At 40.1% G+C, this 72089-nt stretch overlaps 1 protein-coding gene and 1 non-coding gene across 18 annotated transcripts; both read right to left on the reverse strand.

Annotated features, from left to right (window-relative positions):
• Positions 1-9550: 9550 nt before the first annotated feature.
• LOC107790859 (two pore calcium channel protein 1B-like) lies at positions 9551-31597 on the reverse strand. 17 transcript variants are annotated; one of them, XM_075223336.1, is made up of 10 exons: positions 31467-31597; positions 31060-31256; positions 30214-30360; positions 17435-17530; positions 16768-16889; positions 15652-15712; positions 15333-15499; positions 13355-13564; positions 11853-12083; positions 9553-11686 (listed from the first exon to the last, which is right to left on the reverse strand). In XM_075223336.1, exons 3-6 carry the CDS (start codon positions 30283-30285, stop codon positions 15703-15705), a joined length of 300 nt encoding a protein of 99 aa, XP_075079437.1. In that variant the 5' UTR covers positions 30286-30360; positions 31060-31256; positions 31467-31597; the 3' UTR covers positions 9553-11686; positions 11853-12083; positions 13355-13564; positions 15333-15499; positions 15652-15702. The 17 variants fall into 17 exon arrangements, 13 of the variants coding, with proteins under 13 accessions (XP_075079436.1, XP_075079437.1, XP_075079427.1 ...); XM_075223335.1 differs by having other exon boundaries at positions 9551-12083; XR_012695758.1 differs by having other exon boundaries at positions 9575-13054.
• LOC142165685 (small nucleolar RNA R71) lies at positions 19669-19775 on the reverse strand. The gene has a single exon (XR_012696334.1). It is a non-coding gene; the product is annotated as a small nucleolar RNA R71 (small nucleolar RNA).
• Positions 31598-72089: the final 40492 nt, after the last annotated feature.

Below are 72089 nucleotides of genomic sequence, written 5' to 3' on the forward strand. Positions count from 1 at the left end.
CTGAGATAATAGATGGCCTGCTCCTTTCTTCCCGTTTCATCATGCTGCCCCAGAACACATCCGAAAGCTCCATCTAATACTGCGAGGTAGAGTAATAGAGGTCTACCCGGCTCGGGCAGGACCAAAACTGGCGGCATTGACATGTATTCCTTGATTCTGTCGAAGGCTTTCTGACAATCATCAGTCCATTTGGTAGCGACGTCCTTCTTCAACATCTTAAAGATTGGCTCACAAATGACAGTGGATTGTGCTATGAACCGGCTGATGTAGTTAATTCTTCCCAGGAAGCTCATTACGTCCTTCTTGTTCTTTGGCGGTGGCAGTTCTTGAATAACTTTGACCTTAGATGGATCCAGTTCTATCCCTCGACGACTCACAATGAACCCAAGTAGTTTTCCGGCAGGAACCCCAAATGCACATTTTGCGGGATTCAGTTTCAGGTTGTATCTTCTCAGTCTGTTGAAGAACTTCCTCAAATCTTCCATGTGGTCAGTGGCTTTCTTGGACTTTATGATGACATCATCTACATACACCTCAATCTCCTTGTGTATTATATCATGGAAGATAGTAGTCATGGCCCTCATGTAGGTGGCCCCTGCATTCTTTAACCCGAATGGCATCATTTTGTAGCAGTACATCCCCCACGGCGTAATGAAAGCCGTTTTCTCCGCGTCTTCTTCATCCATCCATATCTGATGATACCCAACAAAACAATCAACGAACGACTGCAGTTCATGCTTGGCGCAATTGTCAATTAGAATGTGTATGTTCGGTAAGGGGAAGTCGTCTTTCGGACTGGCCCGGTTGAGATCCCGGTAGTTGACACAGACTCTAACCTTCCCTTCCTTCTTCGGCACTGGCACAATATTGGCTAAACATGTTGGATACTCTACTACCCTTAGAACCTTGGCTTTGACTTGCTTGGTGACTTCTTCCTTGATTTTCAAACTCATGTCAGGTTTGAACTTCCTGAGCTTCTGTTTTACTGGTGGGAATGTCAGATCGGTTGGCAGTTTATGAGCTACAATAGATGTACTGAGACCAGTCATGTCATCATAAGACCGGGCGAATTATGTCCTCATATTCCCTTAGAAATTCCGTGTACTCTTTCTTTTCTGATGGTGACAGATGAACACTAATGCGCGTTTCTTTGACATTTTCTGCATCTCCCAGGTTGACGATCTCAGCTTCGTCTAGGTTAGACTTAGGTCTGTTCTCAAAATCCTCATCCTCTTTAACAACCTCTTCTGGTATACCATCTTCTTCTGAGTCTATATCTGCTTGTTGCGTTGCCTCGCTGCATGTCACAATCGTTGGTACATCGAGAAAAGTAATAGTAATGCTATGTAAATAAAGTAAACGATAAAAAGTAATAAGAGTAAGATTTATAAGAAACTGAAATGCTTTGATAAATTTCATAATTGTTTAGAACATTGGAGCTCTTATTTCAATATTAAAAATGCGGAAAGAAAGTCAACTAGTGAAAAATAAAGATAATGCATGGTGCTTTGTTCAGCCTTGCTACCCCGAAGCTTTTCGGGCCCTGGTGGTTCTGATGGACCAATTATTGAGGCGCGCTCCTCGGCTCACAACTTGTATAAAATGGCCTTCCTCCCCCTCCTCCTCGAAAATGACACAACAATATATATTATCATCTTCCAAAAACAAATTCCTCATCGCCGCTAGTGCTTCCTCTTCTCCCGACCCATATATGACATTGGCTGGCTGGAAAGTCTGCTCCAAGCGAGGTATCGGATGCTCCAGTGGGTAGTAGGGACCGCGCTATGGTGGCGACCAGTGGTTGAACTCCTCCCAAGTGTATTCATATCCCACACCGAAAGTGGTACCGTGTTTCTTCAACTTGATAGGCTTAGCGATTCCTTGGAGATTCTTGCCAAGTCCCTTGCCAGGTTCGTATCCATACCAATTCAGTATACTTTCAATTTTGTTATCCTACCATTTATCCTTGTCCACGGCTTTGACTCGCTCAATGTGATGGTAGGTTTTTCCGCCTATCTCCCTTCTTCCTCTGATTGCTGGGATGGTCTGGCGACCGTATATGGGATTGCTACCATCGCCATGAATAATTACCTCTTGTTGATTCCACTAGAATTTCACTGTTTGATGTAGGGTTGATGCTACAGCCCCAACAGCATGGATCTAGGGCCGTCCCAATAGCAAGTTGTAAGATGCTGGGACATCTATCACTTGAAAATCAACGTCGAACCAAGTCGGTCCCATTTGCAGACACAAACTTATTTCCCCAATAGTGGACCTTTGGGATCCATCGAAAGCTTTGACATTGATGGCTCCATCCTTGATCTCATGCAGGCTCTTTCCTAATGTTCTGAGAGTCACCAATGGACAAATATTGAGGCTGGACCCTCCGTCAATCAGGATTCTGGTGATAAAATAATCTTCGCTCTGCACAGTGATGTGCAATTCCTTATTGTGGCTTAGCCTTTCAGGTGGCAGCTCATCTTCGTGGAAAGTGATTTTGTGACTCTACATTACTTGCCCTACCATGTTTGCCATTTCTTCTCCAGTTATGATGCTTGGTACATATGCCTTGCTCAGCATCTTCAATAAGGCATTCCTATGTGCGTCAGAACTTTGTAGCAGAGCCAAGATAGAGATCTGGGCCGACGTTTTGTTCAACTATTCAATGACCGAATACTCTTTGGCTTGTATCTTCCTCCAGAGGTCATCAGGCCCAATTTCAGTGATGGTTGGTCATCCAGAGGCCTGCTTACTGGACTCGGCTAGATGTTTTGGGGTATAAACCCTGCCGGTTCTTGTCATACCCTATGATGCAATTGCTTCTCCAGATTTGGTTTTCCCTTTCCTTCTCGCCTCGGCGGTGTAATCCCATGGTATGGCCTTCGTATGGAACGGTGTTATGGTTGTCATGGCTACCGAAATGGGCACCTTTGCCTTGGATGGTAACACAACCACTTCGAATGGTACAAGTGTCTTTGGAGATCCAAACTCGACCTCAATAGGTCCTAGCGTCTTTGCAGAAGAAGGTGCTTCGAACTCAAGAGGTATGGACATGTTTACTTTAGCGTTTTCAGAAGGCTGGATCTAGACCACAATCAGATTAAGTGTGACCGTTGGTTCCTTTGGCTCGTCACCTTCAGTGATCAATCCGATCGGCCCTTTGGGGTCCCAATCATCCTTTATCTCAATCATGTGAATGCCTCCACCCTTGTGGTCAGGGCAGAGGATTGTTGCGGACATTCGGAGCTGGATCCTTTGCTACGACGATCTTGTTGTCAATCAAAGCTTGAATCTTATCCTTCAAAGAGCGGCACTCATCAATGGTATGTCCCTTCATGCCAGAATGGTATGCACAAGTTTTGTTTGGGTTGACCCATTGGGAGGGGTTTTTGGGGTTTACGGAAGGGATAAAGGTGATGTAACCAACAACTTTGAGCCTTTCATACAACTGGTCGATAGGTTCGGCAATGGCGGTATACTGTTTGGGGGGTCTACGGTCGAAGTTTGGTCGAAGTCTAGGAAAGTTTTGGTGGGTGGGAAGTGATTGATAGTGATTTGGGGTAGGTTGATATGTGAGTGGAGGTATTGGGTAGGTTTGGTATTTGATTGGGGATTTTGTTCTCTGTACAACCATCACGGCGCTCACGTCTCTTTTCTTGGATGTGCCACCAGACTGTAGAGCCTTGTTGGTGGCCTGCAAAGCTTCAAAGTTAGTGACCATACCACTTTTGATACCTTCCTCGATCCTTTCCCCTAGCTTGATGATGTCGGAAAATTTCTGGCTTTCAATCAGCATTAACCTTTCATAGTACTGTGGGTCTTGAGCTCGGACGAAAAACCTGTTCATTTGTTCTTCTTCTAAAGCCGGTCTGACCTTAGTAGCTTCTGATCTCCAATGAGTAGCATACTCGCACAATGTCTGTGGGTTTCTTCTTTAAGTTCTGGATGTAGAACATATCTGGTGCATTTTCCGCGTTGAACCTGAACCTGTCCATGAAATCGGACGCCATACTTACCTAATTTGACCACTTCTTAGGGTCTTGGTTGATGTACCAAGACAAAACATCTCCCTTCAGACTCCTCATGAAGAGCTTCATGTGAATCATTTCGTCCTTCCCTACTCCGACCAACTTGTCGCAGTATGTCCTCAGATGAACTCTCGGATCCCCGATACCGTCAAACATTTCAAACTTAGTAGGTTTGTACCCCTCGGGCAGTTCAACATCGGGTTGAATGCAAAGGTCTTCGTAATTTAGTCCTTCAATCCCCTTACTTCCCTCGACGCCCTGAATTCTGCTAGTCAGCTTCTTGAGTTCTTCTGCCAGATTCCTGATAATCGAGTCCTTATTATCAGACTCGGGTGTGCTTGAAATGAGTTGAGTATAGTGTGGCATGGTTTCCACATAGATGGGGGCGTTGTGGAGATGACCATTTGTGGAATTTAGTGGTTCAGGGATGAGCAGTGGGGTGTTGTCTGAAGTGTGGCATGTGTTGCAATGGTGATGGGGAGCGGGTTTGTGGTTTCGGGATGTTTTGCGGGGGTGCGGGGTTTTGAGTGTTTCGAAAACTGACATCTGGGGTAGTGAGGGAAAACGACAAACTTGCCAAGTTCCAAACTTGGTCCAATTCCTCCTGAAATTTCAATAACTTTTGTTCGAGCTGAGAGGCACTTTCCTTGGAAACCTGAATACCCTGAGGAACCTCTATCCTTTCAACTGAGTTCACCTTTATGATGTTGCTCAAATCTTTCATTTTTTCCTTGTTCTTGTTCCTGATAGGACTCGGAGGAGGAGGAGGAGGAGGGCCCTTAGATCTTGTGGAGTATGATGACGATGTCAGAGTGCATGAACTAACCTTTGGGGAAGGGAATAAACAAAAGGTAAAACAAAAAGGTAGCAAGTTAGTGCAGATAATGAGAAGAAAACGTTGCAATATTTAAACCCAGTGCGAGAATTTATAAGCGTTGCTATGGTATTTTGTTTGGCACGAGTGGAATATGATGTTGAAAACATGCTTACGCAATAATTAAACAACTTGTCACGTATTTGCACGTTCATAAGGTAATAAATACAATAATTCCTCATAATTACAACAGTATTAAAGGAAAGCAGTAAAGGAAAACATTAAAGTAAAGAAACAAGGAGCCAAGTCAGTTTCGTAATAGAAGAGAAATAAAGACATTAAATAAAGGCAATAAAGAAGCAGTAAAGTCACAAATAACATGAAATGGTAAAAGCCTAAAAGAAGTATCCCCAGCAGAGTCGCCACGCTGTCGCGTCCCCTTTTTCTAAAAAGCGAAATCGGGCTTGTGACATTTGGGAGGACAACTCGTTCCCTTTTGGGAATTGGGTTTTGGAATTTAAAGAGTCGCCACCTAATGATTAAGTGCATTAGGACACTAAGAAGGGTTTGAGTTTGAAGAACCAAAGTTTGGGTAAGGGCTAGAAATTATTTTGAGGGGAAGATGTTAGGCACCCCTCAAGATACACTAGTGTGGTTCCTGGCCATGTTACAATTGTGACTTTACATAATCAAATAAACAATTAAGGGCTCAAGTAAGAAGGGGTTCACATACAACATTGCAAGTAAGTCAAAACTTGAGAAAGAGTAAAATGGGGCAGGAATTTGATTAAGATTTAAACAATTCTACAAGGAATAGATAAAAAAAAATAAAGGGGAAGGGGGGGGGTCCTAGGTTTATGATTACTACAGATCACATCAATGCAATACACGATAAACACTCCTCAAAAGAGGGGCTACACGTGGTATTACCGCACCGGTCATCATATCCATAGCTACCATTCCCACCCCGTTGTATTAAAGCGCAGAATGATGTCGTTACTTATTGCATGCTATTAACCGTCCCAATCCTATCAGTACCGGAGGCATTTGAGACTACTAATCCTAAAGTGGAGGGAGTTGGGGCTTTTCCGGAGTTTCAAAAGGATAAAAATCTAGGCGACAAGCAAAAAAAAATAGCAGTTAAAGGGTGAACAAATAACAATTAAGGCTCAAGTAGGCCTCCTCATTCGAAGCAGCAAGTTATTTATACAAGTACTGGTTAGGTCTTTAATAAATTAAGGCGTAAGACAGACTGATTTATCACATATTTTTCAGATGAGGAGTCCGAATTAGCCCTGTCTGGATGTAGTTATCAAAACTGATACAATTGGTTAATTACCTAGTAGTTTACCTGAGTGAGACCTATAGGTATGATATCTAACAGTGTACACTGATTTTTACGAAAATGATGCTAGTTTTATAAACGAAAATCTACGGACTTATGACTGATTTTAGATTCGAAACGAAACTGATTCAACTGATTTGCTCCTATAGGCATGATCTCTAAATGTCATTGGTTTAAAACGGTTACGTAAGTGCAGGAGTCCTATAAGCATGGTGTCTAGGATGCAATTGATTATTTTAAACCTATAGACTGTTTTCCTAATATGTATATGCAAAAGTGCAGAAGCCTATAGTCATGATTTCTATATGCAGAAGTATAGAAACTTATAGACACGTTTTCTGATGCTGAAATGAAACAATCTTATAGGCAGGATTTCTAAATGCATAATGAAACAATCTTATAGGCAGAATTTCTAAATGCAGATATATAAACGAAAATGTTGTGATTGCAGAAATAAAACCTAAAGCAAGATATCTACCCCATATGCATAACATGAGAGACCCTCCTCCATTTTACTATACACCCCATAGTTATTATAAATTATTACCACTTGAATGAATCCAGAAAAAGTATATTACATCAGAAATTCCAACTACATCTGAACAGCCTAGTTCAGACTCAAAGTTTAATAATATGAGATAAACCAACTTCCAGGATCAGATTCCCAAAGCCTTTCTCATCTTTTGGGTGTGTCAAAGTTCCAAGGAGCTTTGTGAACTCCAGGCAGTTCTTACACCCAATTATATTACAGAATTATAGTGCAGTGAGGAATGGCCAACCCTCCAATGTCCAAGTTCAGAGGGAACTCCAGATTCCCAAGGCAAGGCTCATAGGAGGGGGGCAGAACTTAGAGTCTAAGAGTAAGTGTAAGTGCAATAGAGGGGGAATTAGGGAGGAGCCATGACAAACTAGTGGTCATGCCCAACAATTGGGATGCTGGCACACCCCTGACCAGCCCGTCAGCTTAAATTGGGAGTTAGAACCTATTGAAGGTCAGGTTCAGACCTGGGCAGTAATTTAGATACTGCCAGGCCAAAACCATTAACTTAGATACATAGAGGGGAATAGGGGGATAGGGATTCATAATTGAAACAAGATACAAGGAAAGAAACACATATCATTTAACTACTGAACATGAACAACAAAGTGGGAAAGAGTACTGAAACTATAAAATAAACACATAGGGGGTGATGCAAGAAATTAAATTAGACATACCAGTTTCAGGAAAGACAGGTAAGTAAAATAGCAGTCATGAAAAGCCAAATTGCAAAGCAGTACAAAAGTATCAGCAGAGAGTAGAAGGTATTGAAAAAGTATTGTGATTGAAAGTATATGTGAGAGAGTAAGGTTTTATCAAAGCTTAAAGCCCCCCATTTAATGCAGAAGGGTCGAGCCCTTTTTATAGTGTAGCAAGTAAGTAAGAAAAGGTAAGGAAATATCATTCTGATCAGTCTCCCTTTAGTTAAGGGATTATGATCTCGAGCGGGTAAAACAATTATGGAAATGGATTTTTAAAAAATATTTTCCCAGTAATATAATAAAGGGTAAGTACATAGAAGCTATTTAAGGCAACAAGCTAATAGTACACGGCTTGTAAAGAAAAAGGAAAGGGAATCAACCAGTAAAATTAAAACTTCAGACTTTCACTCGAATGAATCGAGTAAGAAAAAGGGGTAAAGAAAGGTTCAATTAGGGAAAACCAGTAACAATCAAGTGAACACAATTAAAGGAATCCAGAATCAATTCGTAGTTGGCAAAGTCTTTTTGAAAGAAGAGTTCTCATATATATAAACACTCAAACATGTAAATCAAGAAGAGACTGTCAAGTTGTTTAAAAGAGAATTTTAATCGAAGAGAAGTTCATAATCATAAGTAAGGAGATGCAGGTTCAACCTGCAGACTCATAGTGAGTCTGAGAGTCCAGGGCCCCATTGTGGAACCCTGACTCGAACACAAAAAATCAAAATCGTCAAAAGGAAACCCCAAATCCTAGGGTTTCAAATGTTGAATCAGAAATAGAGGTGGGAAAGCAAACCATTTGTTTTTCAGAGTCTCAACAAAACAGACATGATAGCATGCTTGAACAATAAAGGAAGAAAAATCATGAAAACCATATTCGGGAAACTCAGAACATAAACAAGTTTAGAAGAAAGAGACAGTGCAAACTTGAACACAAGCAGATGAAACATGTAAAAACATGAACAGAGTCAAAAAACAAATAACTTTAACGGTAGGCACATATAGCAGAAGAGTAGTGAAAACATAACAGAAATTAACAGGAGAAAAGAAGAAGGTAAAAGACAATATATGCGTAAAATAAAAGAAATCATACGAGCAAGGTATAAACAAACACACATAAAGCAAAGAAGAAAAGAATCAGAAAGATTTTTTCAAAAATCCTTACGGAAACCCTAAAAATCGGAGAGAAACAATTTTGACAAAAACTTTTGGGGAAAACACTCTAGATGTCAAGAAAAACAGAGACATAGTACAGATCTAAACAAATAACGGTGAAAGAACCTCGAATGGCTTAGGGTTTCAGAGAAACCCTAGAAATGAGAAAGGCTATGAGACAGGTCTGGTCCTGAGTTGGGAAGGTAAAGAACCGGGCTCCTGAGTCTCGAATGTGCCAGAGCATGGCCGGAGAAACCATGGAATCAAAGATCGGAGAAGAATAGAGAGGGAATCGTCGAGGTCAGGCCTCACAACTTCGAACAACCAAGGTCTAATGGTGGAGAGGAATGAGTATAGACCATCCATGGCCTGAGAAGACATGGATTCCAGTGAAAGTACGGTGAAAAAGGGGTCGGAGACGGCTAGGGTTCCGAAGAACCTTCGAGAGCGTTTGAGGGTGGAGAGCATTCAAAGGCGGCTGGCTAAATAGAAAATGGGGACTAGGGTAAGGTTTGAGGAATTAAAAATGGAAAGGGGAGATCGTGACCGTTGATCAGATTGATCAACGGTCTGGATTTGAAGGAGCCTTGGGTCGGGTAGTTAAATGGGTCGAAGGGTATGGAATTGGGCTGGACCAGCTGGGATTCAAATTGGGTCAATTGGGGGGGGGGGGGGGTTAATGTGGCTATAATCGAAATACAAAATGGGCTGCAATTGAAACAAAATGAGGCCAGTTTTTAAATAGCGAGTTTTGTCCCTTTTTATTTCATAAAATAGTAAAAAAAAGATTTTAAAAACAAATTAAAAGTACTGACCCAACTAATAATGCATAAATATTAATTTAAAAATATTGAAACCAATTTACAATTATAGAAATGCTATTAATCTTAAAATAGGCTATATGAGAATGGAAATAAATTATTCTTAATTGTATTTTGGTGTAAATATGAGAATGGAAATAAATTATTCGCTAAGATGATAATTTTGGGAATAATTATTGGATTTTGCACTGCTAAAATAGGCAATAAATTGATTTTAAAAATTCTTAAAAATTAGAAAAAAACATCAAAACTCTTGGGCATGCTTATATATGCATACACATGCTATTTGGAAAATATTTTGAGCATAAAAATACACAGGAAAAAATTGGGTATCAACACCATTCACATTACAGACAAAGTATAGTTAGGGTGAAGCAAAAATCTCAAGATTGCGAAGCAAATGGAAAATAGGGAATCAATAGTTCAAATCTATTCCATAATTTGCGTAATCTAAAGGTAAAATTCAAAATTGACAAAATGGAAATATGACTAGGTAAACTAAATGTCAAGACACAAAGTTGAAAAAGTTAAAATTAGTTTTCCATGTACTATTTGTAGATTTTGAGAAGAAGAAAAGACTTCTTGTATTTCTGTGCATGTTTACATCCCATGAGTAAGGAAATTTTTATAAAGCTCCTAATGCTAATTAAGGAAATAAAATGAATCTATACAATCAGTCCAGCTATCAAATCAAATCAGAATAAAATCAGATCTCCTAAATATAATCAAATGAAATCATGCTAATCAACATTTCCCCTCAAGTTGGTGCCAAGATGTCACACATGCCCAACTTGCAACTCAAAGTATGAAAAGTTCGCTTGTTGAGACCTTTAGTAAACACATCAGCTAGCTGTTTTTCCGATGACACATGAAACAAACTCAAGACACCAGTTGTAACTTTTTCTTTGATGAAGTGTAGATCAATTTCCACATGCTTTGTTCGGTCATGCTGGACTGGATTATGAGCCATACTGATGGCAGCTTTATTGTCACAATACAAGGAAAGGTTTCCTTTTTCATACCGTCTTAATTCCTGTAGTAGCTTTTGTAGCCAAAGCAGTTCGCAAACACCCTGGGCCATAGCTCTATATTCTGCCTCGGCACTTGATCTAGCAACTATACTTTGCTTCTTGCTTCTCCAAGTAACCAAGTTTCCTCCTACGAGCGTATAGTAACCGGATGTTGATCTTCTGTCATCTAGAGATCCATCCCAATCCGTGTCTGTAAAAGCTTTTATTTGGAGGTGATCATGTTTGGAGAAAAGTAGACCTTTCCCTGGAGCAGACTTCAGATACTGCAAAATGTGAAAGATAACTTGCATATGAGGATCTCGGGGATCATGCATGAACTGATTCACCACGCTAACTGAATAGGCTATGTCTGGTCTAGTGTGGGAGAGATAAATGAGTCTTCCAACCAGCCTCTAATATCTCTCCTTATCAACTGATTCTCCAACTCCGCTTTGTAACTTGTGATTGCTTTCAATGGGCGATTCTGCGGGTCTGCAACCTGTCATATCGGTTTCTTTCAAAAGATCCAGAATATACTTCCTTTGAGAAATAAAGATTCCTCTTTTGGATCTAGCAACCTCAATTCCCAAGAAATACTACAATTTTCCTAGATCTTTGATCTCAAATTTCATGTGCCAACAACTTTTTCAATCGAGACATCTCCTCTTTGTCATCTCCTGTCATTACTATGTCATCAACATAAACTATGAGAAGAGTGAGTTTACCCGTTTAATGTCTTATGAAGAGGGTGTGATCAATATTCCTTTATTGGTAACCGAAGGAGATCATTGCTTTGTTGAATCTGTCAAACCAAGCTTTGGGGGATTGCTTCAGTCTGTATAAGGCTTTATTCAATCTGCATACCTTTCCTCGACTCTGTGTAGTATCAAATCCAGGAGAAATCTCCATATATAACTCTTCTTATAAGTTTCCAGGAAGAAATGCATTCTTCACATCAAACTATTGCGAGTCCCAATCAAGATTAGGTGCACAAATAAAAGAATTCTAATAGTGTTCATCTTAGCAACATGGGCAAATGTCTCTTGATAATCCACTCCATAAGTCTGAGTGAATCCCTTAGCCACCAATCTTGCTTTGAATCTTTCAATTGAGCCATCAGCTTTGTGCTTCGTAGTAAAGATCCATTTGCAGCCAACCAACTTCTTGTCTGGTGGCGAAGTGACAAGTTCACATGTCTCATTTTTTGACAAGGCCTTCATTTCTTCAATCATAGCTTTCTTCCATTTAGGATCTGCAAAAGCTTCCCTCCAATTCTGGGGAATAGACACAGAAGAAATAGACAAGGTAAAGGCTCTATAGGAGGGAGACAGAGAATTATAAGAGACAAAATTAGATAAAGGGTATTTGGTGGTACAAGATCTGACTCCTTTTTTGAGAGCAATAGTTCATCTAACTCATCAGGAAATGTAGATAACTCACCAGTAGAAGAAGGTTTAGCTTCGGTATATTGCATGATGGCTTCTTTTGCTCTATTTTTCCTCGAGTAAGTTTTCAAATCAGGCCTATCCAAACACCCAATAGTCTCCCCTTGAATTCTTTCTCCAATTTCACTTTCCCCTGACAATATCATCTAGAGGTCCAATAATGGAACTAGGTAAAATCACCTCTTCCTCCTTACTGCTCTCCCCCTGAAGAGGTAATGAGGTAATACTGAAATAGGGCTCAGATTCTCGAAAGGTAACTTACATGCTAACAAAAAATCTCTTAGAGGGAGGATGATAACATTTGTAACCTTTATGTGTCGGAGAATACCCAATGAAAACACATTTTATAGCTCTAGGATCAAGTTTCCCAGAGTTTCTAGTGTGGACAAAGCAAACACACCCAAACACCTTTGGAGGAGCAGTATATTCATTCTTACCCTTTAAAGTTTCCAGAGAACTTTGAAAATTGAGGGGTTTAAGTGGCATTCTGTTGATAAGATAGGTAGCCGCTAGAATAGCATCCCCCAGTAAAGTTTTGGTAGATGCATGGTGAATATAAGAGATCTTGCTACTTCTAACAGATGCCTATTTTTCTTTGTACGACCCCATTTTGTGCACTAATGTAAGGACAACTAGTCTGATGGACTATCCCAATGGACTCCAAATAAGCACCAAATCTTTTATCCATGTATTCGCTGCCATTGCCAGTTCTGAAGATTTTTATTGGCATCAAACTGAGTACAAATCATCTTATAAAATGTCTGAAAACAAGAGAAAACTTCACTTTTGGATTTTAACAAATATACCCAAGTCATCCTAGTGCAGCAATCAATGAACGTAACAAAACATTGACTACCAGACATAGAACCAGTTTGGGTAGGACCCCATATATCATAATGAATAGTCATAAATGAAGTTGTGCTTCTATTATCTCTCACAAGATAAGAGTTTCTAGTATGCTTGGCATATTCACACGCATCACAAAGATTCAAATCGAGTCCTTGAAAACTAATCGGGATATAACTTCTTCAAAACAAAGAATGATGGGTGTCCTAACCGTCTATGCTGTTGTATTATTTCGTGGTTGACATCCTTACTTTCCCCCAGAAAGGCTTGACCAGAGTTTTGAATCCCATCTAATATATACAAGTCATCACGCAATTTACCACTGCCAATCCTTTTCCCTATTTGAAGATCCTGAAAAATACAATGATCGGGAAAGAACTTGATTTTATAGTTGAGCGTTGGTGATGTCACTAACAGATAAAAGATTAATAGGGAACTCAGGGACATGGAGCACGAATGATAGTTTAATATTAGGAGTACAAATGATAGAACCTGTTCCAGAGATAGGTGTTAAATAACCATTGGTTATTTTAACATTATCTCCTTTAGGAGACGGAGAATAGTTTTTAATGCCTTTAGAGGAGTCTGTCATGTGTCTATTTGCACCAGAATCGATAATCCAAGAATTAAGGTTATCAGCAAAGGCAGTACCTGATTGCATATGATTGGATGTGGCAACATTAGCGGAGTCAATTTTGGCTTGGAGGTGACGGTGAAGCTGATTTTTATCCGAAGACAAGATTTCTCCAGAAACCATCTCCTTGAATGTCTACATATTTCAGCCCAATCAGAAGGAGTTTGTGCCGCGGACAACCAACAAGAGAGAAAACTCGACCTCTTTGATAAAAAGGAACCCTACTGCTGCAAAGGAGATAACTCACCTCAAAAAAGGCAGCAATGGCTCTGATACCATGTAGATTTTGAGAAGAAAAAAAGACTTTTTGTATTTCTGTGTATGTTTACATCCCATGAGCAAGAGAATTTATACAAAGCTCCTAATGCTAATTAAAGAAATAAAATAAATCTATACAATCAATTCACCTATCAAATCAAATCAGAATAAAATCAGATCTCCTAAATATAATCAAATCTCCTAAAATCATGCTAATCAACACTCCTAAATCAAGTCTCCTTGAATGATGCTAATCAATACTATTGTTCCTAGAGGTAGTTGGTAAGCCTAAAAGTTTATGTACAGTCCATTATAAACCTAACATCCACTTTTGGGTGCTATTGAGTGGACAATATCCATAAGATAAACATTAGGCCGATTTACCCGGTATCTATGGTAGTGGGATGTAGCAGCTACCTGGTGGAATAGTCGAAGTACACACAAGCTGGCCCAAACACCACCGTTATAACAAAAAAAAAGATATCCACAAGATAGATTTTAACAAAAAAAAAGCGGAGCTAAAGCATAATAGCAAGACAAGAACCATGGTTGCTATTATAGTTCCAACTAGAATTAGAAAAAAAAAAGGTGTATTAGAAAGTGAACTCTTTAGATGCTCCCAGGCACGAGTTCCGAGGTGAGAGCCTAAAAACTCTCCCTGATATCGTTTCTCTCCCTTTCCGATGATCTTTCCTTTGGTTACTTAGTTTTTTTATCAATCATGTCTTGGTGATTGGCTCAAAAACTTTGTCTTCTTTTTCTCTTTCTTCCTAAATTATGGTTAATAGAATATATTTTATTATTAGTGAGAAGTCTTTTGACATTACTGAAGTCAAAAATGGTGCAGAGGTTTGGTACGACTGGGTGGAACGCAAGAAGAATTTCATGAGGAAAATGACTCTCAATCGAAATGTCATGCTGTGGGTTTGCAGTTTTCTTCATACAACATCTGATCGAAAGGGGAATGAACTCAGAAGGTGGAAGTCCAGAGACCATGTCTACAATTTCTTCTGTACAAAGAAATACAATGATTTTGGCAGATATATAAGCATTGAAGCAGTACAGGGAGAATGCAGAGCTGTCATAATCCTTCCAGAAGTAGCATTCAATGTGGGATGGAGAGATGTTGCTTTAAATATAGAGAAGTTCATAAATAAGGTGGCTCCAGCTGTGAAAAGCTTTGTCAAACCAACTGTGAAGAGTTTTATCAAACCAACAGAGGAGCACTCTTATATGGAAGCATTCAAAACCGATAAGTGGGAGGCAAAAGGAACCTCGACGTCGTCTGCACAAACCCCTTTTGGTCAACGAGTTACTGTTCAAGGGCCTGAAATTTCTGATAAGGATTTACTAAGCAGATGTTTGGTTGGCAGCTTCAGTGATATGAAGGAATTGCCCACTCTCTCTGACATCAGGAGATGGGCCACTAACAAATGGAGCAATATCCCTGGCATACAGATGTATGAAATGCATGGCTCAAAATTCTTGTTCGAGTTTCTGTCAAGAAAAATGGCAGACCATATCAAAATGGGGGAATGGAGATGGAGGAACAAACTGTTGATGCTTGAATGGTGGTCGCCTACAGTAGGTTGCTACCCGGCTGATGCAAAGCTGGACTGGGTTTGAGTGAGATTACTGGGGATTCCTCTTCATCTTTGGTCCTAGAAAATCTTCAATGGTATTATAGAGAGTAAGAGAGTAAAGGGAGACCAAAGACAGTTTTATAAGCTAACTTACTTGTATGCAGGGATCCATACATCTGGATGGTTCGATGCAGTAAACAAAAGAAACATTTGGTATAATGTCGCACCATATGAAGTAAACGTGGTTTCTCCCTGCCGCGTGTCTTTAAAAAAGGCGTACCCTAACCAGTTTGAGAATAGAAGAAATAAAGTAGATAAAGCCTGCAAAGGGCAGATAAAAAGAGGAAGGCTTGGGTCAGCAAGATGATAAGAATTCAGGTGTGAACACTTAAGTTTATCATATCAAATTGCATAAAATGTCTGTTATACACTACAAAAATGAACCATTAAACCCGAAGATAACGATAACTAACCACAACATTAAGGTAGGTACCAAGCATTCCTGCAAGAAGGAGGAAGCCATCTCATAATTCCCTATTGTCAAAAGTTGGAATTAAGATCAAATTAGCAACCACATCTAAGAAAGAATTATGACTTCATACGCATTGCTATATGATAAACAACTAGCGGAATAGCCTACCAAGATGCACCGGCAGATGCATGGGTCCCATATGAAACTTCATGTACCGTGTTCTCTAATTAATTTAGATCAATTTAAAAAGGTTGGTCTTTCCTGTACTATCAATATCTTTGACTTCATATGCATTGTTAAAATAATAAAAAAAACAGTATAATAGATTACAAAGATGCATCAGCATCTGAACCTTTCATATTTTCATCAACTAAATGTAACTATAAGTAAAGCATACTATATCTGAGAGGTTTATTCTTATTATCAGAGGAAATTTTGTGATTACTAGCACCCATACAATGTAATATACGCGGACAATTTCATCAGGCTTATTGCATGTCCGTTGTCCAAAACATCCGTTACACAATTACAGCTCATTCTTTTTTCTTTTTGTTTTGATAAGTAACAATTGAAGCTCATTCAAGAAGTAGAAGCGGGATAATGGACTCAGAGAGAGATAGAGAGAGAGGACAAAGAGATCAAAATCATATTTGAAGACTCCATTCCCTTCAAAAGTTGCAGGATAGTAATTTCATAGAACCACAGAAGATCAGGCTCACCTTCCTTCCTTCCTCGGTGGGGTGGGGGAAGGGTGGGAATGAAAAAATTATGGAGAATGAGAAAACATACTCATGAAACTATCATTTTCTAAAGTAGAACAATATAACATTTGCTTGATATTTTGGAAGACAACATTAAAAGCTCACTTCTCCAAATACCTTCGTGTATAACAGATGCATAGCTCATTGTGTATTGTGCATGATAATCATCATCGTATTCTGATTATATTTCATATAATTGAGTAAAAGAAAAAAGACTACTAAAAAAGTAAAATGTGAGACCACTTGGAGGGAGAAGTTTGGGTAAAGAAAGTTATTAACATAAACATGAACAAAGAGTCAAAGAGATCATGACTAAATTTGGAAAGTAAAAGAATAGGAATCCTACTATGGCGTACCTATTGTTCAAAATAAAGAACACCACCCTGAGATAGGGTGCAATACGAAATGGAAGATAGTAGTTTACGGGGAAAAGAATGTAGACGACAATATCTGCAACCAAGATAAACAGCAAAATGACCTGAAAAGTAAGCCAAAAATGAAAGAAGTTACTAAAGAAAATTAACTATAGTTTCTGTGAGAGTTTCAAGCAAAATTGATTCACCAACTCCAACCTCTGGAAATTCTTTTCTCAAGGTGCTTTATCGAAAATCCAGTTATAGGTCAGTTTTCTACAGAAAAAAAGTGCAAGCAGAATACCAAGAGTTGCTTAGGATTCACATAGTTGACTTCGTGGGTTTATCAGAGAACTTTTACGTGAGACTTACCCACTGATTGTGGACAAATTGGAAGGGAAAGTAGAAAGAGGGAAAATAGAAAATGATTTTGATGTTCGAACCTTGCTGCAGGCAAAAGCTTGGTATTTAAAATGAAGGGTAGAGGGGCGGGCCCAGTATCCACCAAGTTTCGAACCGTGCGCCACTATCCCTCAAGGTTTTCTCAGTTATCAAAAAACATTAATCTTCACAAACTAGTGATACATTTACGAGGAGGAACTGAAATGATTAACATTGAAAAAAATATGAAGATTCATAAGGAGAAACGTGGAAGTCTGGTTCAAAATACCTTCATTCTATTAAGAAGACTTTTCCGGTAGAGATGGAAGCCTTCATATGATATTGGAAATAAAATGTGTATCATAAGAATTAAAAGAGTAACACCCTGCAGAAGACAGTTTGAAAGAAAAAGTTAGCAAAGCCAGGAAGAATAAGGTAAGCTAGCCAGCTATACACAGATCTCTTGTGCTAATGCTTTTACATTTTACACCAATCTCCTATAGCCTAATAAGTCACCATAGAAGTTCTTCTTCATAAGATACCTCGCCAAGTATGATAATAGGTGAATTGGACTATAATTAGGCCCTAAAGAACCACCTTCTTATATAGTTTTTATGGTAAAAAGTGACAACAAAATGTTCTGATTAGTGCTTTTCATGCTTTGCAGGCTATATACAATAAAAGAAGTCTATGGAGTACTTTTGGGATCAATTACGGAGAAAAAGAGGCCAATCGTACAATATCCGCTGAGTGCACCACGCGAAGACAACAAAACCAGAACTGGAGATGGACTGCCGCGGTCCTGGCGTAACCGCGGTCGGACCGCGGCAGAAGGCTGTTGCGGATTCTGAGAGGCTAGTTGGCCGCGGTCCTGGCGTAACCGCGGTAGGACCGCGATAGGAAGCGGAAAATTGAGGGACTGAAGTGCAAAACACGGGATTTTTAGCCCAAAACCTTATATTAAACAATAGAACTCGCCCAAGGAAGGCATGTAATGTTTTAGAGAGTACTTTGACAAGAAAAACAAGTGTGAGAGATCACCCAAAACATCATATTTTTCTTCTTCTCTTTATTTTTCTTGCAATTTTGATCATGAATATTTTCATAGTTTATTTACCCATTGTCATGAGTAGCTAAATCCTTTGTCTAGGGTTTTGATGGAACCTATTGAAGGATGAACTTCTCGATTATGTTAATATAGTTTGCCAGTTTAATCTCTATTTGTTCAACTACGTGTTTGTGGTAGTTAATTGACAGGATCCTCAATTAGCTGTGCCTATTTAGTATGCATAACTCGGGAGAGAGTGCATAATTAGGTAATTGTTGAACAACATCACTCCCAAAGTATAAGAGGGATCTATAACTGCGGGTAGGGATAACGAAGTCTTGGGTGCAATCTAAAGTGAACTGTAATAAACAAAGCCAGCTAGCGTATCTCAGGAAAGTGCGTCTAGTAAATTATCGTGATTACTCGGGAGAGATTCACAGTAAAAAGAGTGTTCATGATTGATAGAGATGTGTTGGTAAATCTATATGAAACATAAACAGAAGGGATTCCATCAATAGGGGAAATCACTACCTTAGAACCTTCTCATTATTGTTCACAACTTAAGCATATTTAGTTTACAACTGTTTATTGACTTTCAATCTTAGTTATTAAATATACCATCAACTATTATTCACAACGTTTGGGGAAGTTGATTCTAAAGAATTTAGTAAGTCCAACGAAAGTAATTGATAGGTTAATTCTCTGTGGATTCGACTCTGGGCATAAATACTCAGGTTATATTTGCAACGTCCGCATTGTCCTTTTATAAGGCATAGTTGGGCGTGATCAAATTTTGGCGCCGTTGCCGGGAAATTAACGGTGTTATCAATTACAATTGAAAGAAGTACAAAAATTCTTATTGTAGTCATTTTTTCTCTATACCCAATTTTTACATTGAAATTTTAACGTTTGTTGACTTGGTTGCATAGGTGCATGCCTAGAAACTCATCGAAATCTGGTGAAGTATTTGAAGCATTATCAGATCCCGAGAAAGTTTTCAAGGCCTTGAATCGGGCTAATCGGAAAAAATACCAACAACCAACAACTGCACAATTCGAAACAGTCATGGGGGATCACGAGGAACACCCAGCGGTACCAATAGTGCCAGAGGCTGCTCTCTATGACGGGCACAACCCACAGCTAAAAATTTGTCCACAGCCATTGTAGTTCCGCAGATACAGGCTGAGTTATTCCAAATTACGAATAACATGCTGCACTTGTTGCAGAACAAGAGACTATTTTCGGGGTCGCAAGTCGAAGATCCTCAGCAGCAGTTGAAGAACTTCCTCTCTATCTACAAAACCCAAAGGCAACCCAACGTAACTCCTGAAGCAATCAAGCTGTTATTGTTTCCATTCTCAATGACATAAGCTGCCCAGACTTGGCTAAACTCACTTCCCATAAATTCTATAACAACTTGGGATGAGTTAGTCAGGCAATTCCATAACAAGTTCCACCCACCCAATAAGATTGCTCAACAAATTGATAAAATTTTGAGTTTTAAACAGAGACCAATGGAGACACTGCATGAAACATGGGAGCGCTTTAAAGAGATGCTGATTATATGCCCGCACCATGGTATTCCAAATCTGAGTTTTACATAGGATTGTTAGATAGCGTGAAGAACATTGTTGATGCTTCAACTGGTGGAACATTTTTGAGCAAAACATGGAGAGAAGGCCAGAGTCTGCTTGACAAGATGGAACAAAATTCGGGATGGACAACCAGGAATGCACCTATCACTCCAGTGGTTCACTCAATGCCCTTAGATCCATCCAACTCTATGGCTGAAAATATGGCCACCTTATTGACACATATGAGTATACTCACCAAAAAGGTGGAAGAGTCAGGGCAGAAGCAGCAGGTACATATCGTAGATACTACCACTGGGGGCTTGTGCGCATCTTGCATTAGTCAGCCAATCAGTAACCAATGGAATGCAGAACATGATCATCACCACTACCCTGAAGACATGAATTATGTGTCTAATTATGGAGGCCAGAGACAGGGTGGTCAGAATTGGGGCCAGCAAAATCAACAATACAGGCCAGTCCATCCACAGTTCAACAATGGAAACATGGGAGGTATGAGACCCCCTAACAATATGGCACCTTACCCAAGACCACAGGGATATAATAATCAGAATCAGCAGCAGGGGTATCACCCTCCTCAGCAGCAGCATGGTGGAAGGCTGGAAGATGGGTTTGCTAGACTTGAGGCAATGATGCAGCAGGTTATTGGGTCTAATGCAAAGATTAATGAGAGAGTGGATGCACATGATGCAACAATCAAGAATATTGAAGTGTAGGTGGGCCAAATTTCTATGTCTCTGAACAATCGTCCTCATAGGACACTACCTGCAGACACCCAGATAAATCCAAAAGATCAAGGCCCAAAGTAGTTGATGACGGTAAGTCTACGTAATGGCAGAGATCTGGATGTAGAGCAAGAGAGGGCTCGAGAAACTAGACAAGCTAAGACACTTATACCAGTGCCCATTGAGCTGGATGAGTCAACGAAACTGATGGAGGTGCCAGTCCAGCCTACCCAGGAAGAAAATAGCATTCAGAATGCGACCGAGAAAAAAGCTGAGACACTCCAGGAACCCGTAGTTGATGTAGCAGCTGATAAGGGGGAAGAAGAGACCTCCTGCACCTTTCCCTCAGAGGCTGGCTAAGTACCAAAAGGAGGAACAATACAAGAAGTTCTTCGAAATGCTGAAACAAATCCAGGTAAACATACCATTGATTGAAGCTTTGAAGGAGATGCCTGGGTATGCAAAAATGATGAAGGACTTGATGTCCCGAAAGTTTGATTTCCAAGACTTGGCCACAGTTACTCTTACTCAGACATGTAGTGCAGTGGTGACTAAACCAATTGCAGAAAAGCTGTCTGACCCAGGGAGCTTTACAATTCCATGCACTATTGGTAATTTTGTTTTTGCTAAAACACTGTGTGATATAGGGGCCAACATCAATCTTATGCCCCTGGCGATTTACAAGATGTTGGGCATTGGAAGAGCTAGACCCACCTCTATGTTGTTGCAGCTGGCTGACAGGACAGTGAAACGACCCTCTAGTATACTGGATGATGTGCTAATTCAGGTAGGGAAATTTGTGTTCCCTGCAGATTTTGTGATCTTAGACTGCAGAGTGGATGAAGAGATTCCCATAATTTTGGGAAGACCATTCTTGGCCACAGGGAGAGCTCTCATTGATTGTGAAACCGGGGAGCTCAAAATGAGATTGAATGATGAGGAGATAACATTCAATGTGCAGAAATCTATGAGGCGACTAAGTGAATTCGCCAATTGTTCTCTTATTGATGCCGTGGATGTAATCGTAGAGACTGATGATGAGATGCTAACCATTGAGGACCCCCTTGCTACATGTTTAATGAATTTGGATAAGGTGAATGGAGAGGAACTAACGGAATGGGTGTTGGCATTAGAGGGTAGAAGGTTCTGGGATAGAACTCTAGAATTTGAGCCCTTGCACTTGGAAAATCGAGAGACTCCTCCAGCCAAGCCATCTATCGAAGAACCACCAAAGCTGGAGTTAAAGCCATTGCCCAACCATCTCAGGTATGAATTCCTTGGACCTAACTCCACATTACCTGTTATTATCTCATCTAGTTTGTTAGATGTGCAGGCACAAAAACTCTTGAGGTACTTAAGGAGTGCAAAACTGCCATTGGGTGGACCATGGAAGACATAAAGGGGATCAGCCCCGCCTACTGTATGCACAAAATTCTACTGGAAGAGGGATACAAACCTTCCAGGGAACACCAAAGAAGGCTGAACCCTAACATGAAGGAAGTGGTGAAGAAGGAAGTAATAAAGTGGTTAGACGCGGGAATTATCTTCCCATTCTCTGACAGCAGCTGGGTTAGCCCAGTTCAATGTGTACCTAAAAAGGGTGGCATGACAGTAGTTAAGAATGATAACAGTGAATTGATCTCTACAAGAACAATCACGGGCTGGAGAATTTGCATGGATTATAGAAAGCTAAATCTAGCCACCCGGAAAGACCACTTCCCACTTCCCTTCATTGATCAGATGTTAGACAGACTGGCAGGGAGGTCACACTTCTGTTTTTTGGACGGGTACTCAGGATACAACCAGATCTCCATTGCACCGGAGGACAAAGAGAAGATCTCTTTCACTTGCCCTTATGGCATTTATGCCTTTTGGAGGATGCCATTTGGCCTATACAACGCACCCGCCACATTCCAATGGTGCATGATGGCCATATTCACTGACATAGTAGAGGACATAATAGAGGTGTTCATGGATGACTTCTTAGTGGTGGGGAATTCATTTGATGAGTGCCTAATAAATCTGACGCGTGTGCTGAAACGGTGTATCGAGACTAACCTGGTTCTGAATTGGGAGAAGTGCCACTTCATGGTACAAGAAGGCATAGTCTTGGGGCACCGGGTGTCAAGCAAAGGAATTAAGGTGGATCGTGCTAAAGTGGATGTAATAGCAAAGCTACCTCCTCCAACTTCAGTCAAAGCAATCAGAAGCTTCCTTGGGCATGCTGGTTTCTACCAGAGATCCATAAAAGACTTCTCAAAAATTACCAACCCTCTCTGTAAGTTGTTAGAAAAAGATCACCCTTTCTTGTTTTCTGATGATTGCAGGGTAGCATTCGAGGAGCTGAAAAAGAGACTGGTCACAACACCTATCATTGTTGCCCCCAACTGGGAGCAACCATTCGAACTCATGTGTGATGCCAGTGACTACGCAGTGGGGGCAGTGCTGGGACAGCGGAAGGACAAGCTGATGCATCCAATCTACTATGCTAGTAGAACGCTGAGTGGAACCCAATTGAACTATACTGTGACTGAGAAGGAGATGTTGGCTGTGGTGTTTGCTTTCGACAAGTTCAGATCATATCTGATTGGTTCTAAAGTAATTGTATACACTGATCATGCAGCTCTCAGGTACTTGATTGAGAAGAAGGAGTCTAAGCCGCGCCTGATTCGTTGGGTGTTGCTGCTGCAAGAATTCGACCTTGAAATTCGTGACCGTAAGGGCACAGAGAACCAAGTCGCTGATCATCTATCACGACTTGAGGGAGCTAAAAATGCAGTTGAGGTTGAAGATATTCTGGAAACCTTTCCAGACGAGTAGATGCTCGCCACTAGTCTTGAGAAAGCGCCATGGTATGCAGATTTTACAAATTACCTGGCCTGCGGTATAGTTCCCTATGACCTTTCATCTGTACAAAAGAAAAAGTTTTATCATGACTGCCGCATGTATTATTGGGATGAGCCTTACCTGTTTAGAATTTGTGTTGACAATATGATCTAGAGGTGTGTCCCCAAGATAGAGCAATCTTCTGTTTTGTAGGCTTGTCACGCATCGGCTTATGGAGGACATTTTGGAGGGGTCAGGACAGCTGCGAAAGTGATTGAGGCCGGATTCTTTTGGCCAACAGTGTTTAAAGATGCGCACCAATGGGTGAAGGGCTGCAATGAATGTCAGCGGACCGGGAACATTTCCCGTCGCCATGAGATGCCCATGAACCCAATTCAAGACGTGTAAGTGTTTGATGTCTGGGGGATTGACTTCATGGGTCCTTTCGTCAGCTCCTATGGCAATAAGTACATACTTGTTGCTGTGGATTACGTGTCCAAATGGGTAGAAGCTGCAGCGTTGCCCACTAATGATGCAAGAGTGGTGGTGGGGTTTTTGAAGAAGAACATATTCACCAGATTTGGGACACCAAGAGCGATTATCAGTGACGGAGGCACTCACTTCTGTAATAGAGCTTTCGAGAAGTTGCTTGCAAAGTATGATGTACGCCACAAGGTGGCTACCCCTTATCACTCGCAAACTAGTGAGCAGGTTGAAGTGTCCAACAGAGAGATAAAGAGTGTGCTAACCAAGACTGTGAATGCCACAAGAACTGATTGGGCAAAAAAGTTAGATGATGCACTCTGGGCCTATAGAACTGCTTTTAAAACACCGATTGGTATGTCACCATATAAGCTGGTGTTCGGGAAGGCCTGCCATTTGCCAGTGGAACTTGAACATAGAGCGTGATGGGCACTGAAATAGCTGAATCTAGACATCGAGGCTGCGGACACAACGAGAATCACAGAATTGCATGAGCTCGACGAGTTCAGACATCTTGCTTTTGAGAGCACAAGGTTGTACAAGGAAAGAATGAAGAGGTTGCACGACAAGAACATTGTGGAGAGAAATTTCAATCCTGGAGATATGGCGTTGCTTTATAACTTACGATTAAGGCTATTTCCTGGTAAACTCAGGTCACGATGGTCTAGACCATTTAGAGTGGTCGAAGTTTTCACTTCAGGTGCTGTCGAGATCGCCACAGAGAAAGACTCTCGTACATTTAGAGTCAATGGGCAGAGATTGAAACTATATGTGGGCATGAGCGAACCAAAAGAAGTGTCTGAGCTACACCTGACTGAACCACAGAGGTCGAGCGAGCCTTAAATGCGCTCATCTGCGTCGTGCCGCGACGTTAAATAAGGCTCTACATGGGAGGCAACCCACGAATGTGTTGTAAGTGTAATGCATAAATTCATGAAAAACAAAGTAGCAGGAACACGCCCAGACCGCGGATCCAGCGTAACTGCGGTCGAACAGCGGTCAAGGACCTCCTCTGAAATAAGTCTACCATGGTCCCAGCGTAACCGCGGTAGGACCGCGGTCAAATACCCCCCTCTGAAAGAGGTCTACCGCGGTCCCAGCGTAACCGTGGTAGGACCGCGGCAGACCAGCGCGGGCTAGGTAAGTTGCAGATTTTTCCCCCCTTTTTAATAAATATAACCCCCACTATTCCCCCATCCCCTTCTTTCTTCTCTTCTCTCTTTCACACAATCTCCTATCCCTCAAACCCCTATTGTTGCCCCTCCTTTCTTCTTCATCTCTCTCCACAATCTATCCCTTCCATTCATCCTCAAGGTAAGCTTCTCTATTCTTTTCTCTTTCTTTTACATAACTTAGTGTAATGAGTAGTCTAAATTAGTTTCAATTAAACCCTAGGTAGTGTTTTAGTGTAATGTGGGAGATTGTGTAGGGTATTATATGGCGGAATTGTAGAATTAATAGTGGTGTGAGGGCAATAGTGGAGGTTGTCAACTTTGGGCACCTTACTAATTGGGTATACTGGCATTGATTGACAAAAGGAAACTGTTTGATGCCACCGGGTGGCGAAGTCTGAGTACCCATCCGACTGGCACATGTTAGGATGCATCTGATTGTTACCCTGAATTGTCTGCAGGTAATATGGCCCGAAAAAGGTGAAATATCTCGGCAAGCACTTCCCAAATGCCAATATATGATGCCACCAGGTCCCAGTCATAGGAGGCAGAGGACGCATTTCATGCTAAGGCCACCAAAAGCTTTATCCCTGAGATTCCTGTTGACAGGGCTGCCCTCCGTATGGAAAAAACATACATGTATGAGGAAATCAGACGGAGGGAGATAGAGTTCTTGTTTGATGAACATGAGACGACAAACCCAATATTAGTCCGGGAGTTCTACGCGAACTGCCCGGAACATTTGTGCCGGTTTGTGATTGTGCGGGGCAGGGTGGTAGATGCCTCAATTCTGAAGATTCGCCAGGTCTTGCAGCTGCCCCAGTTCACTGGTGACATTGATCATTACCACGACGCCCAAGGGGTGACTTGGGACACTATGATTGAGACAATCTGCGCAGGGGGTCGACCAATCTGGCAACAGGAAAACATTACCCTTCACTCCAAGTCGTTCACACATGAGGCTAAGTGATGGTTCACCATTATTTGCAGCCGGTTATTGCCCACGGGCAACACGACAGATGTGAACCACCTACGGGCTCTATTGGTATGGTGCTTCGTCACCAAGAAAGACTTTGATGTGGCGAAAATTATTGGAGATGAAATGATCCTTCAGTCACCTTTGCTATCTAAGGGGTTTTACTTCCCCTCACTTGTGACGAGGTTGTGTCTGCCGGATGGTGTTCCAATCCTACAGATGGAGCTTTTCCCGCAAAAGCGGCATTCAGAGCTTCAAAAATCACAGTGGGCAGAGATGCACCCACAACCATTGAGCTTGATGATGAGGATGACGCCCCAACACCCATGGCACCATCCAGGAGATCATATGATGGAGCCGGATCCTCTCGGCGATCCCATACTGGGGCAGGGTTCTCTAGATCACAGTCCAGCCGACCCATGTTGCATTCTTTGGAGGAAGAGGTGGCAGATCTTCGCTCCTCGGTGGATGGCCTGCATGTGCGTATGGATGCCATGTCTCAGCGGCAGGCCAGGTCTGAGAGCCGGATGATAGCTTGGTTCCGTGCTTTGGGGAGGGCTTGTCATGTGGATCCCAGCACCGTCTCCGACTCCGAGTGATGCTCAGGGAAGTCTTCTTACCCTTCTGCACTTTATTTGTGTTATGACATGGGGACATGCCATATTCTTTTTGTGTGGGGTGGGAGACTTGCTTTAGTGGTGTATTGTTAGTGTACATATACATTGAGTATGTTGTAGTTCTGTATCTTTGTTGTTGTGTATCATTGGTTGTACTCACCTTAGAAGTAACTGACTTGGCCCAGCGACAGACACTTGTCGACAGGTCTCTTGAGGGTCAAAGTCGGGTTTAAAAAAAATAAAAAAAATAAATAAATAAATGTAGGAGACTCTTCCTGAGGACAAACCACTTGGAGAATACTCTTGAGGGAAGTAGTCCATTTAGATTTTTTTATTTTCTTTTTCTTTTTAGGTAGTGTAGTAATTCCTCCTTGATTTTTCTTTTGACCACGATTCTTTTCCAAGGGCTTTTCTTGAACCGGGTTAGGTAGATTTTTCTTTAATATTTTTAGGACCCTTAGGACTTTATTGGACTAAGATGGGTGAGGGCAAGAATGCAACCCGTAATGTACACACCTGCAAATAACTAAAACGAACTTAAGGGTGTGGCGTCTAGGCTCGTTTGTAGACTCGTAATTTTATGCCTTAATTCTGCACACCTTGTCTTTCTTGAACGCTCACGTGAGTGTGTTGACAAACTAATTCGGAATGAGTTACATGCCAAGTGTGTGTGAGATAATACTTGTATTCCGTGCTTGCATGCGATACCTAGAACTTGCCCTGTGTGTTTGCAAAGCGAAATAGAAGTTGTTTGGCCTTAGAGATGATTGAGGGCCTATATAATTATGAATCCACCTGTACATATTGCCATAGTTAACCCCTTCGAGCCTAACGCTTGTTCTTTGATAACCTTACAATAACCTACATCCCTGTGTTTGAATAGTTTGACTGTTTGAACCTGTACCTCCTAGAAGCACTTGAATCGTTAAAGAGCATATAAAATTCAAAGTGTGGGGTAGTAATGGAGTGGGAAAAGGAAAATCAGGAAAATACTTGAATGGTGCAATGTCTATTAAAAAAAAAGAGGCCAGTTGCACCTAAAGAAAAGTGGGGGTAGCCTATGAAACAAGTGTGGAAGAATGATTGGGTCGAACATGGAAATTGGAATAAAGGGAACGATTGTATTAAAAGTGCTTAGGGAGGTTAGTCACTATATCCAAATATATCCTACCCTTCCCTTAGCCTACATTATAACCAAATAAAGACCTCTTGATCTTGGACTGAACAACTCAATTAGTAGAGTATTACACTAAGGGCAAGCGTATGGTGTATCTGTGTGGCATGTGAATGTTCTTTGCTGAGAGTGAGTGGATTCGTTCTATCTATAGTTCCTTGTTGCTTGATTTTATGTGTGTGGAACTTCTCTCAGAAATGTGATGTGAGGGCATGTGACTCAGGAAGAAAAAGCAAGTTTTCACCTCTGTTTAGAGTAACTAGAGTAAGCACGAGTGTGGCATGGCATTAGAGTCGTCATCTGAGGTGTGGTTGTTGCACTGCTTAGATTGTTCTTTCATAATGGCGGGTGTGACATAAACTGGGTAATGCATCGAACGATTAGGCCTAGAAGTGTGGTTCAACTTGCTCGAGGACGAGCAAAGATTTAAGTGTGGGGTGTTGATAATAGGTGAATTGGACTATAATTAGGCCCTAAAGAACCACCTTCTTGTATAGTTTTTATGGTAAAAAGTGACAACAAAATGCTCTGATTAGTGTTTTTCATGCTTTGCAAGCTATATACAATAAAAGAAGTCTATGGAGTACTTTTGGGATCAATTACAGAGAAAAAGAGGCCAATCGTACAATATCCGCTAAGTGCACCACGCGAAGGCAGCAAAACCAGAACTGGAGATGGACTGCCGCGGTCCCGGCGTAACCGCGGTCGGACCACGGCAGAAGGCTGTTGCGGATTCTGAGAGGCTAGTTGGCCGCGGTCCTGGCGTAACCACAGTAGGACCGCGATAGGAAGCGGAAAATTGAGGGACTGAAGTGCAAAACACGAGATTTTTAGCCCAAAACCCTATAAACAATAGAACTCGCCCAAGGGAGGCATGTAATGTTTTAGAGAGTACTTTGGCAAGAAAAACAAGTGTGAGAGATCACCCAAAACATCATATTTTTCTTCTTCTCTTTATTTTTCTTGCAATTTTGATAATGAATATTTTCATAGTTTATTTACCCATTGTCATGAGTAGCTAAATCCTTTGTCTAGGGTTTTGATGGAACCTATTGAAGGATGAACTTCTCGATTATGTTAATATAGTTTGCCAGTTTAATCTCTATTTGTTCAACTATGTGTTTGTGGTAGTTAATTGACAGGATCCTCAATTAGCTGTGCCTATTTAGTATGCATCGGGAGAGAGTGCATATTTAGGTAATTGTTGAACAACATCACTCCTAAAGTATAAGAGGGATCTATAACTGCGGGTTTAAAGGCGGGATTAGGGATAACGAAGTCTTGGGTGCAATCTAAAGTGAACTGTAATAAACAAAGCCAGCTAGCGTATCTCAGGAAAGTGCGTCTAGTAAATTATCGTGATTACTCGAGAGAGATTCACGGTAAAAAGAGTGTTCATGATTGATAGAGATGTGTTGGTAAATCTATATGAAACATAAACAGAAGGGATTCCATCAATAGGGGAAATCACTACCTTAGAACCTTCTCATTATTGTTCACAACTTAAGCATATTTAGTTTACAACTGTTTATTGACTTTCAATCTTAGTTATTAAATATATCATCAACTGTTATTCACAACGTTTGGGGAAGTTGATTCTAAAGAATTTAGTAAGTCCAACGAAAGTAATTGATAGGTTAATTCTCTGTGGATTCGACTCTGGGCATAAATACTCAGGTTATATTTGCAACGTCCGCATTGTCCTTTTATAAGGCATAGTTGGGCGTGATCAGCAAGCTTCTGTAATCACTTCAGACGCCCCTATTATATACTTAGTAATGAACCAATTACTTTTCCTCGTCTAACTTCTCTGGGAAACCAGTAAGCAACAGGAACAAGAATGGAAAAAAAAGAAGAAGCTCATGGTGCCATCATAGAACAGCCTTTACTTCTCATGTAATGATAATTGAGCCATGGCTTTAAGTATGAAGTGAAGTCTTTGTTTCACATTTTCGAGCTTCCTATAGCAAAGTGATTTCAGTTTCCATGCAGCAAAAAATAAGATCTCATACATCATGCCTCGACACTAGGAGGCAGCAACTACTCCTAATTGAGAATAGCTCTTAAAAAAATCCAACTTTACGACAGTCAAATCAATAAAATTTTCCATAGATTAGGAAATATTCAGAACCATCCATTCGTTCTGTTTAAAAGATTAGCTTCTAGCTTTAGATATCAAAGACTCCAAGTATAACAAATAAACCAGCTTACAAACCTTAACTCATATATAAGAGACTCGGTACGAGTCGAGTATGGAAGTCTCCTAGATAATAGTAGTCTCTGTTAATACAAGACTCAGCTAAATGCTTAAAACACCACAGTGGTCTCTGAGCAAAGAGAAACAGGAAAACAATGAAACTAAGACTGTCAGTTCTAAGAACAAGTGGGAAGTCAACACACCAGGAAAAAAAGAAAATTTGAAGCAGGGATAGGGCAGTAAGAGAGCTTTACAAACCTCAAGGAAGTTTAGAATGACTAGTGCAAGGGAATTAAATGTCCCAATCACTAAGTGAAAATCAGTAAACATGAAGTACAATGGTGCTGCCTTCTCAAAGCTCGATCCCTCAAGAATTTCCTTCGGTAGACCAACGCCATCTTCACCCTGCAGGTGTAACTTGCAGAATTAATTGCTCACCAAACATTGCTAAACAGAAAACATCAATTTTTTTAGTAAAGTGGACTTTGAACCCAGTGGCGGAGCCAGGATTTTCACTAAGGGAATTCAAAATGTAAGGGCGTAAATACAGAAAGAAGCCGAGGGGATTCAATCTATTATTTATATACGAACAATAATTGGCCTTGCATATACAGTTGTCCCCCTTAGCTCCACCTCTGCTTGAACCTAACTTAACCCACAAGCTGCACCATGAAGCGTAGGCGGATGCAATGATGCAATAATGGTTTAGTTATACCCAGTAATTATCCCACGAAGCATAAATATATGTAAAAAATTACTAAAATTTTGAACCAATAATTACAAAAAAATACAATAGATTCAGTGATAAGAAGTTAGGTTACTGTAACCAACTCCAGCTCAAATAAAGGGAGACATCTCCGTAATTGCTAGGCAGCTTTTGGAGTTTATAAGATAGAATGAACTCTCTCTCCCTGATTTCTCTGATTTCCCCCTCTAAATTGTTCAGACAATTTCTTGATTTATTGACTGAATTCACTTAAAATGTTGCTTTAAACCAAACTAAATACCATCAAGATAGCTTTCCATAATTTCAGAGGCCTGCATGTGGCTTATAATTGTGGAACAAACAAATTAAAATGAGCAGAAAAATTAAAAGGGACGTACAAGATCAACTAAAGCAGCAGCTTTCTGATAAGGTGATCCATGATCTGCGGTTAAACCTCGGACCACTACTCCTTTTATTCTGGTCGGCCAGCTGAGCTGACTCTTCCACCGTCATTCCAGCTTAATTAGTTCTCTTTGCTCTCTAGTTAGCCTCTGTGTATTATGAAGCCTAGCTAGCTATACAAGTTGAAACCTAGCTGCAGAATGGGAAGATGAGAGAAGAAAGGGTCACTTTCCTAAAAGACGATTGCATCAATATATTACTTAAAAAGAAGGATGCAAGATACAGAGCAACTGGTCAGCTTCGCACTAACTAAAATTTTCAAAATTCAACACTGTGCTAGGTGAACCAATCCATGACTTGTCCTTTTGTTTGTGTGCATATATATATTTGGTTCTCATGTTACCGTGTTAAATTTCTGCAACTCCAAGTTCTTTATTCAAGCAGCTCCAACGTGAGAAAGAGAATTGAGATGAGGCAGACTCCAGAGAGATGAAGAAAGGGAAGAAGAAGAAGATAATGCCACGTATCGTAGTGATACTATATTTTTAGATTAGACACGTAAGTATACCCACAAGAGTTAAGAGCTAAAATGACCAAAACGCCCTCAAACAAAATTTAATGACTTTTAAGCAGCCATGTCGAAACCTTTCTCTTATAATATACTAGGTTGTGCAGCCCGTGCTGGCACGGGCTCAACGTTATTTAACTCTGCGTGCTATGTAATTTTAAATATAATAAAAGTTAATGATGTAAGTATGGAATCTAGTAGATAATATTTTATGCTAAGTGGTACACACTTAATTTACATATATTTTGAACAAAATATACATTATTTGCATTCACGAGAGCATCACATTAAGGGATGCCTAAAGTGCCACAACAGTTACAACATGTATGATACAACTATTTACATATGCGGTCTTTGGTCTTCTTTCTGGTCCTTTTCCTATTAGTTCTTCGCCAAAAATATCTGCAAACAAATAAATGTGTTATAAATTAAAAGGTTACAACGAAGATTAAAGAGTCCGGAACCAAAATGTGGTTCTTTTGGACTCAAAGTACACAAATAGGTGGTAAAAAAAGTTACATTTTTATGTATAGCGCCACAATACCTGGCACTATACATTAACGGTAACAACACCGTTAATGTATAACGCCAGGTATTGTGGCGCTATACTGTAAAAGCTGACACGACACAGGTATAGCGCCACAATACCTGGCGCTATACATACGTTTTTTAAATTCCTTCCGTCTTCTTCATCGTTTCTTCCTCCATTTTTTTAACCTCTCCTCTCTTCTTGGTCCCCCACCCCATACCCGCTTCTGCCCTCCTTTTAAAAAAAAAAATTGGGTCCCCCCGACACATAAAACTTGAAGAACGTAGGTTCCACATTCGAGTAGAGCTTCGTGTTATTGTTGATTCACACATCCGGAGTCAAAATTTCAATCTTTTTGCTTTCCAAAAATTCTAAATCGAGGTATTTCGATTTATTTTAAGTTGAAACATTTATAATAATGCATATTATTTGATTTGTATGTGTTCTATCTCGGTTTGTGTTTTTTTTCGAAACTAGCATGTTAAATTTATCCGGATTTAATATTAGTGTTTTCTAAAAAAATATAAATTTGTAAAATAATTTTTTTTGTTAATATCCTGATTTATATATATGTGTTTTCATGCCGTTTTGTGTTTTATTTGCAATTAAATTTATTTGTTGTTTATGTTTAGTTTAGATTATTTTTTAGCGTAGTAAAATCTAGACCTTTTTAGCGTAGTAAAACGTAGACCCTTTTAGCGTAGTAAAATTTAGAGCCTTGTAGCGTAATAATGTGTAGTATTTTAGCTTAGAATTCCTTTTGTTTAAGATCTTATACTGGTTGTTGAAAATGCAAACTTTGTACAATTAATTCAATAATTGTATCAACGCAAATAATTAATAATTTGTACAATTAAGTTATTAAAAATATGAATTTAAACTATAAAAAGACACATAATTATTAATGATAGTTTTATATATATATATATATATATATATATATATATATATATATATATATATATATATATATATATATATATATATATATATATATATATATATATATATATATATATATATATATATATATATATATATATATATATATATATATATATATATATATATATATATATATATATATATATATATATATATATATATATATATATATATATATATATATATATATTTGGTGCCATTGGGCCTCAAAATATCGAGCCCGGAACCTATAGGTATATATATATATATATATATATATAATTTGTACAATTAAGTTATTAAAAAATATGAATTTAAATTATAATAAAAACACATAATTATTAATGATAGTTTGGTGTCACTAGTCCTCAAAATATCGAGCCTTGACACCCATACCTGCATCTCACGACACTCTTTTACGTTGTGCATTTTACAAGCCCTGCTTAAGCGCGCTTTATCAGGAAAAAACATCCCCTTTGCAAGCACCGTTGGTCTAGACTCATCCCACATTGCTGTCCGGATTTCATCAAAATCCCTTGTGAGAGCTTCCACATCCGGCACGGTTGGCAAGTTATCAATGTAAGGAATCTCACTTGAATGAAACGACACTTCAGACTCGTACACTCTTCGTCTAGGGGGGTCTCTCTTCAAATCAGGTCCTTCCTCCTCATCCTACTCATCATCATCCTCAGGAAAAAAGAGTGTCTTGTCTCCGGATTCATCGGCATTGTTATCGTAATCACTGTTCTGTTCCTCACTCTGTGCATCTGTCAGATCCCGATGTAATACATCGTTTTCAGTCAATTGAGTGAGTATGGGTGGTTCAACTTGCTCGTTTTCACTGCACAACCAACAAAAATATAAGCTACTAAATTAATAAATGCTTTCCATATGGCTATATCACTTCACTTACAAGTCGTAATGTGATGAAATTCCATGATGGACGTTTGCAATTAGGTGATGACTATCGGATGGGCCACTTGTAAAATTCATATCCGACCGATATCCCCTATTAAATATATGAGCGTTAATACAAATTCAATACGCCAAAAATATACATAATTAACACAAATGAAAATTGAAGTTTACCACTCGTCTTGTGAATTATGGAAAGCAGGGTATAAATTATTTTTTCGCTGCTCATTCGCTGGCGGTGATAAGTTTAAATCAAGGAAAACTCTTTCATCCGGAACCTGTCCGGCAAAAACTGCTCCAGAATAACCACCCGATGACTGGGGGTTATCTCTACTACGCACAACCTCGTTTTTTGGAACGACTTCAACCTTCACGTACATCTCCAACATTGTGATTACAAGAAATTTCCGGCATTCGTCCGGAGTCCTCAGAAAATCACTTAAAATTTCATCATCGTCGATGTTAAACTCCGAGTAAAAAGCAACCCCTTGTGGAGTGACTAAATACGGATATCTTCCAGTTACTTTAAGTATCATTGAACGTTTCCTCACACTCATTTTTTTGCATAACAACGATATCAATTTATCGTACTCTATTGTAAGTGGCAATTTAACATGACACTGAGAAGGTAAACTGTAGCCCACGGAGTTATTCTCCATCACAACCTCGCCCCCCAATATAATGATACTCTTATTCTACGCTCTTCAGACATAATAAAAAAATGTTGGAGAATTTAACAACAATAAACGTTTCAACAAGAGTTAAAATTTTTTTTGAATGAATTTCTATACAATCCTAACCTCTTTATATAGGAAATGGCTAGCCGGGAATTTTTTTATATATATATATATAGCGCCCAAAAAGTTGGCACTATATGCTTTTGAATTATTGAAGTCAGGAATTGTTGGTGGGGCCAGAAAAAAGGAGTATAGCGCCAAAATACCAGGCGCTATATATAAAACCTATGTATAGCGCCAGGTATTGTAGCGCTATACCTGGGCGTGTCAGCTTTTTTAGTATAGCGCCACAATACTTGGCGCTATACAGTAACGACACAGTTAACGTTACTGTATAGCGCCAAGTATTGTGGCGCTATACATAAAAATGTTACCTTTTTTTTCCTACCTATTTATGTATTTTGAGTCCAAAAGAACCACAATTGGATTCCGGACCCAAGATTACATGCTTGTAGAAGCGAACAATTGAAATACACAACATGGTAAAATTTCAGGTAAGCAACATAAAAAAGTACATGTTTAATAGTCGCAACATATATGAAACAGAGAATAATTGAAACAGAAAAGCAGTCACGATAAACTTTGTAGCTTAAACATGTAAATTTATGCCAAGAAAGACCAATTTAAATCATTGGTGATTTAAGCGTGGCCACAAAAGCAAAAGAAAACAGAACATCAAAACAAATCTGACATGTTGAAGTGTTTTTGAACCGACGAAAGCCAAAAAAGAGTGAAAGACAGCAAATGCAATGTTCTGTAAAGAACATCACTAATGTAATTCGGTTAAGCTTGCTTTAACAAAACCAAGTAGGCTATGTAAAGGTTAGCACATAGCCAATCAGACTATGTCTTTGGTTCCATTCCTTATGTTCTAATGTGAAATATGGACTAAGAAGGCCTTTCTGCATATAGCCAAGATTGTTCGTTTTGCCCCTATAGACTTGGAGGAACTAAGAAAGCCTTTTGCACAAAATTTGGTTCCAACATATTTATAGATTTTCTATTCAATTGGCATCCAAAGTTAAATTTTTTATTTTTTTATACAAGCATCCAAAGTTCATTTCGCCAACAAACAGAAGACTTATTGGAGAAAGACTTTACCATATCTCTAAACTTTCTACCTTTCTTGGATATAGGATTAATGCTATTAGATAAAAGTTATTTTTTGGTATTTGAATTAATTTTAAAATGTGCAGTAAAGAAGTGGAGGAGTAAAAAGAAAATTTCATCCAGTGTCTTGCACCAAAAATGATGGTTAACGTGGTATACTTCTTTGATCATGTGTACTTTTGATTCTTAATGCCAAGGAAAAAATTCTGCCGTGATATTTGTTTGTCTTTCAAAAAGCTGGTTGGTTTTAATACCTAAGATAGCTATGTCACCCAATGTACAGAAGTAAGTATTTAGTTAAGTTGCAAAAAGCAATTGGAATTTAGATTTTTCATCAAATACGCTAACCTCATGTCGCCGCAACATTTTCCAAGTAGAGGAGCATCCAAAAAGCAGGCGCAAAAGTGAATGTAACTGCATTCAAAAAGAGTAACCAATACAGGATGTTAGGATAATTTGTATAGTAAATTTTACCCAAGAAGACAACAACACACATGTTCCAGCGATAAAATTTGTTCGAGATGCATGTATGGAGATCGGGGAGGCATTTGTGGAATCCCTCCCAAAAATCACCTGAAAGAAAGAAGCAAAACAATAGACATAATGGTAGCAACCTTCATGAATCTTCAAAGTAAAGGTGTCAAGATGGAAGAAAACAGGACACTTTTAAATGGTAGCAGCCTTCATGAATCTTTAACGGATTCAATTTGAAAAAAGCAAAAAATGCAAAGTAATTTAAGAGAGTAAAACATAAGGGAGTATGTCAAATATACTATCAGAACCTTTTATGCGTATTTAACTCAATTCATTATGTAAGATCAATAGTTTTAGTGAATTTAACAATGTTTGGACAACGACAGATATAACTCATTCCTTCTTATAACAAGATCTGCAAATAGGTTAAATAATCTATTGGAATTGCTCAAACTAAATCTTGATAGATGAAAATAAAAAAATTTATATGAAAAAGAGTAGAAAGGAGTAATTTTGTTTCCTTTTTTAACTTCTTGTGTTGAATACAAAAAATTATGCCAGTATACTTAATGCATGCAAGTGTAATATATTATGAAAGTTTTCTCTTCTAAAAGCAGGATTGAGGATTGTAGCACAAGAATCTTCTATTCCACTCGGCCTTCTTCTTCCCGATGAGTCAATCTCAATATCGGCTCATGGTATCCATAGAAACCACCACATAAAGGTCATTTTGTTTTCTTTCTTTTCTTAACATCTATACACAATAGCTAAAGACAAAGAAATAACATTAATTACTTCTTTTAAAAATCCAGCAAATTGAGTCATTTTCTCCCATTAAAACAGCTCTTCAATAATCCAAAATCACCCCAAAAACGTCGCCCATCAACAACCAAGAACCAGAATAAATCACTATCAAACTTGCCCAAAAAACAGCCCAAAAATAGCTCAGAAAAGGTCACAAAATCCAGCTGAAAGCAGTCGAAAACATCACCAAATTCACTCCAAAAATGACTGAAAAACGCAGCCAAAAACCAGCTTCATCTCCACCCCAAAAAACATCATGAAAACTGTCCAAAAACACCTGAGAATCTAGTCTAAAACCAACCTGCTTCACCCTTAAACTTACCACCAACCCAGCTTCAAAACAGTCCAAAAAGGCAATAAAACGCAGCTGCCTCGTGCGGGAAAAAACCTAGCAGCTGTTGTCTTCTTCCTTTAAAAACTATCTCAAATCACTGAGTAAAAGAGATTTTTTGTAGGAAATAACAAAGAGCAAAAAGTTTAAGCTTTTTCATTATCCTAGGTCTGCCCAAACTGTTTTTCATCAAAGATTACCACCATAAATGTTACTATGACATATAAACATTGATAACAAAAACTAAAAATATGACATCTATTCTAATAATGTCAGCTGGAATTAAGTATGCTTTACAAGATCATAACTGCAACGAAATCAAAATTAAGTTCAAGCATGGAAAAAACCTTATTAGAGCACACAACCTCAATTCCAATAATAGATTTATTTGTGAAAATCACATTCAAATAATAATTCATGGCACAACTTGTATAGTATTAGCTTTTAACAAAAATTCATCCCACATTCCATCAGAGTCCCTAAGAAATGCATCGAAGGACCAAAAAAACTACTCAATTCATCAAATAGTCATCTGAATGACAGGGAAAAATTAGAGTAGAACTACAATGAAAGAAACCATAGTAACATAGAAACCATTAAAAAAATAGAAATAATTTGGATCTCCTAAATTAGCCAGAACTTAAGCATACTACTTCAATAACATCAATAGTTAAGGGTAGCATCATATGTTAACCAAGGAAAGTCGAGCAACAACAGGTAAACGAAAGATACTAACTTTAAGCTTTGAATAGCCCAGTCGCCACCCACTGAAGAGACAAACTGAAAGAGACTCGTTCGCTCTAACAGTTCTGGATTCAAAGCACCAAGAACATTAGCATAGCCCTATGGGCATGCAATATTTTTTTATTGAAATGCATAAATCAGCAAAATCTGAACATAGGAAGATGAAATACTATGGAAGACGGGAAAAGATAACAAACAAAGAGCAAGAAAATGGCCAATACATGTCTACTCAGTTGCAAGATTAAAGCCACTTTGCATTAAGTATTGTGAAAGGTCTGACATATCCTGGGATAATATTTTAAAGAAAGTGAAATTGTACCTCTAAGTAACTAAGAAAGACTGCTACGGAAGGATTGATGAACAGAAAAAGTGAGCACGAACTGAAACAGAGAAAAAAACGAAAGATATTAAACAATATATTAAAAGAATCATGTTTAAAGAGTAAAACTAATTTTATTAAATAACAGCACTAAGTACGTATTGTGATATTACAAACAAAAGTAACCACATTCATTTCTAATTTTGAAGCTTGCTAATAAAATCTAGCATATTAATAACATCCCTAATATAATCGTTCTTGTACCAGAAAGACAACAATGCTAGATACTTGTATATAATCATACTGACTAACTCTGCTTTGCTTTTGTAACTCCTAACATTTTTGCCTTCTTTTTCTATGAACTCTTTCTTGATTTTAGCGTTGTCTAATTCAAACTAAATATTTCAGGAATATATTCCATAATTATGCAGTCACTTCACATTGAAGGAATATGTTGTCACTTCACAGTAAGGTCTTACTTTTTATTTCTTTACGACTTTCAGTTTTCTAACATAATAGCACTATCTTCAAGCCACAAAGTATAAATATTAGAGAATTTAATTTTTTACCTCAATTACCCACATTTGAACACATGAAACAAACTTATACAAGTTATATTTACCACAATTCAAAAGATCAGTAGGACTCTTTTGACTTGATTATATCAAGAACAACAAAAGAAGTCACGATAGGAATAGGAATCTTGGTCATATTCTAAACTCAAGAAATAAACTGCAAAGAAGTAGTTGGTGCTTTCTTTTGGCTGCCTTTGAATAAATTTTCTGATGCATGACAACATTAAAATAACCTATATGAATCCAAAAAAAGGGTCTTACTAAAGCGATGCTGCTGTGAAGGCATAACTATAGGATGTTCCCTAGCATCATACGTTTAGGCCGAATGTCTTCAGGTAGAACGTGTTTGCAATGTATCCTCTCCACCGGACAAAAGAAAAATCTGTGACCACTCAAATTAATTCAACAACACAACTATAAATACTACTTGGTGCTCGACATTAATGAAGTCTTCTAATAATTCATCTACCATTTTGGGACAAAGAGTTCTAATTTTGATTCTTTCCAACTCAAGACTTCACTACTTTAAATTTAAACCACCTAGCCCTACGTAAGCGGCATTTTATTCTCCAATCTCATAACAGGCTGGTAGTCATTGAGAGGCATTCTTCCCCTACCCAATCTGAACATTTAAGAGTTCGATTGCTGGGAACCTAGACGATATGTTAGAGAAAAAAACAAACATGTAATGCTAAGTATGACACTTACATGCAAACATATTTTTATTTAGGTTGTTTGGTACAACAGGTCATAGAAAATGCTTTGGCATGATTCAACATGTAAGCCTCAAGGTCCCTTCAACAGATTTAGTCTCTTAGTCAAAGATCTTGTAGTTTTTCACTCCAATGAGAAAGCCAGTCACTTGAGCATTCAAGACCTTTCAAATAATGGAATTTTTTTAACAGATAATATTAAATATATGTTTTTCATGAGCCAAAGATATATCAGAAACGTTCTCTCTAACTTCATAAGGTAGAGGTAAGGATGCATGCACAATATCCTCCCTAGACCCCATTTGTGGGAGCACATTGGGTTTGTTGTTGTATAATACTTTAAACCTGGAACAATTATGTTACTTTTTTTTTTAATTTTAGCCTTTAGGGATACTTAAGTAATGTTGTTGTATTTCTTTCTAATAAATATTGGTGATCGTAATATTATGGACTAATATTGGTGTAACGTATAGTTAAATAATTCAACAGAAGTTGAAAAAACACTACAAACCTGACAGGAATGTTCTTGTGACGACCCGGCCAGTCGTCTCATGAGTTACCACTTTGTTTCTCCCATTTCTGCTTTTTTATGCTTTATTATCCGTATTTTATGTTATCGGGTTAATCAGTTTGAGTTCGGAGAGGATTTGGTAAGAAATGAGACACTCAATCTCTTTTAAGAAGGTTTAAGTTGGAAAAGTCAACCGGATATTGACTTATGTGTTAGAGAGCTCGGATGTGAATTACGATGGTTCAGTTAGCTTTGGGAGGTGATTTTATGGCTTAGGAGCATGATCGAAATTGGTTTTGGAGGTTCGGAGTAGAATTAGGCTTAAATTGGCGAAGTTGATATTTTGGCGATTTTCGGTTGATAGGTGAGATTTTGATATAAGGGTCGGAACGGAATTCCAAGAGTTGCAGTAGCTTAGTTGTGTCATTTGGGATGTGCGTGCAAAATTTCAGGTCATTTGGACGTGGTTTGGTTGGGTTTTTGATCGAAAGCGTATTTCGGAAGATTTTAGAAATTTAGGCTTGAATCCGATGTGATTTGGTAGATTTGATGTTGTTTGAGGTGATTTGATGATTGGAACAAGTTCGAATAAGGTATTGGGTCATGTTTGTGCTTTTGGTCGAGGTCCCGAGGGCCTCGGGGCGATTTCAGATGGTTAACGGAAAGATTTGAGACTTGAGAGATTTCAGAAAATTTTTGCTTCTGGTGTTTTCACACCTGCGGTTTGGGGACAGCAGGTGCGGTGCCACACGTGCGAGGGAGGAGGACGCAGATGCGAAAGTTAGTTTGGTGAGCAGTTTCTGCAGAAGTGGTCAAGGTGGCCGCATCTGCGAAGCCGCATATGCGATTTTGGCGATTAAGTGAGGGACCGCAGAAGCGGTTGTTTTACCGCATATGCGGTACCGCAGAAGCGGGTTTTGGACCGCAGATGCAGAAAGGCCTGGGCAAAAGGTATATATTTCATCCTTTGCGATATTTGAAGGTTTAACAACTATTTTTGAACTCGGAAATGGAAGCTTTGGGCGATTTTGAAGAGAGAAATCAAAGAGACTTCATTGAGGTAAGAATTTTGGACCTAAAACACACTTCTATGGTAATATTTCATGGATTGGGACTGAAATTTAAGGAATTAAAGGACTAAAAATGGAGGTTTAGGGCTTGAGTTTAAGGGGGCTTAAATTGAGGATTTGAGGGGTCATTTGAACTCCAATTCTTGTGTTTTTGATATGTATGAACTCGTAGGGAGATGAGGAATCTAATGATGTGAAATTTTTGAGTTTCGAGAAGTGGGCTCGTGGCTTGGGTTTTTGCTAATTTTGGGATTTTTGGTATTTTTCGATTGTTTTCGCTTGGGCTTTGTTCCCTTAGCATATTATGACGTATTTGTTCTGATTTTGGATGGATTCGATGCGCGTGGAGGCCGATTCGAGAGGTAAAGGTGTCGCGAGCTAGAGAGTTGGCCGGTTCGAGGTGAGTAATGATTGTAAATGATGTCCTGAGGGTTTGAAACCCCTGATTTGCACATCGTAGTACTATATTGAGGTGAGACACGTGCTTGATGATGAACGTGGGGTCATATACTATTGGGGATTATGACTTGGTCCGTCCCGATTGATGATTTTACATCGTATTTGATTTTAAACTGTGTTGTCATCATTCTTTGGGCTGAATGCCATATTTGGGCCTAGTACCAACTAATTGAACCCTTCGGGGCTATTTATTGATAATTTCTCACTGTTTTGACTTGTTACTTGAACTCAGTCATGATATTTTCCCACTATTTTTACTATTTAGCCATTCTTTCTTAGTTTTCAAGACTTAAATGATATTTTAAATGTTGTTTGGGCTGAAAACACTATTTTACTATTGCCCGAGGGGTTTGTGATGATTTTTGGACTGAGTAAGGCCGAAGGCCCATATTGTGAGGAACACTGATACTGATATGAGGTCGGGGGCCTGAGATACATATATACGCCATGAGGTGGCTTGATTGCTCAGAGGCCGAGGGCCTAGATTTGATGCCACGTGATGGCTTGTTATTGCGCTTGGGCTGTAAAGGGCCCCTCCCGGAGTCTGCACACCCCGAGTGAGCGCGGGTACCCATTGTGATGTGAGATTAAGCCTGAGGGGCGGAAATTGTTGATACTGTGCCCAAGGGGCGAACTTCTATGTGTTTATTTTATCTTAATTGTTTGTCAATTACCTGTTTATTTGTTGTAGAAGTACTTTATTTTACTTTTCATTGGTTTACTGCTTACAAATTACCTATTTAATTGCTTCATTATAGAATACCTTGTGTATACATGTTTTCTTACTTTCAGTCATTATTTATCTTTATTACTCACTAGGTCGGAGTACTCACATTACCCCCTGCACCTCGCGTGCAGATCCAGGTGCCCCAGAGGCCGAGTGAGAGCTTTTCAGTCGTTCAGCATTTGCCGGGGATTTCGAGGTAGTTGCATGACGTCCACAACCCTGATTTCTCCCTTCTATCTTATTACTTTTCCGCATTCCTAGACTATCTATGTAGTAGGTTGTTCAGACTTGTATTAGAGGCTCTAGACTTGTGACACCAGATCAGTGTGGGCTGTGTATTAGAGGCTCTTGTTGACTTCCGCATATCTATCTTGCTATTTTAAACACTCATTATGATAATTGGTAATTAAACCACGTTAGCAACTGATTTATTTAAAATGAAAATGGGTTGTGGTTTTATAATTGGTCCGGCTTGCCTAGTAATGTGATAGGCACCATCACGAATGGTATTTGGGGTCTTGACAAGTTGGTATTAGAGCCTAGATTACATAGGTCTCTCGAGTCATGAGCCGGTTTAGTAGAGTCTTGTGGATCGGTATGGAGATGTCTGTATTTACCCTTGAGATGCTGCAGAACCTTTAGGAAAAACTTCATATTCTTGAAACTCTTGTCGTGCGAACTTGTTGATCCGAGTACTAAACTTCTGTTATTCTATTCTCTCATAGATGGTGAGGACACGAGCTACCGGACGGGGTGGACGACCATCGGTGCCACTAACGGAGGCCACCAGAGGCAGTGGACGCGGTCGTGGTCATGGAAGAGGCAGAGCAGCGAGGGCAGCACCTGTAGACCCACCAGCTACCCTAGCTCAGGATCAGGCTCCAGTTATAGATGCTCCTGCAATACCAATTCAGGCACCAGCTGTGCCCATCGTGATTCTGGGTCTTCAGGAGGCCTTGGCACAGATCTTATCAGTTTGCACTGGCCTGGCTCAGGCAGTTTCAGCCACTACAACCGTAGCTACCTTATAGGCTGGGGGAGGCAATCGGACTCCCGCGCGTACACCTGAGCAGGTAATGCATGGACTTCAGACACCGGGGGCACCTCCAGCCCAGCCGGTTGCACCAGCTCAGGAGTTTGCAATACCAGTTATGCCAGATGATGAGCAGCGTCGACTTGAGAGGTTTGGTAGACTCCAGCCTCCGACTTTCAGCGGAGCAGAGGGCAAGGATGCCCAGGGTTTCTTGGATAAGTGCCAGCAGATGCTTCGTACAACAGGGATTCTTGAGTCTAGCGGTGTGGCATTTACCACCTTTCAGTTCTCGGGGGCTGACTTCACTTGGTGGGAGGCGTATGAAAGGCGTAGGCCTGTTGGCGCAGCGCCTCTTACTTGGCAGCAGTTCTCCATTCTCTTCCTGGAGAAGTATGTACCGCAGTTCCGCAGAGAGGAGCTGCGTAGACAGTTTGAGTGGTTGCGACAGGGGGATATGATTGTGTTACAATATGAACCGAGGTTTTCTGAGTTGGCTCGTCATGCCATCTGGATGGTTCCGATAGATCGAGAGAGGATCAGGAGGTTTGTTAATGGTCTTACTTATCAGCTCTGTATTCTTATGACCAGAGAGAGTGATAGGTGCTACCTTCGAGGAGGTTGTTGATATCACCCGAGAGATTGAGATTGTTCGCCGTCAGAAGCGAGAGGAGAGGGAGGCCAAGAGGCCTCAAGGATCTGGCAGCTATAGTGGTGCTCCTTCGAGGGGCCAGTTTCAGCATGGTAGAGGTCGTTCTTTCAGTCCTGCTCAGTCAGCCCGCCTAGAGTATCACGGGGCATCTTCAGGCCATGGTTATCATGGGTCTCAGCAGGGCCAGTCATCACTCAGCTCCCTCCCAGCTTAGAGTTCATCTCTTGCCCCATCAGCTCGGGGTTCTTCTATGCCAAGCGCATCTGCTAGTCACTTCGGTGCGAGGGGTTCCCTTCAGTCCCCTTCTCCAGCACCTGAGAGTTGCTATGAGTGTGGCGAGATGGGCCACATGTGGAGGCAGTGTCCTCGTCGGGTTGCTAGTTTGTCTCAGCAGACGGGTCAGCCCTCGACTTCTGCTCTAGTTACTTCATCACCCACCCAGCCAGCTAGGGGTGGAGGTCAGGCAGCCAGGGGTCGCCCTAGAGGGGGAGGTCAATCAGGCGGTGGCCAGACTCGTTTCTATGCTATCCCAGGCAAGCCAGATGCTATTGCTTCAGATGCTGTCATTACAGGTATTGTTTCAGTCTGCCACAGAGATGCCTCTGTATTATTTGATCCCGGTTCCACCTTTTCTTATGTGTCCTCGTATTTTGCTCATTTTTTGGGTATGTCCCGGGAGTTTATTGCTTTACCTGTTCATGTATCTACCCCGATGGGCGATACTATTATTGTAGACTGTGCGTATCGGTCATGTGTGGTGACTATTGGGGGTCTGGAGACCCGAGTGGATCTATTGCTATTGAGCATGGTGGATTTTGATGTCATTTTGGGCATGGACTGGTTATCTCTGTGTCGTGCTATTCTGGATTATCATGCTAAGACAATCACTTTGGCTATGCCGGGTGTGCCGCGGATCGAGTGGCGTGGTGTGACTGATTATGTTCCTAGTAGAGTGATCTCTTTCTTGAAGGCCCAGTGTATGGTTGGGAAGGGTTGCCTTTCATATCTAGCAATTGTGAGGGATGTCGGAGCTGAGACTCCCAGTATTGATTCTGGCCCAGTTGTGAGGATTTTCCGATGTGTTTCCTGCAGACCTGCCAGGCATGCCACCGGACAGGGATATTGATTTTGCTATTGACTTGGTGCCGGGTACTTAGCCCATTTCTATTCCGCCGTATCGTATGGCACCAGTGGAGTTGAAGGAATTGAAGGAACAACTTCAGGAACTCCTAGATAAGGGGTTCATTCGGCCTAGTGTGTCACCTTGGGGTGTGCCAGTTCTGTTTGTGAAGAAGAAGGATGGCACAATGAGAATGTGCATTGATTATAGACAATTGAACAAGGTAACAATTAAGAACAAGTATCCTTTGCCTCGCATTGATGATTTATTTGACCAGCTTCAGCAAGAGAGAGTATTCTCCAAGATTGATCTCCGTTCGGGCTATCATCAGTTGAAGATCAAGGATTCAGATATTTTTAAGACAGCTTTCAGGACCCGATATGGTCATTATGAGTTCCTTGTGATGTCTTTCGGGCTAACCAATGCCCTAGCAACATTCATGCATCCGATGAATAGTGTGTTTCGGCCTTATCTTGATTCGTTTGTGTTCGTCTTCATTGATGATATTCTGGTGTACTCGCGTAGTCAGGAGGAGCACGCGGAGCATTTGAGAGTTGTGTTGCAGAGATTGAGGGAGGAGAAGCTTTATGCAAAGTTCTCCAAGTGTGAGTTTTGGCTCAGTTCAGTGGCTTTCTTGGGGCACGTGGTGTCCAACAAGGGTATTCAGGTTGATTCGAAGAAGATAGAGGCGGTTCAGAGTTGGCCTAGACCGTCCTCAGCCACAGAGATTCATAGTTTTCTTGATTTGGCAGGCTATTATCGCCGGTTTGTTCAGGGATCTCATCCATTGCATCGTCCTTGACCAAGTTGACTCAGAAGGGTGTTTCATTTGTATGGTCGGACGAGTGTGAGGAGAGCTTGCAGAAGCTCAAGACAGCTTTGACCACAGCTCCAGTGTTGGTTTTGCCATCAGCTTCAGGTTCATATACCGTGTATTGTGATGCTTCAAGAGTTGAGATTGGTTGTGTATTGATGCATGAGGGTAGAGTTATTGCTTATGCTTCTTGTCAGTTGAAGCCCCATGAGAAGAACTACCCCGTTCATGATTTGGAGTTGGCTGCCATAGTTCATGCATTGAAGATTTGGAGGCATTACTTGTATGGCGTATCTTGTGAGGTGTTCACTGATCATCGTAGTCTTCAGCATTTGTTCAAACAAAAGGATCTTAATTTGAGGCAGCGGAGATGGTTGGAGTTGCTTAAAGATTATGATACCACTATATTGTACCATTCAGGAAAGGCCAATGTGGATGGGCTTTGGGAGTTGATTCTGGAAGAGGCTCATAGCTCACGGTATTCCATCTATCCGGGTGCCGCGAAGATGTATTAGGATTTGAGGCAGCACTATTGGTGAAGAAGAATGAAGAAAGATATTGTGGGATTTGTAGCTCGGTGTCTCAATTGTTAATAGGTGAAATATGAGCATTAGAGATCGGGTGGCTTGCTTCAGCAGATGGTTATTCCTGAGTGGAAGTGGGAGATGATCACTATGGACTTTGTTGTTGGACTTCCATGGAATTTGAAGAAGTTTGATGCTATTTGGGTGATTATGGATCGGCTGACCAAGTCCGCGCACTTCATTCCTGTGTGTACTACCTATTCTTCAGAGCAATTGGCAGGGATTTATATCCAGGAGATTGTTCATTTGCATGGTGTTCCGGTTTCCAACATTTCAGATAGAGGTACTCAGTTTAATTTGCAGTTTTGGAGAGCCGTGCAGAGAGAGTTGGGCACTCAGTTGGAGTTGAGTACAACTTTTCATCCTCAGATGGACGAGCAGTCCGAGCTTACTATTCAGATATTGGAGGACATGTTGCGTGCTTGTGTAATCAATTTCTTAGGATCATGGGATGAGTTTCTACCGCTTGTAGGGTTTGCCTACAACAACATTTACCAGTCGAGTATTCAGATGGATCCATATGAGGCTTTGTATAGGAGGCGGTATAGATCTCTAGTTGGTTGGTTCGAGCCCGGTGAGGCTAGGCTATTGGGAACTGATTTGGTACAGGATGCTTTGGAGAAGGTGAAGGTGATTCAGGAGAGGCTTCGTACGGCGAAGTCGAGGCAAAAGAGTTATGCTGATAGGAAGGTTCGAGATGTGTCCTACATGGTTGGCGAGAAGGTTTTGTTGAAGGTTTCATCCATGAAGGGTGTTATGAGATTTGGGAAGAAAGAGAAATTGAGTCCTCGGTTCATTGGGCCTTTTGAGGTGCTTCGGAGGATTGGGGAGGTGGCTTATGAGCTTGCTTTGCCACCCAGTTTGTTAGTGTACATCTGGTATTTCATGTTTCTATGCTCCGGAAGTATATTGGGGATTCGTCCCATGTTTTGGACTTCAGCACGGTTCAGTTGGATGATGATTGGACCTATGATGTGGAGCCAGTAGCTATTTTGGGTCGTCAGGTTCGGAAGTTAGGTCAAAGGATATAGCTTCAGTGAAAGTGCAGTGGAGAGGTCGGCCCGTAGAGGAGGCTACCTGGAGACCAAGCGGGAGATGCGGAGTAGATATCCTCACCTATTTGAGGCTTCAGGTATATTTCTTGACTCGTTCGAGGATGAACGTTTGTTTAAGCTGGGGAGGATGTGACGACCTGGCCAGTCGTCTCATGAGTTACCACTCCGTTTCCCCAATTTCTGCTTCTTTATGCTTCGTTATCCGTGTTTTATGTGATCGGGTTGATCAGTTTGAGTTCGGAGAGGATTTGGTAAGAAATGAGACACTTAGTCTCTTTTAAGAAGGTTTAAGTTGGAAAAGTCAACCGGATATTGACTTATGTGTTAGAGAGCTCGGATGTGAGTTCCGATGGTTCGGTTAGCTTCGAGAGGTGATTTATGGCTTAGGAGCATGATCGGAATTTGTTTTGGAGGTTCAGAGTAGAATTAGGCTTGAATTGGCGAAGTTGATATTTTGGCGATTTCTGGTTGATAAGTGAGATTTTGATATAAGGGTCAAAATGGAATTCCGAGAGTTTCAGTAGCTTCGTTGTGTCATTTGGGATGTACGTGCAAAATTTCAGGTCATTCGGACGTGATTTGGTTGGGTTTTTGATCGAAAGCGTATTTCGGAAGAATTTAGAAACTTAGGCTTGAATCCGATGTGATTTGGTAGATTTGATGTTGTTTGAGGTGATTTGATGATTGGAACAAGTTCGAATAAGGTATTGGGTCATGTTTATGCTTTTGGTCGAGGTCCCGAGGGCGATTTCGGATGGTTAACGGGAAGATTTGGGACTTGAGAGATTTCAAAAAATTTCTGCTTCTGGTGTTTTCGCACCTGCGGTTTGGGGACCGCAGGTGCGGTGCCGTACGTTCCAGGGAGGAGGACGTAGATGCAAAAGTTAGTTTGGTGAGCAGTTTTCGCAGAAGCGGTCAAGGTGGCCGCATCTGCGAAGCCGCAGATGCGGAATTTCTATCGCAGATGCGATTCTAGCGATTAAGTGAGGGACCGCAAAAGCGGTTGTTCTACCGCATATGCGGTACCGCAGAAGCGGGTTTGGACCGCAGATGTGGAAAGGCCTGGGCAGAAGGTATATATTTCCTCCTTCGCGATTTTTGAAGGGTTCAACCATTTTTGAACTCAGAATTGGGAGCTTTGGGCGATTTTGAAGAGAGAAATCAAAGAGCCTTCGTTAAGGTAAGGATTTTGGACCTAAAACACACTTCTATGGTAATATTTCATGGATTGGGACTGAAATTTAAGGAATTAAAGGACTAAAAATGGAGGTTTAGGGCTTGAGTTTAAGAGGGCTTAAATTAAGGATTTGAGGGGTCATTTGAACTCCGATTCTTGTGTTTTTGATATGTATGAACTCGTGGGGAGACAAGGAATCTAATAATGTAAAAATTTCTGAGTTTCGATAAGTGGGACCGGGGCTCGGGGTTTTGCTAATTTTGGGATTTTTGGTATTTTTCGATTGTTTTCGCTTGGGCTTTGTTCCCTTAGCATATTATGACGTATTTGTTCTGATTTTGGATAGATTCGATGCGCGTGGATGCCGATTTGAGGGGAAAAGGCATCGCGAGCTAGAGAGTTAGCCGGTTCGAGGTGAGTAATGATTGTAAATGATGTCCTGAGGGTTTGAAACCCCGGATTTGCACATCGTAGTGCTATATTGAGGTGAGACACGCGCTTGATGATGAGCGTGGGGTCGTATACTATTGGGGATTGTGACTTGGTCCGTCCCGATTGATGATTTTACCGCGTATTTGATTGTAAACTATGTGTTGTCATCATTCTTTGGGCTAAATGCCATATTTGGGCCTAGTGCCAACTATTTGAACCCTTCGGGGCTATTTATTAATATTTTCTCACTGTTTTGACTTGTTACTTGAACTCAGTCATGATATTTTCCCACTGTTTTTACTATTCAGCCATTCTTTCTCAGTTTTCAAGACTTAAATGATATTTTAAATGTTGTTTGGGCTGAAAACACTGTTTTACTATTGCCCGAGGGGCTTGTGATGATTTTTGGACTGAGTAAGGCCGAAGGCCCATATTGTGAGGAACACTGATACTGATATGAGGCTGGGGGCCTGAGATACATATATACGCCACGAGGTGCCTTGATTGATAAGAGTCCAAGGGCCTAGATTTGATGCCACGTGATGGCTTGTTATTGCGCTTGGGCCGTAAGGGGCCCCTCCCGGAGTATGCACACCCCCAGTGAGCGCGGGTACCCATTGTGATGTGAGATTGAGCCCGAGGGGCCGAAATTGTTGATACTATGCCCGAGGGGCGAACTTCTATGTGTTTATTTTATCTTAACTGTCTGTCAATTACTTGTTTATTTGTTGTAGAAGTACTTTATTTTACTTTTCAATGGTTTACTGTTTACAAATTACCTATTTAATTGCTTTATTATAGAATACCTTGTGTATACGTATTTTCTTACTTTCAGTCATTATTTATCTTTATTACTCACTGGGTCGGAGTACTCACATTACTCCATGCACCTCGCGTGCAGTTCTAGGTGCCCCAGAGGCCGAGTGAGAGCTTTTCAGTCGTTTAACATTTGCCGATGTGACGACCCGGCCCGTCGTCTCATGAGTTACTACCCCGATTCCCCCATTGTTATGCTTCTTCATGTTTCATTATCGGTATTCGGTGTTAGAGTTAAATCGGATTGGCTTTGATAGGAAATGAGACACTTAGTCTCTTTAAGGAATGCTTGTTTTGAAAAGTCAACTGGATGTTGACTATTGAGTTAGAGGTCTCGGATGTGATTTCCGGTGATTCGGTTAGCTTCGGGGGATGATTTGTGACTTAGGAGTGTGAAAGGAAGTAATTTTGGAGGTCTGGTGTAGAATTAGACTTGAATTGACAAAGTTAGTATTTTAGCGAATTCCAGTTGATAGGTGAGATTTTGATCCGAGAGTCGGAATGGAATTCCGAGAGTTTTTGTAGCTTCGTTAGGTGATTTGGGATATGTGTGCAAAATTTCAGGTCATTCGGACGTGGTTTGGTCGGGTTTTTGATCGAAAGTGTATTTCGGAAGTTTTTAGAAAATTAGGCTTGAATTCGATGAGTTTTGGGTAATTTGATGTTGTTTGAGGTGTTTTGATGATTGGAAGAGGTTTGAATAATGTTATGAATTATGTTGGCATGATTGGTCGGGGTCCCATGAGGCTCGGATAAGTTTTGGAGAGTTTTTGGAAGATTTTTGTCGTTTGAGCATAAGCATGTAATGATCCAAAGGTCCATTTTTAGTTCTATAGATCGAAATTTTATTTCGAGATTTCCAGAATTTAAATAATGAATTATAGGAGTGATCTGGAAAGTTTGGTCTAATTTCATCAAGTCGCGATTGGGTTTTTGACATGAAACATGAGTTAATTGTTTAACGAGCGAAATGGATATCGCACTGAGAAAACGAGCTCCGAATTAGTTTCGATTGAAGGACTATGTTCGTATCATTATTTGTGACTCATAGGAACAAGAATCATTGAATTTCAAGTTCGTATGATGGAGTTAGAGCCATTTTAGTAAAAAGAAAAGTGGTGCAATTTCTTTGGCTGCTGCTGTATTTTTTTTAGCAGCGTGAACAGTAACCGCGCGGGTGAACAGTGACCACGTGGGTGAACAGTAACCGCACGCGTGAACTGTACTTTCGAAAAATTCTGGGCTGTGAGTTTATAAAACACTTCATCCGCGATTTTGGGTCATTTTTCCTCCATGGTTGATCATTTTGAGAGCTTCTTAGTGGAGATTAAAGAGGGATTCAAGGGGGAACGACTTGAGGTAAGTTTCTTGGACTTAGAACTTGTTTTTACTGTGAATTCCACCTAGAGATTCATGAAATATAAGCCTACAAATCAAGAACTAGGGCTTGAATTTTGAAACCAAACAATTAGGATTTGATGGGTCATTTGAACTCGGATTTGGGAGTTCTTGGTATGTATAGACTCATGGAGAGACAAGGAATCCGGTGATGGTAATTTTCTGATTTTTTGAGATGTGGGCCCGGGGCTCGGGTTTTGTCAAATTCGTGAATTTTGATATTTTTCGATTGCTTTCGATTGGGTATTGTCTCTTTAGCATAACGTGACATATTCATTGTGATTTTGGGCAGATTCGTCGCACGAGGAGGGTAATTTGAGAGGCAAGGGCATAGCGAGCTAGACTTTGACCATCTTGAGGTGAGTAATTGATGTAAATGATGTCCTGAGGGTTTGAAACCCCGGAATTTCACATCGTAACGCTATATTGAGGTGACTTGCACGCCAGATAACGGGTGTGGGGTAGAGCACCGTTGGGGATTGTGACTTGGTCCGTCCCGAGAGATGTTTTTACCGTGTTTTCTACTTGAACTAAATTGAGAATCATCCTTGCTTGGATTTAATTGTTACATTTGGGCTTCTTGCCAATTATTGGAATCCTTCAGGGATTGATATCACTACTTTCGCATATTTTGCATATCATTTGATCTCAGTCCAAGGTTTTAAATACTGTTTTGCAAACTCAGCCATCTTTCTAAGATTTAAAAACTTAAATGATATTTCTAAATGATATTTCGGGCTGAGAACTACTGTTTTACAAATGCCCAAGGGGTTTATGACGTTTCTGGACTGAGCATGGATCGGGCTGCGCACCGCAACAGTATTACATTGATATTGAGGCTGAGAGCCTAGTTGAGTACATTGATATTGAGGCTGAGAGCCTGGTTGATTATTTTGAGATTGATATGAGGCCGAGGGCCTAGATTTGATGCCACGAGATGGCTTGATATTGCACTTGGGCTGTAGGAGCCCCTTCGGAGTCTGTATACACCCCCAGTGAGCACCGTCGACGATAAATAAATGGATGGCTCGAGTTGCACGCCGCAGTGGGCACTAAAGCGTACCATCATATGCATTGCATTGTACTCATGCATTTGTTTTTACCGGTTATACCTGTTCAGTATTTGGTACTCTGATTTAATTGACTTGTTGCTTCACTATTTGTTGTTCTAAACTGCCAGTTATAGTTTACTTTCTATTTTTCCATGATTTCTTATTCTCAGCCTTTATTTATGTTTATTACTCACTGGGTCGGAGTACTCACATTACTCCCTGCACCTTGCGTATAGATCCAGGTACACCACAGGCTGAGTGAGGATTTGTTTAGCTGAACAACAGTATCCGGGAGTATTGAGGTAGCTGTATGGCATTCGCAGTCTTGATCTCTCCCCTCTATCTCTATCTTTTATTCCGCATTTTTCCTAGACAAACTTGTAATAGGTGGATATTCTATATTAGTGGCTCATATTCGTGACACCGGATTCTATTGGGCTATGGTGTGGTATTTTAATTGAACTTCCACAGATTTTATTATTAATTATACACTTGAATGTAATGACTTAGTAAATTCTCTATGATATTTATCTATAATCTGAATAAGAATTTGGGATACTGTTGTTGAATGGTCGGGCTTGCCTAGCAGTGTGTTGGGCGCCATTATGACCGGGGTTGGGGTCGTGACAAGTTGGTATCAGAGCCTAGGTTAATTGGTCTCGCGAGTTATGAGCCGGTTTAGTAGAGTCTCGCAGATCGGTACGGAGACGTCTGTATTTATCCTCGAGAGGCTGCAGAACCTTTAGGAAAACTTCATATTCTTGAAATTTTTGTCGTGCGACTTTGTTGATCCGAACACTAAAAATTTCTATCATTCTATTCTCTCGCAGATGGCGAGGACTCATGCTACTGGACGAGGCGGACGACCACTAGTGCCACCCACTGATGCCACCGGAGGCCGTGGACGCGGTCGTGGGCATGGTAGAGGTAGAGTAGCGTGGGCAGCACCTGTTAATCCACCAGCTGCCCCAGTTCCAGATCAGGCTCCAGCAGTTGTACCAGTTTAAGCACCAGCTATGCCTATTGTGATTCCGGGTCTTCAGGAGACCTTGCCTCAGATTTTGACAGTTTGCACTGGCCTAGCTCAGGCGGTCTCAGCCACTACAGCCGCAACTACTTCACAGGCCAGGGAAGGCACCCAGACTCCTGTTAATCGCACAGCTGAGCAGGTTGTGCAGGGATTGTAGACACCGGAAGCTGTTCCAACTCAGCCGGTTACACCAGTTCAGAACCTTGTGGTCCCAGCTATGCCAGACGATGAGCAGCGTCGTCTCGAGAGATTTGGTAGGCTACAGCCTCCGACATTCAGTGGTGCAGAGGGCGAGGATGCCCAGGGTTTTCTCGACAAGTGTCAGCGTTGCTTCGCACCGCAGGGATTTTGGAGTTGAGTGGTGTATCTTTTACTACATTTCAGTTCTAGGGAGCTACATTTACCTGGTGGGAAAATTTTGAGAGGCGTAGACCTGTTGGTGCAGCGCCCCTTACTTGGCAGCAGTTCTCCACTCTATTTCTGGAGAAGTATGTACCTCAGTCCCGTAGAGAGGAGCTGCGTAGGCAGTTTGAGTGGTTGACTCAGGGAGATATGTCTGTGACCCGGTACGAGATGAGATTTTCACAGTTGGCTCGTCATGCTATTTGGATGATTCCAACAGATCGTGAGAGGATCCAGAGATTCGTGGATGGTCTTAACTACTCTCTCCGTATTTTGATGACTAGAGAGAGAGTATTGGGTGTTTCGTTCAAGGGTGTGGTTGACATTGCTCGTGATATTGAGACAGTTCGCCGCAGAGAGAGAGAGGAGAGGGAGGCCAAGAGGCCCAGAGGTTTAGGCAGTTTCAGTGGTGCTCCGTCTAGGGGCCAGTTCCAGCGTGGTAGAGGTCGTTCCTTCAGACCTCCTCAGCCGGCCCGTCCAGAGTATAGTAGGACATCTTCAGACCGTGGTCATCAAGGATTTCAGCAGGGCTAGTCTTTACTTAATGCTCTTCCAGCTCAGAGCTCATCCTATGCCCCTTCAGTTCAGGGTTCATCTACGCCGAGTGCATCGGCTGGTCATTCAGGTGCGAGGGGTTCCCTCCAGTTCCCTTCTCTAGTACATGGTAGTTGTTACGAGTGCGGAAAGTTTGGTCATATAAAGAGGCAGTGTCCTCGACTTCATGGTGGTCAGTTTCAGTAGAGGGGCCAACCTTCGTCTTCTGCTCCAGTTTCTTCAGCACCCGCCCATTCAGCTAGAGGTAGAGGTCAGGCATCCAGGGGTCGCCCCAGAGGGGGAGGTCAATCAGGCGGTGGCCAGGCTCGTTTCTATGCTATTCCAGGCAGGACAGATGCTATTTCTTCAGATGCTATCATTACAGGTATTGTTCCAGTCTGCCACAGAGATGCCTCTGTACTATTCGATCTCGGATCCACCTATTCTTATGTGTCCTCATATTTTGCTCATCATTTGGATACGACCCGAGGGTGTCTTGCTTTATCTGTGCACCTATCTACCCCGGTGGGCGATACTATTATTGTAGACCATATGTATCGGTCTTGTATTGTGACTATTGGGGGTCTGGAGACCCGAGTTGATTTATTGCTGTTGAGCATGGTAGATTTTGATGTTATTCTGGGCATGGATTGGCTATCTCCGTGTCATGCTATTCTAGACTGTCATGCTAAGACAATTACTTTGGCTATTCCGGGTATTCCGAGGATCGAGTGGCATGGTATGACTGATTATGTTCCTAGCAGAGTAATTTCCTTCTTGAAAGCCCAGCGTATGGTTGGGAAGGGTTGTCTATCATATCTAGCTTTTGTGCGAGATGTTGGAGCTGAGACTCCTAGTATTGATTCTGTCCCAGTTGTGAGGGATTTTCCTGATGTATTTCCTATAGACCTACCGAGCATGCCGCCGGACAGGGATATCTATTTTGGCATTGACTTTGTGCCGGGCACCCAGCCCATTTCTATTTCGCCATATCGTATGGCACCAGCAGAGTTGAAAGAATTGAAGGAGCAGCTTCAGGAGCTCCTAGACAAGGGGTTCATTCGACCTAGTGTGTCACCGTGGGGTGCGCCAGTTCTGTTTGTGAAGAAGAAAGATGGCACAATGAGAATGTGCATTGATTACAGGCATTTAAATAAGGTAACAGTGAAGAACAAGTATCTTTTGCCTCACATTGATGACTTATTTGATCAGCTTCAAGGAGCGAGGGTGTTTGAAAAAATTGATCTCCGTTCGGGCTATCACCAGTTAAAAATCAGGGACTCGGATATTCTTAAGACATCTTTCAGGACTAGATATGGTCACTATGAGTTTCTAATCATGTCTTTCGGGCTGACCAATGCCCCCGCAGCATTCATGCATTTGATGAACAGTGTATTTCGGCCTTATCTGGATTCTTTTGTTATTGTATTTATTGATGACATTCTGGTGTACTCGCGTAGCCAGGAGGAGCACACCAAGAATTTGCGTGTAGTGTTGCAGAGATTGAGGGAGGAGAAGCTTTATGCAAAATTCTCCAAGTGTGAATTTTGGCTAAGTTCTGTGGCATTCTTGGGACATATAGTGTCCAGCGAGGGTATTCAGGTTGATCCAAAGAAGATAGAAGCAGTGCAGAGTTGGTCTCGACCGTCCTCATCCACAGAGATCCGTAGTTTTCTCGGATTATCAGGCTATTATCGCCGGTTTGTTTAGGGGTTTTCATCCATTGCGTCGCTCTTGACCAAGTTGACTCAGAAAGGTGCTCCATTTGTATGGTCAGACGAGTGTGAGGAGAGCTTTCAGAAGCTCAAGACAGTTTTGACCACAACTCCAGTATTGGTTTTACCATCAGTTACATGTTCATATACTGTATATTGTGATGCTTCGAGAGTTGGGATTGGCTGTGTGTTGATGCAGGAGGGTAGAGTTATTGCTTATGCTTCTCGTCAGTTAAAGCCCCATGAGAAGAACTACCATGTTCATGACCTAGAGTTGGCTGCTATAGTTCATGCCTTGAAGATTTGGAGCACTATTTATATGGCGTATCTTGCGAGGTATTCACTGATCATCGCAGTCTTCAGCATTTGTTTATGCAAAAAGACCTTAATTTGAGGCAGCGGAGGTGGCTTGAGTTGCTAAAAGATTATGACATCACTATTTTGTATCATCAGAGAAAGGCCAATGTAGTGGCAGATGCCTTGAGCCGAAAGGCAGTCAGTATGGGGAGTTTGGCGTACATTCCAGTTGGGGAGAGGCCCTTTGCAGTTGATGTTCAAACCTTGGCTAATCAGTTTGTGAGACTGGACATTTCTGAGCCTAGTCGGGTGTTGGCTTGTGTGGTTTCTCGGTCTTCCTTATATGATCGCATCAGAGAACACCAGTATGATGATCCGCATTTGCTTGTCCTTAAGGACAGAGTTCAGCATAATGATGCCAGGGATGTGACTATAGATAATGATGGCGTATTGAGGATGCAAGGCCGTATATGTGTGCCCAATGTAGATGGTCTTAGAGAGTTAATTCTGGAGGAGGCCCACAGCTCACGGTATTCTATTCATCCGGGTGCCGCGAAGATGTATCAGGACTTGAGACAACACTATTGGTGGAGAAGAATGAAAAGATATTGTAGGTTATGTAGCTCGGTGTCTCAACTGTCAGCAGGTGAACTTCAGCAGATGATTATCCTAGAATGGAAGTGGGAGAGAGTTACCATGGATTTTGTGAGTGGTCTTCCTCAGACTTTGAAGAAATTTGATTCTATTTGGGTGATTGTGGATCGGCTGACCAAGTCCGCGCACTTCATTCCGGTGTGTACTACTTATTCTTCGGAGCGGTTGGCAGGGATATTTATCCGAGAGATTGTGCGATTGCATGGTGTTCCAGTTTCCATTATCTCAGATAGAGGTACTCAGTTTACTTCCCAGTTTTGGAGGACTTTTTAGCGAGAGTTGGGTACCCAGGTGGAGTTGAGCACAACATTTCATCCTCAAACAGACGGACAGTCCGAGCGTACTATTCAGATATTGGAGGATATGTTTCGTGCATGTATGATTGATTTTGGTGGTTCTTGGGATGAGTTTCTACCGCTTGCAGAGTTTGCCTACAACAACAGCTATCAGTCCAGCATTCAGATGGCACCGTATGAGGCTTTGTATGGGAGGCGGTGTAGATCTCCAGTTGGTTGGTTCGAGCCCGGTGAGGCTAGGCTATTGGGGACAGATTTGGTTCATGATGCCTTAGAGAAGGTGAAGGTGATTCAGGAGAGGCTTCGTACATCGCAGTCGTATCAGAAGAGTTATGCAGACCGGAAAGTTCGAGATGTGTCCTACATAGTTGGTGAAAAGGTCTTGCTGAAGGTTTCGCCCATGAAGGGTGTTATGAGATTTGGAAAGAAAGGAAAGTTGAGTCCACGATTCATTGGACCTTTTGAGGTACTTAGAAGGATTGGGGAGGTGGCCTATATGCTTGCTTTGCCACCCAGCTTGTCGAGTGTGCATCCGGTATTTCATGTTTCTATGCTCCGGAAGTATGTTGGGGACCCGTCCCATGTTTTGGATTTCAGCACGGTTCAGTTGGATGGTGATTTGACCTTTGATGTGGAGCCAGTGGCTATTATGGGTCGTCAAGTTCGAAAATTGAGGTCAAAGGATATATCTTCTGTAGAAGTGCAGTGAAGAGGTCGGCCCGTGGAGGAAGCTGCCTGGGAGACCAAGCAGGAGATGCGGAGCAGATATCCTCACCTATTTGAGGCTTCAGGTAAGTTTCTTGACTCACTCGAGGACGAGCGTTTGTTTAAGTTGGGGAGGATGTGACGACCCGACCCGTCGTCTCATGAGTTACCACCCCGTTTCCCCCATTTTTATGCTTCTTCATGTTTTGTTATCGGTATTCGGTGTTAGAGTTAAATCGGATTGGCTTTGATAGGAAATGAGACACTTAGTCTCTTTAAGGAAGGCTTGTTTTGGAAAAAGTCAACCGGATGTTGACTATTGAGTTAGAGGGCTCGGATGTGATCTTCGGTGATTCGGTTAGCTTCGGGGGATGATTTGTAACTTAGGAGTGTGATCGGAAGTAATTTTGGAGGTTCGGTGTAGAATTAGGCTTGAATTGGCGAAGTTAGTACTTTGGCGAATTCCGGTTGATAGGTGAGATTTTTATCCGAGAGTCGGAATGGAATTCCAAGAGTTGCTGTAGCTTCCTTAGGTGATTTGGGATATGTGTGCAAAATTTCAGGTCATTCGGACGTGGTTTGGTCGGGTTTTTGATCGAAAGTGTATTTCGGAAGTTTTTAGAAAAATTAGGTTTGAATTCGATGAGTTTTGGGTAATTTGATGTTGTTTGAGGTGTTTTGATGATTGGAAGAGGTTTGAATAATGTTATGAATTATGTTGGCATGTTTGGTCGGGGTCCCATGAGGCTCGGATAAGTTTTGGAAGAGTTTTTGGAAGATTTTTGCCGTTTGAGCATAAGCATGTAATGATCCAAAGGTCCATTTTTAGTTCTAGAGATCGAAATTTTATTTCGAGATTTCCAGAATTTAAATAATGAATTATAGGAGTGATCTGGAAAGTTTGGTCTAATTTCATCAAGTCGCGATTGAGTTTTTGACACGAAACATGAGTTAATTGTTTAACGAGCGAAATGGATATCGCACTGAACAAACGAGCTCCGAATTGAGTTTCTATTGAAGGACTATGTTCGTATCATTATTTGTGACTCATAGGAACAAGAATCATCGAATTCCGAGTTCGTATGATGGAGTAAGAGCCATTTTAGTAAAACGAAAAGTGCTGCAATTTCTTTGGTTGCTGCTGTATTTTTTTAGCAGCGTGAATAGTAACCGCGCGTGAAGTGTAACCACGCGGGTGAACAGTGACCACGCGCGTGAACAGTACTTTCGAAAAATTTTGGGCAGTGAGTTTATAAAACACTTCATCCGCGATTTTGGGTCATTTTTCCTCCATGGTTGATCATTTTGAGAGCTTCTTGGTGGAGATTAAAGAGGGATTCAAGGGGGAACGACTTGAGGTAAGTTTCTTGGACTTAGAACTTGTTTTTATTGTGAATTCCACCTAGAGATTTATGAAATATAAGCCTACAAATCAAGAACTAGGGCTTGAATTTTGAAACCAAACAATTAGGATTTGATGGGTCATTTGAACTCGGATTTGGGAGTTCTTGGTATGTATAGACTCGTGGCGAGACAAGGAATCAGGTGATGGTAATTTTCTGATTTTTCGAGACGTGGGCCCGGGGCTCGGGTTTTGTCAAATTCGTGAATTTTGATATTTTTCGATTGCTTTCGATTGGGTATTGTCTCTTTAGCATAATGCAACATATTCGTTGTGATTTTAGGCAGATTCGTTGCACGAGGAGGGTAATTTGAGAGGCAAGGGCATAGCGAGCTAGACTTTGACCGTCTTGAGGTGAGTAATTTATGTATATGATGTCCTGAGGGTTTGAAACCCCGAAATTTTACATCGTAACGCTATATTGAGGTGACTTGCACGCCGGATAACGGGCGTGGGGTAGAGCACCGTTGGGGATTGTGACTTGGTCCGTCCCGAGAGATGTTTTTACCGTGTTTTCTACTTGAACTAAATTGAGAATCATCCTTACTTGGATTTAATTGTTACATTTGTGCTTCTTGCCAATTATTTGAATCCTTCAGGGATTGATATCACTGCTTTCGCATATTTTGCATATCATTTGATCTCAGTCCAAGGTTTTAAATACTGTTTTGCAAACTCAGCCATCTTTCTAAGATTTAAAAACTTAAATGATATTTCTAAATGATATTTCGGGCTGAGAACTACTGTTTTACAAATGCCCAAGGGGCTTATGACGGTTTCTGGACTGAGCATGGATCGGGCTGCGCACCGCAGCAGTATTACATTGATATTGAGGCCGAGAGCCTGGTTGAGTACATTGATATTGAGGCCGAGAGCCTGGTTGATTATACTGAGATTGATATGAGGCCGAGGGCCTAGATTTGATGCCACGAGATGGCTTGATATTGCGCTTGGGCTGTAGGAGCCCCTCCGGAGTCTGTACACACCCCCAGTGAGCGCCGTCAACGATAAATAAATGGATGGCTCGGGTTGCACGCCGTAGTGGGTACTAGAGTGTACCATCATATGCATTGCATTGTACTCATGCATTTGTTTTTACCGGTTATACCTGTCTCGGTATTTGGTACTCTGATTTAATTGACTTGTTGCTTCACTATTTGTTGTTCTAAACTGCCAGTTATAGTTTACTTTGTATTTTTTCATGATTTCTTATTCTCAACCTTTATTTATGTTTATTACTCACTGGGTCGGAGTACTCACATTACTCCCTGCACCTTGCGTACAGATCCAGGTACACCACAGGCTGAGTGAGGATTTGTTTAGCTGAACAGCAGTATCCAGGAGTATTGAGGTAGCTGCATGGCATTCGCAGCCTTGATCTCTCCCCTCTATTTCTATCTTTTATTCCGCATTTTTCCTAGACAGACTTGTAATAGGTGGATATTCTGTATTAGAGGCTCATATTCGTGACACCGGATTCTATTGGGCTATGGTGTGATATTTTAATTGAACTTCCGCAGATTTTATTATTAATTATGCACTTGAATGTAATGACTTAGTAAATTCTCTGTGATATTTATCTATAATCTGAATAAGAATTTGGGATAATGTTGTTGAATGGTCGGGCTTGCCTAGCAGTGTGTTGGGCGCCATCATGTCCGGGGTTGGGGTCGTGACAGCCGGGGATTTCGAGGTAGCTGCATGGCGTCCGCAGCCCTGATTTCTCCCTTTTATCTTATTACTTTTTCGCATTCCTAGACTATCTATGTAGTAGGTTGTTCAGACTTGTATTAGAGGCTCTAGACTTGTGACACCAAATCAGTGTGGTTCCATCCTCTGGCAATTATCAACTCGGGAATGAACGAAGTCGCTTCTGTATAGTTCTTATGTCTTGTTGACTTCCGCATATCTATCTTGCTATTTTAAACACTCATTATGATAATTGGTAATTAAACCACGTTAGCAACTGATTTATTTAAAATGAAAATGGGTTGTGGTTTTATAATTGGTCCGGCTTGCCTAGTAATGTGATAGGCACCATCACGAACGGTATTTGGGGTCGTGACAGTTCTACAAGAGTTGAACAAACACTATAAACATGAAAAATATTACATTCTCATATTCGCAGCTGCTAAATGATTGTCATGTTAAGCATTTAAACTTATATAAAATTCAGTAAATATAAAGATACTAAAACAATAGATAACTGTATCTTATTTGTAATGCATTCATAATTCGTTTGTAAGACTAATTATAAAAGTTTATTGCTCCTCAAAGTGTTACCACCAGCAAATGGCAAAATGAATATATTGCAAGCTGAGACACCTCAATTTTCAGAGTTGAACGTCAAAGGTGAGTAGAAAAAAGAACAAAAGAATGTTATCTTCAGAGAAAGATAGAAATAGCCTAGTATGTTGTAAACCTACAGCCAACAAGAGCCAGATCGGAGACATTCCTTGCATTCTGTTATACATATCTCTTCTTAGTTGCTCCATTAATGAGGTTTCACAAAACACTCAAAAAAAAGGTTGATAAGAGTAAGTTGTTCAGAGATGCTATCTTGTAAAGCACAACAACTTCCTCCAGATGGAGAAGATTTGTAACGACCCGACCTGTCGTTTTGAGATTTTGCATTTCGCTCGCCAGTTCTCGGGCATGACTTGCCCCGTGTGATGCAATATAACTTATGTAAATCGTTGGTGTTGGGTTTTAGGTTAATTAGAATTTAATTTGGAAGAACAGTCTCAGTTGAAAGCTTAAAATTTGAAAGGTTTGACCAATATTTGACTTGTTTGTATATGATCTCGGATTGGAATTTTTATGATTTGGTTAGCTCCGTTAGGTGATTTGTGACTTAAGAGCGTGATCGGAATGGGTTTTGGAGTTGTAGAGAAGATTTAGGCTTGAATTGGCGAAGTTGATAGTTTGGCGATTTCCGGTTGATAGGCAAGATTTTGATATAGGGGTCGGAAAGGAATTTCGAGAGTTTCAGTAGCTTTGTTGTGTCATTTGGGATGTGTGTACAAAATTTCAGGTCATTCGGGTGAGATTTGATAGACTTTTGATCGAAAGCATAATTTAAGAATTCTTGGAGTTCTTAGGCTTGAATCTCATGTTAAATTAGTGATTTGATGTTGTTGTGAACGTCCCGAGGTTTTGAACAAGTTTGAATGATGTCATGGGATGTGTTGGTACAATTGGTTTGAAGTTTCGGGGATTCGGGCGAGTTCCGGGATGTTTTAGGCCAAAAATCATAGTTGTAGCAGGTCCAGAAGGGTTGCAGGCCTCGGAACTCACCAGCGCGGTCCACACAAAATGAAGTGCGTCCGCAGTGAGTGCTGTGCGGACCGCACAAAATGGTGTGCGTCCGCGGTGAAGAACATTCCGCTGGTCCTACTTCGGAAGCTCATATCTTTTGATCTACAAGGAATTTGAGATGATTCAAAAACAAAAGTTGTAGCCCTTCGTGTTTAGTTTCCATAAAGGTAAAGATATCACAATTTGGACATCTGCAGCGAAAGTTATGGCCAAAATACTAAAGTCTGTCACTGCAGAGAAAAGCCTGTGCGGCCGCGGTCGTTTTTGTGCGGATCGCACTGGTTTGTGCAGACCGCGATTGATTTTGTGCAGCCCGCGGAGATGGAAATCTGTAGGATACTCTATAAATACGAGGTTTTGGGTTTTATTTGATATTTTGACCTAGAGAGCTCGGATTTTGGCGATTTTTCGAAGGTTTTTCAAGAAATTCATCGGGGTAAGTGATTCTAACTCAGATTTGGCTAGAGTACATGAATCTATCATTGAAATCATCTTTAATTCGTGATTTGGGAAGGAATTTGGGAAGAAAATTGTGAAATCTTTCAAAAATGTAAAATGATGATTTGAAGGATCAAATGGTATCGGAATTGGATAATTTTTGTATGGATAGACTCGTGAGAATATAAGGATTCTAGTTTTGTGAATGTTGTCAAATTCCGAGATGTGGGCCCGGGGGTCGGGTTTGACCAATTTCCAGAATTTTGTGGTAATTCGATTGTTTTCGCTTGGGCTTTGTTCCCTTAGCATATTGTGACGTATTCGTTCTGATTTTGGATAGATTTGACGCGCGTGGAGGCCAACTCGAGGGGCAAAGGCGTCGCGAGCTAGAGAATTAGCCGGTTCGAGGTGAGTAATGATTGTAAATGATGTCCTGAGGGTTTGAAACCCCGGATTGCACATTGTAGTGCTATATGAGGTGAGACACGCGCTTGATGATGAGCGTAGGGTCGTTTACTATTGGGGATTGTGATTTGGTCCGCCCCGATTGATATTTTTACCGCGTATTTGACTGAAACTTATTTGTTATCATAATGGTTTGGGCTGATTGCCATATTTGGGCTTTGTGCCAACTATTTGAACCCTCCGAGGATTTTTATCACTATTTCCTCACTGTTTTGATTTATTACTTGAACTCAGTCCTGTGTTTTCCTACTGTTTTACAACTCAGCCACTTTTACTCAGTTTTGAGACTGAAGTGATATTTCTAAATGATGTTTTGGGCTGAGAACTACTGTTTTACTAATGTCCGAGGGGCTTGTGATGATTATTAGACTGAGTGCGGCCGAGGGCCAGATGAGATGATACACTGAGTGATATGAGGCGAGGGCCTGAGATACATTTACACGCCACGAGGTTGCTTGAGTGATGTGAGGCTGAGTGATGTGAGGCAGAGTGCCGAGAGATGATGCCACGAGGTGGCTTGATATAACGCTTGGGCCGTAAGGGGCCCCTCCAGAGTCTGCACACCCCCAGTGAGCGCGGGTACCCATTAGGATATAAGAGTGAGCCCGATGGGCTGATACTGTTCTGAGAGTGAGCCCGAGGGGCTGGTACTGTTCTGAGAGTGAGCCCGAGGGGCTGTCTGTTCTAAGAGTGAGTCCGAGGGGCTGATATTGTTCTGAGAGTGAGCCCGAGGGGCTGGTACTGTTCTGAGTTGTTGCCCGAGGGGCGGATTTCTATTTGTTAATTACCTGCCAAATTACTTGTTTTACTAGTTGAAAAAGGAAGTTTACTTGATATTTCACTGATTTACTATTTTAAGTGATTTTACTGCTTCGGTATAGATTGCTTTGTGTTTTCACGTGTTTTCTTGTTTTCAACCATTATTTATATCTATTACTCACTGAGTTGGAGTACTCACTTTACTCCCTGCACCCTTGTGTGCAGATTCAGGCGCAGCAGGTCCCGCTCCTAAGTGCTGATCCCTCCAGTCCAGGCGGTGTTTCGGAGACTACGAGGTAGCTGTTGACGTCCGCAACCCCGTGTCTCCCTTATCTTATTACTTTTATGTTCTTCAAGTAGTTCTACCTGATATTGTATTTAGTAGACTCGTATCAGGATTCTTAGTTGCTCATGACTTGTGACACCCCGGTTAGGGCTGTGTCGGGTTAGATTTCCGCTTTGTTATCTCTATTTCTGCTAATTGTGCTATTAAATCATGTTTGAATCATTCTTATGCTGTTTAACTGCTTAAAAGGACAAATTGGGTTAGACTGGCTGGTCTTGTCTTCACGAGAGGCGCCATCACGACCGGGTTCGGAGTTAGGGTCGTAACAAGTTAGTATCAGAGCCTAGGTTACATAGGTCTCACGAGTCATGAGCAGGTTTAGTAGAGTCTCGCGGATCGGTACAGAGACGTCTGTATTTATCCTCTAGAGGCTGCAGAACCTTTAGGAAAACTTCACATTCTTGAGTTCTTATCGTGCGTCCTAGATTCAACTTGAAAAGTAACTCTTGAATTCCTTCCACGCGTTCGTATGCACGCATGAGCGCTCAGTATCAGATGTGTCTCGATGGCTCAAAATCTGAATTAATGAAAACCTAATACTCGGTATGTTGACAACTTACGTGTAGAGTTTGTATAGACAAATCTAGCAAAGCATTGACGTGAAATGACTAATATATCCTCGTGCCTTTTAAAAATGACATGAAACAAACATGTCGAAACTCTTTCTCTTCTATAATATAGAAACTAGGTAGGGGTGGCTTGTGCCAGCACAACAATGTTGTGACAGTTAAAACTATTAGGATCGAATCAGCTGCACAACATCATATGTTAATAGCAAGGTATTATTTATTTGGAACAAAATATCCACTCTTGAATGTTGTCTGGTTGGCAAATAATACATTATTTACGTACGTAACAGTATCATATTATTAGATGCATGTGTGTCATATTCTTTATATCATATATGGGAGAATTATTTACATTTTATACTATTTACACATTGGCAAATGGTGATGCATTTTTACTGTTGTATTTAATCTTCTCCTTAGCTTTCTTCTTAGTAGTTCTTCACCAAAATATACCTGTACAATTATAAAATAATAGTCAGTGCTCAACAAAGTGATGGGCGAAGAACAACAAAGAATAAAAATTTGAAGTTAAATAGTGAGGAACATGCAAGTAGAGAAGGCTACTTTTAAATAAATGGCATAGCTTTGGGCCTAGACAACATTTTTTAGTCAAAATTGTACGGCGTAGCCAGATTTACGGTTGGCTATCGAAAAATAGCCACCGATCAAAATGTAATCGATTTCTAGCCATTTTAACTTAAAATATATTGGTAAATGACATAATTGCCCTTGACCTTTTTAACATACTGTTTAGTTACTTTTTATCGCCTTTCTCTTTATTTTTACAGCAGTTGTACGGATTTCACTTCTTGAGAGAGCACTTTTCTTCGAATCTTGTCTGGGTTAGGTCCAATTTTCTTCAAAATTATGGGTGAGTTTTGTTTTTTACGATAATGTGTTTGAATTTTCGTTGTTATTAATGGTTCTTTAGGTTTAATTTTGATTTCCATACCGTTAGGGTTTAAATATTTGTTGTATTTTAACTTTTACGATTTTTTCTCTGTTCATTAGTTTGTCTTACTTCTGGTATTTTTGTCACTCTGTTATTAGTTTTATATTATAATGTTGTAATCGTTGTGTAATTTATTTTTATAAGTTTTTCAAATTTTTTCTAGTCTCTGTATATTAGAGTTAATTTTCAAGTATTTTCTTGCTTCATCTGCATTTTAGATTTCTCCAGTTCTTGTCAAATTTTGATTATGTTTTTGTCCAGTATATTATATTGGAAGTCTGTCATGTGAATGTTTATCTTCCAGTATAACATACTGGAAGAATATTATAATGTTTGTATACCAGTATGTTATATTGGATGAATATTATAATATAGTTTGAGTTTTATTTCATTCCAGTATATTTTACGGGACTTGTGCTGTGTGTATGCTTTTTCTCCAGTATATTATACTGGATTCTGTTTAGACTAAAATTATGTTTTATCTGTCATTACTTTTTTTGAATGATTATTTGTCTTTTTTTTAATTATGCTCTTTGATTCAGTATATAATAACTAGATTTTCCAGTATAATTATCAGTAAGCAACTAAAATAAGAAATACAACAATAGTTAAATCAGCAAACTTTGGGTAAAATATCTTTTTTGTGAACATCCTGTATAAAATACTGGACATTATAATTCCGCAAGGTACATCTCTAACAAAATATACAGGAACCCAAATAATTAGATATTTAGATGTTATATTGTTAAAAAATATAACTCCAGTATAATAAGTTGGAAATAATTGAGTTTTTCATATAAAATTAAGCAAATTTTAGCTTATTATAATAGAGTTACTGGAGTCACACAAACTTCCAGTATAATATACTGAAAGTATCTAAGTTTTACATATTAATTTAGAAAAGTCCAGCAAATTATACTGTCGTTATGTTCTGAAGCATTCTATATTATTTATAGTTGTTTTGAACAATGTAGATTTTATTAGTTACGATCTAAATTACAGAAAAAAAGATATTTAATACAATTTAGCACAGATTAACGCATTGAGAAAATTAGACAATAACACAGATTGAAGCATTAATTGAGAGAGTTAAATCAATAAACTTTGTGTAAAAAATCTGGTTTGTGAACATCCTGTATAAAATACTGGACATTATAATTCCGCAATGTACATCTCTAGCAAAATATACAGGAACCCAAATAATTAGATATATAGGAGTTATAATGTTAAAAAATATAACTCGAGGATCATAAGCTGGAAATAATTGAGTTTTTCATATATATTAAGCAAATTCCAGTTTATTATACTGTTGTTACTGCAGTCAAACATACTTCCAGTATATTATACTGGAAATGTCTAAGTTTTACATATTAATTTAGAAAAGTCCAGCTAATTATACTGGCGTTATGTTCTGAAGGATTTTGTATTATTTTTTGTGATTTTGAACAATGCAGATTTTAATAGTTACGATCTAAATTACAAAAAAGAAGATATTTAATACAATTAAGCACAGATTAACGCATTGAGAAAATGTGTCAAAATAACACAGATTAAAGCATTAATTGAGAGAACTTACTTCGATTTGCGAAAAATTCGAAGAATCAAAAAATTTTACTGGGAGAATTTTCTGGTTTGAATTACAAACAGAAGAATTGTAGAGAATCACAATTAAATCTGTGGTGGTAGAAGATAGATTTAATTGAGAGAGCTTACTTCGATTTTCAGTTTAAAGCCGGAAGGTTTTGCTAAAGAAGAATATAAGATCAAGTCGCGTAAATTTAATAAACATAGTAGGGGTATTTTAGTCAACAAATTGTTACCGTGCTTAATTCGCGGCTAAATATCGTTGACTTTTAATTATGTGGCTAAATTTGATTGACCAGGTGTAAAACTGGCCATTTATAAATTTTCCGCCGATCTTCACACGAGGTCGGGAAGGCTTTGTTATTAATATAATATGCAAATTCATTATAACGAACAATGTTAACAATTCAATTATCCGTCAAGAAATATTGAATGTATGACTAAGGTAAACACTGTATTTCATGCTTTTTATTACCTTATCTATTCCAAGGGCAGCATACTGTTGTGAAGCATTGCAAGAACCATCCTACAAATTATAACAGGAAAATACAACAAAAGTATATGAGACAATTCCAACACATAAACTCAAAATAACACAAAAATAAGTACTTATGCAGCAATTTGTCTCAAAACCATAAACAAAAAGATATTCCGGATGGAACTTGAGTAAACCAATCTCTAGCCCAACCTTTGTTATATAAATTACATGTATTAGCAACTTTCATCCACTCATATTCAATGACTCTGAGAAGAGATCACAAAACTTAGTTATCTAATTAGATGTGAGTGAGCTCTGATACCAATTGATGGATTATTATATGCAGCGGAAGCAATCCCAGTATCAAAATCACATGTAATTTAGACAACTAGCATAAACGGGATTTCACGGGTTACCTCTTGAAGCGTGAACATATCTCTTCTACCACGTGAGCCTTTAGTTCCATAACTTCTCAATGGAATCTCCATCACCCGCACAATCGTGATCCTCGAACGTTCCACGGTCTTCTACTGTGTTACCCAAATAATACCCGAAAATAGCAATTTCGTGTGGGCGAAATTTCTAGGAAAACTTGGCTGAAAATTTCAGCCACCATCTACTCATCCCTCTAGGTGGAAAACCTTATGTATTTATAGCACAAGTTTTAAGGTTTAAGACCCTTTTCCAAAACCTGTTGGTTTTCTTTTCCACCAGAAAAATGATTCCTTTATTTCCTATTATTTAGGCACAGTAGGGACCACAGAATTTAATTAACAAGGCTTCAATTATGGAATTAATTTCTATTTTCGAAATTAATATCTACCATAATTAATTACGAATTATTCCACTAAAAATCCGTAATTGCACTCCTTATCCAATTTCGAAATTCATCCATTAAATCTTATTTAACTCCCCATATTAAGATTCAGATACTAATCAAGTAAATTAAATTACTGACGATTTAATTTATTGATTATTTCCTTTAGACTTTCGCTTAACTTATTTCATGTGTCGGATACAAAATCCACCGGCCGGGTTTACACATGCAAACTTATAAGCTTTCATAAAGGTATATCATCAATCTCTAAACCGAGATATGGATTCCATCAACTAACTATTACTTCGCCAATGTATATTATTATTATCCAATTTACCAGGCATATTGACCCACGAAAGAATCTCGCCTTTTAATAAATCAAAACAATAATAATACACACAGCTAATAATAATTATATCAAGATTAAGAGTATAAGTACATTTAATGGCTAGAGAGTTTATTTTATTAAGTCAGTATAAAATACTTATCTCTACCTGGTCCGTTCAATACATACAAAATGTACTAGCACAAGAAGTTGGAATTAAACCATTCCCATAATCAAGATTAATTATATTTAATCTTGTGCTACAATCATTCCTGATGGTTTGTCCAATTCCACCATTAGATTATGAACTCAAACTTTATACTTATAAGAACCGATGATTTAATCTTCCGTGTATAAGCTAAACTCTATACACTAAATCATCTACTATATAAGCAAAGAACACAGACTATTATATGATCTATTTAAAACTTTATTAAAACTGAATAAACAATTATTTCATAATAAATACTATATCTAAACCAAACTCATGATTAATAGTATATATCCCAACAGGAATGACTAATAAAATTTGTCAGCTCGTAGAAAATCAGCTAGCCTGTTGTGGATTCAACCCCAAAGATTGAAATACATAACCAATCAATTGGCGAGGAACGCAGTACGCAAAGGCTTGACTAAAATATTCGAAAAGCATACTAGAAAACTAAGTTAATAGGAACCAAATACGTTAGCGACTTCCACATAAGATCACGTGCTCCCTTCTAATCTTTTCTAACATGCTTTTCATAACTCAAAGCAATGACTTCAAATAAAGATTTTCTAATTAGATCCGAACACCAACAAAAAATTTAAAAGCATATATGACTAATAATAAGACCAACATGGTGCATTAGAATATGAAAAATAGTCACATATTTGGAGATGAGCTACTGATAGCTTAACTAAAACTAATGCATACAACCAGGTAGTGTAAGGGATCTTCCACATTAAACCAGCAGGACTTCTTTTCAGCAGAATCGATTAACCCTTTCAAATAATTCAGTAAAAACTATTCCACCTTCAACTAATGATTTGTCCCCTTGACCAACAAATATTCTTGCAATTGAAGTGTATCTTCAAACCGACCTTTGCAAACTCTAGGACACCCCAATAGTTTTTAGAACCAAGATATTTTAATTGGATGCATGGAGTTTGCATGACCTCGATAATCAAGGTTGTGCAGGTAGAAGAAACCTTCAGCATCTTTCATTTTATGCACTACTGGAGAAGCAAACCTTAGAAGGAAAATCCAACATATACAAAAATGATATGATTTGTGATTACAATTCTGTCCCAATAAAATTTTATATATACTTTCAGATGTTATTGGAAGTATTAGCATCTTAAAAGACAATATAGAAAAGCAATTGGAACCTACAAGAAGTTTGAGCTCGACGTCACAGCGTTGTGAGAAGTTTATCTAGTCTCCTCTTGACAGATTTTGGTATCCAATTCCACTTCGCGAGTAGTGCATCATCTTCTATACCTGGTTCTTTTGGCAAAGAACTTGGAAAAATATTATAAAACATGAATAGGTGCGGAAGTTTCTTTTATACAGAGAAACAGACACTTTGGCAAATAAAATCAAGTAGAGGAGTTGAAGCAACAGATTCACTACACAGTAAGCATATTAGGATCTATTTATTCATACGACTCAGGAAAAGGAAGCTTCTCTTTCTTTTAATTTGAAGGACAGAAAACAGACACATTGATGTATGACGCAAAGAAAGAAAGGGACTTTACTATAGCACTAATTTTTTATAATTTGAGGCACACAGAAAAGATTAAAGATTGTAATCAAACATACCATACCTTCTATCTCAGTATTAGTAATTAGTTCTTCAGTCACCTTATCCTTTGTAGTGGACTCCTTAGTAGGCGAATTTGAAATGGTGGGTTCAAAGTTCACGCTTTCTTCTGATTTCTCTATTCTATTTCGTTCTCTTAAAACTTCTTCATCTTTCACTGTATAATCTGCAAGAGAACAAAGAATAGATAAGTAACTTAACAGGATTCAACAACGTTTCCATCAAGTTCTATTTACTCTGTCATAACAATGCTGCCCTTTTCGGTTTATCCCAAAATAGGTACTCATATTAAAGAGGAAAGTTCCTCCCTCAACATTTAAACTGGTGCCAAATACATATTACATTATATTGTTTCAAACTTAACGTGACATCTTACCAACTAATATTTAATTTTTTCATATTTGAAACATTATGTTTAACACTTCCAAACAGATCCCACCAAACTGCATAAGACAACCTATCCAAACATCTCACTCTCAATAACAACAAAATATG

Source organism: Nicotiana tabacum, chromosome 10 (genome assembly GCF_000715075.1).
Source record: "Nicotiana tabacum cultivar K326 chromosome 10, ASM71507v2, whole genome shotgun sequence".
Classification (NCBI taxonomy): domain Eukaryota; kingdom Viridiplantae; phylum Streptophyta; class Magnoliopsida; order Solanales; family Solanaceae; genus Nicotiana; species Nicotiana tabacum.

What these genes read in the sequence shown, in the direction of transcription:
- LOC107790859 (XM_075223325.1), bottom strand. Translation starts at nt 15,678, where the DNA reads ATGCTTGGTACCTACCTTAATGTTGTG. An exon ending in GTACCTACCTTAATGTTGTG is followed by an intron (nt 15,500 to 15,651) that starts GTTAGTTATCGT and finishes TGCCCTTTGCAG; the next exon opens with GCTTTATCTACTTTATTTCT. An exon ending in GTATGGATCCCTGCATACAA is followed by an intron (nt 15,266 to 15,332) that starts GTAAGTTAGCTT and finishes ATACCATTGAAG; the next exon opens with ATTTTCTAGGACCAAAGATG.